The 72,089-nt window shown below is 32.2% G+C and overlaps 3 protein-coding genes and 1 pseudogene across 3 annotated transcripts in view; 1 reads left to right on the forward strand and 3 right to left on the reverse strand.

The window, feature by feature from the left end:
• Positions 1-2,366, reverse strand: part of LOC100817666 (UPF0098 protein CPn_0877/CP_0992/CPj0877/CpB0906) — a 2,540-nt gene extending 174 nt beyond the window's left edge. The window contains exons 1-2 of the mRNA XM_003520315.5: positions 1,703-2,366; positions 1-87 (exon numbers count right to left, since the gene is read on the reverse strand). The exon at positions 1-87 is cut by the window's left edge and continues 174 nt beyond it. Coding sequence (XP_003520363.1) covers positions 10-87; positions 1,703-2,137 — 513 coding nt within the window. The 5' untranslated portion in view covers positions 2,138-2,366 and the 3' untranslated portion in view covers positions 1-9. The remainder of the gene's footprint in view (positions 88-1,702) is intronic.
• Positions 2,367-9,629: 7,263 nt separating this feature from the next.
• On the reverse strand, positions 9,630-10,569 carry LOC113001230 (transcription factor bHLH140). Its single transcript, XM_026128048.2, has one exon. The coding sequence runs from the start codon at positions 10,425-10,427 to the stop codon at positions 9,879-9,881; it is 549 nt and encodes a 182-aa protein (XP_025983833.1). The 5' UTR covers positions 10,428-10,569; the 3' UTR covers positions 9,630-9,878.
• Positions 10,570-22,566: 11,997 nt separating this feature from the next.
• On the reverse strand, positions 22,567-26,521 carry LOC100799709 (receptor-like protein 7). The gene has a single exon (XM_003522009.5). It carries the CDS (start codon positions 26,113-26,115, stop codon positions 22,744-22,746), a length of 3,372 nt encoding a protein of 1,123 aa, XP_003522057.1. The 5' UTR covers positions 26,116-26,521; the 3' UTR covers positions 22,567-22,743.
• A 4,292-nt stretch (positions 26,522-30,813) lies between these two features.
• Positions 30,814-32,507, forward strand: LOC100800238 (CENP-B homolog protein 2-like; annotated as a pseudogene).
• The last annotated feature ends 39,582 nt before the right edge of the window (positions 32,508-72,089 follow it).

Below are 72,089 nucleotides of genomic sequence, written 5' to 3' on the forward strand. Positions count from 1 at the left end.
GTTGTTACATTAGAATATAGCCATCAAGGTCGCTTCTCCTAACACATGTCCTTCAATGGTATCTTCCAACAACTTCTCCTTCGTCAACTGCAACAAATATATTCATGTAAGAAGAAACACTTTTGGCATGGAAAACAACCTTGTAACTCAAACCACATCAAGTCCAAGAGACGGATGTAAGGGGGGAAATTCATTTTTTTGAAAAGTATGTCCCCAACTTCTTCAATAAATAAATAAATAAATAAATAATTTTCGGTGGTAATTAGAAGCCTCGGTTTTGTGTTATGAGGGGTTTCCCCAATTTGGTGGATATCATACAATGGACGCATTGTTTTTTCTATTTTTTTTGTATTTTGATTTTTGATCCAAGCTGGTACAGCGCTGTACCTTGGTCATGTGGTCATAAAAAAAAATCTTGACTTTTTAAAATATATATATATATATATATATATATATATATATATATATATATATATTCAATTTAAAAATAATATATACTAATTAATAAAATATACTAGACTTAATGATACCATTAATTTTTAATGATATACTAGCACTCATTATAATCTAATAAAAAAATATCAATTAATAATTCTTAAAAGAATGATATCTACCCTTAAATCTAATAAAAAAATATCAATTAATAATTCTTAAAAGAATGATATCTACCCTTAATTTAGGTCTATTGGCATTTTCTATAAAAAAAATTGCATAAATAAGATAACTTTTTAATTAATTAAAAAAATACCATTCATTCATACTAAAATTATTATTATTTATTTTATGATAATTACATTTAAAATATATAATACAATATCTAATTTATTATAAATATTTAGACGTTAACGGAGTATCACCAGTTAAACTCTAGCAGTACCTAATTTTATTATTTCAAAAATCTTCTAATAAATAGTTTATGTATCAAAAATCAAAAATAAAAAATTTACACGTTCAATCATCTTATCCGATGAGAAACTGCATCGGATTACAGGCCGCTGTTATATCAAAGGTTATTATTTTTTATGCTTAATTATTTATTTAATTTTTTAGTTTTATTTATTTAATTTTTCTACTTTTCAAATTTATGCCCTTTGTGAATTTTTTTAATTTTTATAATTTAAATTTTAATTCTCAAATATTTTAATTTTAAAAAAATTATTATTTTTATGCTTAATTATTTATTTAATTTCGTTTTATTTATTTAATTATTATATTTTTATATATTTATGTTCTAAGTGAATTTTTTAATTTTTATAATTTATATTTTAATTCTTAAATATTTTTATATTTTAATTTTCAAAAATTTTAAATTTTTTTTTTGGAAATTAAAATATAAATTAGAAGTAGAAAATTTTCTCATTAAACTTTAAGTGAATTTTTTAATTTTTATAATTTATATTTTAATTCTCAAATATTTTAACTAAAAAGGTTAAAAAATTTAACGATAAAAAACTTTTTAAAATTAAAATATAAATTAAGAATAAAAAATTTACTTACTAAATTTTAATCTAAAAAAATGAATTTAAAAATTATAAAAATTAAACAGATAACTAAATCTATTTTTTTTGTTAATTTACCCTATCTATGACATTTTTATACTGATAAAAATCACAAAGTCCAAACATACTTTTAAAATCAACAAAGGAAAAAATCAACCATTTTTCATTTTTCAAAAAGGCATTTTTTTTCCATCACAACATACCTTGTTACCAAGCTTGAGCTCATCATCCAAAGCATAGAGCCTAAACTGAATCCTGTGTCCAGGCGTGGGCAGCCTGGGCCCATTCCACCCAGGCACCTTCAGGTCATTGTTCCCCTCCTTGATCGCCGCGTAGTCGCCCCCCATCTCGGCCGATTTGCCGGAAAATCCCTCCGGCAAGCCCTTCACCGTGGCCAAGATGTTTGCGACGACCCAGTGGGTCCATGGCACCATAGGCCCACCAGAATCGGTCGCATCAATATCCTCCACCACGAGGGCAAGAGTCTTCGTCCCCTCCGGGAGGTTATACCACTCCAATGGAGGAGATATGTTCTTCTTCGTACCCTGACCATCGTCGGTGTAGTGCCTCGGTAACTTCCCCCCGTTTTTGAACGCCGGTGACACTAGCCTGAACTCTTCGCTGCCATCGCTAGCCATAGTTGTTGTTACAAGTTACAATCTTCAACGTGCTTTCTTTTTTCTTTCTTCTTTGTGATGTTCACTTGGTTGCTAATTACTGCTTGTTTATATGTAGAGGAGGAATGTTCGGAAACTGTTGGGTGCATGACACGTGGCAAAGCGTGTAAGCGTGTCGTGACGTCGAGAGGGAGTGAGAAAGAGAGTAGGGAAGGTGACGCGTGTAAGAATTCGTGGAGAATGATAGAGCGTTCTGGACGAAATTGAAGGATCTCACTCATCTAATAAAAGATAGAAACAGTTTCAGAGGGTTCTCGATTTCGTCTTAATTCCTCATTTTAAATGTATGTACTTTCTTTTTCTTGGGTTTATAATGTATTTTATTATATATCTTCTATGTTTTGTTTATATAATAAACAAATTAAGAAATTAACTAGCAACTCCTTTTAGTCTTAAATGGAAATATTGAAAATTTATGTATGTATGTTAACAATGAAGCATATGAGACAGTTCCAATTCTAAATAGATGTCTTGCGAGCGTTTTAAACTCTGCAAAATGTGGGACTGCACAAGCAATAATATGTTACCTGCACGTTTAAATATATAGTGCAATCAGCATTTATGAATGAGATAAGTTGGATTTGTTGTTAATGGAATAAGATAGGATGAATTTAATCTCGCGTATATATATATATATAATTGATCATACTCGATCTTAAGTTTGGATTTATATTAATTAGGCCGAATTTAAATCAATAAAATTGATTTATAAAATGAGAGTTGTTTAGTACTTTTATGTACAATATTAATATTGACATTATCTCTAATTAATATATATGGAGCTGAGGTTTTTTTTTTGGATGTATCCGTTCATATCCAACATTTATTGGATTTGATAAGAAGGTAATGTAATAGATAAGTAATACTTTATGGATAAATTTTGATATCATTTTAGAATGTAATTTTGGAATTAACTTAAATCTATAAAATTAACTTATAATGTATAAGAGTTGTTTTAAACTTTTATATATGATATTATCTTTAGATGATCAATGAGTATTATTTTGACACATTATTTTTTGTCTAAATCATGTATCTTAAGTGAGAGACAATCTTATTTGAGTCAGATAAAATCACTATGAATGAATGATAAAATACTCTCTTTAAATATTTAACATAGTTGTGAACTTAGAACTCAAATCTGAAATCTCTAAGATAAAATAATAACACATAAATTGAATCACATTCTTAATAATTTTTATATCTTAGTTATATATAGTATCTTCACATTATCTTTTAATTAATAAGAGACTTAAATTTTCGTCAATCATCTATATGCCAAAAAGATAATGGACCTCAAATTCTTGTTAGGACGTAGGCCTGATTCATGATAATAGACCCTAGCCATCGAATAGATAATTGCTTCCTGCACCTCCTGAATGTAAAAAATTCTGAAAAGGTTAATTACATTCTGAATTAAGCATGAAGCAAATACGAAGAAACAAGAAGCAATAGCCCATCAAATAAGCCACTTGACAAGCCGAACAATAAAATGATTATTGTATCATGCACTCCTACTATATAGAATATAAATTTATAAAAAAAAAAGGAATAAAATAAAAAATAAAATTCTTTGAGGCCAAATAGGCTGTGTTTTGAACAAGGTTTTTAAAATCCGACCGGTCGGTTCAACTGATTGGACTGCGAATTGGGTGCTTGTCCGGTTCAGATATCACGCAAAACCGTCCAGGCATCAAACCGAAGTAAAACCGGTGGAACCCATCCCGAACCGGCTAAACTGGTCAAAATCGGGGGTTTTACCGGTTGGCACGGTTAAGTGGAAATCAAATAATCTTCCTCTTTCCTTCTTCAGTTGGCAAGGTTACAGAAACGCCCTAAATTGGAAACGCTTTGATATGTTTTACGTTCCTTCACTATGCACGGCGGAATGTAACATCTTCTCCGGCGAGTTTCTTTCTAACGTCGGCGACTTGCTTCCCATCTCCGGTAGATTCACTCTTTCTCCCATTTTTATTCAGTCATATAGGCATTCTCTGATCTCTCAAATTCTATGTATTGTCGTTTGGAATTGCGCACCAGCCAGGGCGTTTCAGATTTTGGAAGCGCATCACATAACATGTCACAGTAACTCAGATTGAAAATGACCGAAAGAAAGAGCAAAAATAGAAAAAGGAAGAAATTTTTTTAATATAGAGTGCATTGTTTGCTTGTTAATTATAAAAATATTATAACCGTGAACAAGGAACTTTGATTTGACTAGTGGTGTTTAAATTTTAATATTCTGAAGCTATGAATTTTAGGTTATTTTTTGTTTTGTTTTATTTTTATATATTATACTAAAAATACAAAAGGTGTTTTTTACAACTCTAGTCTCTAGATATTGAGGCTTTAAAAGTGTTGAGTTGAAACTTAATATAAAAATATTTTTCTTTTTGTTCGAACAGCCCTTGGCCTTCAAATAATGATTTTTCTCTCTCGTCATATTGTATTTAACTATTTATGCTATGTAAGAAAACTAATATTTATTTATATAATTATATGATACTGCATTTCTTATGATAAATGTTTAATTATAAAAGTTATATTATATTGAATAGTGTTAGTAAATGTATTGTATTTAATAAATGGCATTAAATTTAATTAAGGACATTAAATTTTTAATAAATCAATATTATATTTACTAATTTATTAAATGATTTATTATATATGAAAAATATACTATTTAAAAAAGTATGTATTAAACATACATTAAAAAAGTATGTATTGAACAAAATTATCTTTAGGGATGATCATACCCCATTTTGTCCTGTCCCACCCCAAGTCAACAAAAAGAAGTTGGGATGGGCTGGCTTGGCCACCAATGATTGACTGAAAATCATGATCAGTCTTGGCAAAATGAAAAAAAGAAGAGAAAGTTCAAATTTTTTATTTTGTAAAATTAACTTAAATCGACAAATTTAGCTAAAGGATCTAACGTATATTGATTATATTTAAAAAAATAACTAGTAACCCCAACACGCACGCATATTTAATAATATTATTATTTAAATTTAATGATAGTATTAATTAAGTTTAATCATATTATATTTAGTAAATACTATAATTGATGCTATATACAAGCAAGCATATTGATCTAAGCACATGTATTTTTCATTGAGTTTTTTTTTTTTTTAATAAATCACATGTATTTTTCATTAATCAGAAGTAATCATGTTAAAACCGTTGATGTATATTTGAAAATACTTGTGTGTATAATTAAAAGAGACATGCTTTGATACTATTATACATGTTTTAAAATCACATTTTTCAGCTTAAAGTAGTTACCCTAAATATAACAAAAAAATGAATAGAAATAATATAAAAGACATTGAAGACAAAAAGAAATCAAAACATTAGCAATTTTTAAAATCAAATACATATTCAATGTAAAATATTAATTACACTTAACTATACCTTGGACAATATAAATACAACTAGATCTCATTATCTCAATTAGCAGATCCACTTGTAATACTATGTAGAGTAAAAATTAAATCACTCACATATGTATACTTATCAATATCATTTTCACCAAAATATACTTGAACTTTCTTAATTAAGAAATGCAAAATATAAAGATGACAAAAGAGAACAAATAATATTAGATGAAATTAAAGATTATATAGATATATAAATGTTTATATTATAGTAATCGGAGAGAGTATCATCCCCTCCCAAAAAGAAATCAAAATTATGCATAAAAAGAAGCATTTTAATTAAGAAAATAGATGACTAAGTGTATTATGAAAAATGAATTCAAACCAAGGATTGGATGGTTCAAATATACTTATCTGTATTGTATTTTAATTACGTATTAAAGTAAATTTTACAGGAAAAACGAATTTAGTATAATTAGGTGCGTGATTATTTAGTTGTATATATAATAGATGATTTTTCATACCATGTACCACATAATTTTACTATAAATAAGTTAAACTCTAATGTACCCTTAAAGTTAATTTGTTTCAAAAACTAATCCAGATGTATAGGTTGATATTCAATTAGAGAATATCTATGAGAGATTTAAATATTTTAATTTCATTATCAATGTGACAGTAATATACCAAGAGATAAAATGTCTACTGAAGCTTACACAAGAGTCTGAAAATGTAGTCAAAGACAAAAGTCCATAGACAAATGGAGCGTCTGTGATGCTTAATCGTAGTCATGACCTGGGAGGATTGAACTAGAAAGGAAAATTTGCGAGTGATTGAATATCAAACGAAAATAAGTGAAAGATATTGCAATCATGCTCCACACGTTACTCTAGCAGTGCATTGTTGCACCTATTTCTGCATATGCTATTTCTACTCTGACTGCATCAGCACCTGCATTTGCTGTCTCATCGAGAACGCATGGCTGAGTTTTCACACGCATTTGTGCTTGCTCTTCTTCAGTATCAATTTCATGGTTTATATGAGCTTCATCTATCATCAATTCATCATATAGTTATCAAATTCTCAAGTTAATTAGTTAACTGTTATGAATTTATTAGTCTACTTATTTTCTGTAAATTAACTCTTGAATAAACTTTTTTTAGATAAATTTTATAAATTTTAAGTAAATTTTATAGACTTTCGAGTTTATCACCTAATTAATGAGTTAACAAATTAAAAAATTAAGTCAATAAGTCATTTTTTATTATTTTATGTTTATTTAATATTCAAAATACTTTCATTTAATGTATTATTCTCAGATATAAAATTCTCACATTTAATAATATCAAGTCCTTATTCTCTAATAATATTTTCTCAATAAAAATAATTTACAACTACTATAATCTCTATAAATTATTATCTAGTATGTTATTTATAAATATTTTATTATTATTTTTATATAAAATAAATTCTTACAAATTTACTAATTAAATTCACAAGTCAAATATATAGAACTCTCACTCTTTAAGTTTGATAACATTTACAATCACCATATATGAAGGTGTTTCAAAACTCGACTTTTATTATAATTAACTACCGATTCATGACGTACATGACCAAGTTTTGTCAAGGCTATACAAATTAAATTCACGAATTAAATTCACGAGCCAAATATATAAAACTCTGAACAGTTTAACTAAACTCTTAAGTTTTTGATAACGTTCACTATCATCATATATGAAGGTGTTTCAAAACTCGACTTTTATTATAACTAGCAAGTCATGACGTACATGACCAAGTTTTGTCAAGGCTATACAAATTAAACATTGAAAATCTTAATATTGTATATACTCCAATTAAGGATAAATGTGCCTAGTTAATAGAGCCGTAATTGCATGCAAACTAGTCTCCAAGAAGTTTCCGATCTATGCATCACAACCAAAAAAGTTTATCTAAAATTATACCAGATTATTCGGAAAAGAAAAATAAAATTGTAAATTCACAACTGAAATTATGAAATGAGAAATTAGGTGTAAAATTTTGTACCTTGGAAACACAATTTATAGATATACATTAGGAGTAAAATGGTCATTTAGTTCCTAAAATAAGGAATATTTTTTATTTATAATCACTGAAGTGTAACAGTTAATTTATGCCGTTAAGTTGCGGAATGATTTTATTTTTAAATGTTTAAGAATCAATTTAATATTATATTATAGTTTGGTAGACTAAATTAAAGATTAAATTAAAGAATCACTTTGTGCATATTAAAGATTATAAATTAATTTTTTTTCATTTAAAAATTAAATTATCATCATTTTATATTTTCAGGGATGAAATAATGTGGCCATTTACTCTATACATTATCAACGATAAATTAAATTAAAATCTTAAATATATTTTGTCATCAATTTTAGGTAATTTTGTTTTTCATTATTTTCTAAATTTAAATTTGTTTTTTAGTCTGTCAATCTTAAAAATATTTTTTTATTCCTTTTTATAGAAAAAAATCGCCACAGATTCTTTATTTAAACCGCCAAAAATCAATCTGTCAAAGAAACTAAAATGAATATTTTTTAAAATTAAAGGATTAAAAAATTATTTAAATTTGAGAGAAACTAATTAAGATGACTTAAATTAATGTGAAACATAAAAACATATTTAAGGCTAAATTAAAAACATAACTTAATGAAATGATTGTCAACGGTAAAATGAAAGGTCTCTTTCAAATTCACTTCAACGATAATATTTGCTCACGAATTCATTCCACACATATCGTTTCAAATGTAGGTCTAATGTACAGTGGATATTTGTAAGAGACCTTTCAACGATAATAACATCAGTGTTTAGCTTGGCTTGAGGTAGGTGAACCACCCTCTTTGAACAATACCAATGTAGTTTGAATAGCAAAGTATGATGATCCATCTACCATGTGCGATCTTCGTCCCATTGCTATATGTAACGTACGTGGTTTACAAAATATTGTCATGAAAGTTCTTTTCAATAGGCTGAAGGGTGTACTTCACAAATGTATCTAGATCTCCTAAGAGCAAGCAACGTTTATCCCCAATATCGTTCTATAACAGACAATATTCTTGTTGCAATCGAAGTGATCCATTATCTGAAAAGCAAGTATAGGATAGACATAAGTAAACCATAAGATAGGATAGATTGGAGTATATGACATCAATCGTGAATAAGTTAGGTTTCTCTCATAAGTGGGTGCAATGGATTGTATTTCTCAACTGATTTTGGTGGAATAATATAAGTGTGTTGCTATAAAAAAAAAAAAAAAATCACAACTATCACAGTGTCATGTGCTAGTGTACATTTTCCAAAGTCAAAATAGCAAGAATAGTTACTGGGTTGTTCATCGGAATTTGTTGGAATTTGGAAATAGTTTTTTTAAGATGGAATTGTCAATATTATAGAGCAATGCTATTTTTTTTTAACAAATTTTATACAGTAATTTATAAGAAGGGGGAGAGATTAAAACGAAAAAACAGAAACCAAAAAAAAAAACTAACTGAATGATTTAATAAAGAAAGACAAAAATAAAGTAAATTTATAAAAACTATATTGTTGAACTTTACTTTCTTGTAAAAAAAATTACTTCACGTATTATTCAATTTAGGTCTGCTACAAAAAATAAAAAATTAACCATAATATCAAACTAGTTCTTTATACAATGCCGATGTTAGTCAAGACTCGAGAGAAAACCCATCACGAGGTTAAAAGAATAGCAATTCGTTACCGGGATATCCTAACTTTTGCTTTATACCTTTACTTTCATCTTTCTAATTAAGTTGGATCGGAGCATATTAATATATATTAAACAAGTATAGTTTTTTCTGGGTACAGAAATTAAGTATAGTTTATGGCATTCAACATTTCAACTATTTAGTCAATTTAATTTTAATATTATAACTTGTGAAATTAACTTCTTGTGTATTTTCTCATGTTAATCTCTTAATTTTCATACAATGCATTTTCCACTCGTGAAAAAGTTCTGCATACGCATTAGCTTAAACAGCCACGACCACTTCACATAAACGCAGTAAGAACGAGTTGTTTTGTGACAGAGAGACACCAACATTAACAATTTAACACGCAACATAACACGATTACATGTAAAGTCTACAGTACACTCTACACTAAGTTTTTTCTCTACGTTGATAAAATATATCACACTTAAAAAGATAGCATTCATAAACGAATTACAAATTTCAAGAACTTATAAACTATAACACTATCAACTATAGACATAAATACCCCAGATAATTAAACTAGTACACAGAGAACCGAAGAACCTAATTATTAACTAATCAAGCTGGCCAATATTTCAAAGAGGCATCAAAATAGTTCGAGTCTTCACCTTGGAAGCCGCATTGTGCTGCCAGTGGCTGCAGATGCTGCAAATCCTGCATGTTGCTATAATCAAACGTTGCATTTTGCTGAGGTGAAACAAAATGTTCAGAAGGGAAGTAGCAACAATCGTTATTAGGGTACAGTAAAGAAGAAGACTCATTATTATCATTAATATTGTAATTATCATTGTCCATGAAGTTGATCATGGTTTGGTGGAGCCAAATCTGGGTCTTGAGGAACTTCACATACTGAATGGCTTCTTCAAGCATGGATACTGTATCCATCTTGCTCCCACCAGGGACCATGCTCTGCAGGATCTTGAACCTGTCACTGATTCTGTGCCTTCGTTCTCTTGCTGCCACGCTTTGTGGGTCGGTGGAAAGCCTCATTACCCCTTTGCATTTTTTGACACCCTTTTTCTCCTTGTTTGAAATTTGGTTTGGTTTTGAAGAAGAGAATTGAGATGATGAGGTTTGGTTAGTGGAAGGAGTGTGATGATGATCCATTGGGGAAGATGATGGAAGGGGTGATGCTGAGATGAGGGGAGAACTGAGAAGGTAGTGGAAGTGGAATGAGTTGGGTTTTGGACTTGGTGGGGAATAGGGTTACTTTCAAGGAGGATTTATATCGAAAGAAGAGAGAGTATGAACCCGTGGTACAATGATTTTGATCTTTGAATGGATGAAAAAGGAGAGATGTGGACGTGTGAATCTGCCAGTTTTTTGACGTAGGATGTGGATGGCTCATGGAGAGAAATTTTTGTTTCAACATTTTGTTTTTGTACTATAATAATTAATCAAAGGTTTGAAATAGCTTTAACGCAAATTTGAATTAAATATCGTTTTTGCAAAGGTCTTAAATTACGTGTGAAATAATATATATGTACAAAATTATTTCATCTTACACGGTAATCTCAAAAAATTCTGAATACATAGCAGTTAAATACTTGGGAAAAGTTTTATCCCCCACATAGTAATAATCCTACTTATATAGAACATAATTAGCTCTTGTGTTCTAAAAGAAGTCTTAAATTATCAATAAAGGTGTAACTCTCAAAAACATTAATACTTTGAAAGATTTTGTAACATTTAAAAAAATGCTTTATCATATTCTTTACTATTGAAATTCACATTAATTTCACTAAATATGCGACTTTCATTTTCTATTTAATAGATTTCACTTCCAAACTAGTAAGACTTGTGTAACAAGAGTAAATACTTCTGATTGGGGTGAAGTGTATAGGAACACGGTCACAGCCCATTGGGAAGATCTTCAAAATCTTAATATTTTGGCTGCAATTACATTACATGCATATTACAATTTGAGGATATTTTATGCTAGCTTATAGATATTGGAATTGGACCCAAGTAATAATTAATCTGATTTAAGCGGGGACCCGAAGCTTAGGTCCACCCAAGAGTACAGCTTATCTCCATTTTCCTTTCTTTTCTTTATAATTTCCTTTCTTTAATCTTCTTTAGGATATGCTGCTGCTCTTCAGTTTCTTGCTTCCATAATTTCTTAACTTTGATTAGGTGTAGTACAAATATCCCTTCACACAATGTGACATGATGACCCACTTGCAAGAAGACTGGAAAGAGAGCAAAATCATAGGTGAGTGAGAGAAATTAATTAGGCCCTCAAATTTATTTTTTTGATTCCAAAGGTCAAGATGTGATGATCAAAGAGAAAGTAAGTCCCTTTCCCCTGAAATCGAAGCAAAATGTATTTTGGTTGCAGGCATGTCTAAAACGAGTGACGAATAGGCCATTAGTTGCCTCTCTTTATTGTGTACAGTTTTTGTGCTTTTCATCCTTAGGTTGCACACAGTTAAAAGAGAATAACAACTATTCATATCCTTTAATCTAAAATACTTACTGATTTTATCGATTTTTAAATTTGTTAAAAATATGACTGGTTATTTTTAATGAAAATTTTCTTCCTAATCGTATTATTTTCATTCAAAAGTTTTAAAATTTAAACCTTAGGTCAGAGTTTAAGTTGAATTCCACTCTAATCAATATATCACCTATTCATGTTTTTTGTTTCATTTGGAGACTTTTCTTTTTAATGAGATCGGGAAAGAGCTTAAGGTGGAATCAAGCAATCAGCACTTCTTTTCAAGAAAAATACAAAACCAAAGTATCCCACTTGAAGATTAAAGCTTTAAAGCCTACAATTTTAAAATCCCACACATCCCGAAGGAAACAAAGTTCTGTTTTTTCACCTGTATCTTTGTTGGGGCACATCTTCCAAAAGCAATGTTTTATCTACATTTCACTGTATAACATTAATTTTTTTTCCATTACGCTTTTCTACTATGAAAGGGTCCAACATGCACGATAAATTTGAACAAAGTGACTTCGTCTTAAATTGCTTCTTTTTATTTATCTCCTTTTTAATGCTGCTAGAAATGCTCTCTTTGTTGGGTCACACGGTATGCGTAAACTTAATGATTTAGGAGCTCCTCTGCATTTTGTGACACTATATAATAATGCCCTGCTGCAGGAGCAGAATTTGTTCTTTCTGCTACATAAATGATGACATAGAAGCTTCGTGAGAAATCAAAGCTGAAAATATTGGTAGTAACAAGTAACTTATAGAAGATGGAAAAAAATTTGGAGTCAGAGACAAAGGGTGAGTACAAGTGCAAGTGTACAACCAAAACCACATCTGGCTCTGGCTTCTATGATAGCCAAATAGGGTAGGGAAACAAGTGTGTATTTTTTTGGTCAATATAATATTCATGTGAATGATTTATTGACTTCACCTTTTAATCACAATTTTTCTGTATAAAACTTGAATTTAAGTTTGGCATCCCTCAAACTAACATGTTAATAACAATTTTAACAACATGCTGATAATAATATATGAGTATATATTATTTTTGTAAGTAACAAGTGTATATTTGGATGAGTATTTATAAATTAATTTTAAAAATATTTAAAAAATAAAAAAATGAATATATATACTCATTTTTTCTTTTTTTCTATTTTTATTTTTATTTTTTCTTCTTTTCTTATAACATTAGTTGTTACATTGTTGGAACAATAGTTTATGGCAAACCGAAAAAATTATTGACTAAGTCGCGGACAATGTCGCTTTCTTTAAGACATTTCGTGGCACTGTCAAAAATTATGCAAGTAGACTATCAACCACAACGTCCCCAAGATAAAATAGTCCAGATCACTATATAAGATTCCCACTGCACTGAGGAAACCTTTTCTAGAATTACACCCTCTTGTATGACCTGAAAAGTCACTCTAAAGCCACCCGAAAATATGACTTGAAAAGTCACTCTAATAGCCAACCGAAAAATATGACTTGAAAAGTCACTATTATAGCCAACTGAAAATATGACTTAAAAAATCACTATTATAGCCAACCGAAAAATATGACTTGAAAAGTCACTCTTATAGCCAACCGAAAAATATGACTTGAAAAGTCACTATTATAACCAACTGAAAATATAACTTAAAAAGTCACTATTATAGCCAACCGAAAAATATGACTTGAAAAGTCACTCTTATAGTCAACCGAAAAATATGACTTAAAAAGTCACTCTTATAGCCAACCGAAATTTTAGAGCGACAGAAAGAAAGAGGGAGAAGTTTGCCGAGAATGCATCGGCTGAAATAAGAGAGGGATAAAGAAAAGTTGAGGAAATGTTTTTCAACTGGGGCAAGGAAAAATGAAGAAATGAGCTCTCTATATATAGGGAGTGAAACACTATTCAAGTGTTTATCCTGAGCGATGTGGGATTTGAAGCCCTTTTTTTCTCCTTTTTTTTTTCAAACTTTCATCCTTTGTTCTAACAATCCCCCACTTGAAATTTGAAAAGAAGATTTTCGAGGATTTTCATAAAATTGTGCATAAACAAAGGTGTCATACAACTTGAACCTTTGCATAGTGAGTAAGATTCAGATTTTACTAGAGTGACTCGAAGTCTTGAACTCTATCTCCGACACCAAACCACACACAACCTTTTCATAGGTGTATTCTATAAAGCCCGTGCGTTAAAGGCCATGCACGTCTATCCCGGTATAGTGAACGCGCTCTAGAAATTTTTGCCCAAAATTTCATATGAAGTGGCCCCCACTTCAACATTCACATAAGTGAGTCTATCAAGAGTACTCTTGTAGCCTAGGTACTCCACTCAATGTAGAGTATATATCTCATTAAGAATTATGAATTTTTTTTTCATAACTCATCCTCTTGTTACTTCAGGAATCATGCTGCTTTCACTTATAACAGCATGTTCATCTCATATCACTTTGTAACTTGTTATTACCCATTGAACCTAGTTCTTGGGATCTCCAATCATTTAGGTCGGGCTACCATTATGAATGATCATCATAGTAAGGGCAATAGTCTCATTCTTTTAGAAGTGTTATTGAATTTCTCTCTAGCTAATCCTTTTGTCAAAGGATCTGCTAAATTATCATCAGTGCGTACGTGATCCACTCTAACAGCTCCTGTTGAGAGTAATTCTCTAACAATGTTGTGCTTACGACGTATCTGTCATTTCTTACCATTGTAATAACGATTCTCAATTTATTCAATAGTCGCAGTACTATCACAATGGATCAACATAGCTGGTATCGGTCTTTCCCATAAAGGAATCTCCGCAAGTAAGCTTCTCAGCCAACTTGCTTCCTCACTAGCAGTTGCTAGTGCTATCATCTCAGATTCCATAGTGGACTGAGCTAAGATAGTCTGTTTCTTTGACTTCCAAGACACAGCCCCACCAGTTATGCTAAATATATAGCCGCTGGTTGCTTTGGAATCATATGAAAGAGTGTTCCAATCTGCATCGTTGTATCCTTCAAGTACAACGGGAAACCTTTTATAATGTAATCCAAGGTTTATGGTTCTTTTAAGGTACCTCATTACCCTTTCAATAGTGTGTCAATGCTCCTTACTAGGTCTACTGGTAAACCTGCATAATAATCCCACAACATAGGCTATGTAGGGTCTAGTACAATCAGTGGCATACCTAAGGCTACCAATGATACTTGCGTACTCAGTTTGTCGTATACCTTCACCAGTGTTCTTAAACAGTTTTACACTTGGATCATATGATGTACTAGCAGGTTTACAGTTTAAGTAGTCATATTTCTTTAAGATCTTCTCAATGTAGTGAGATTGATCCAGAGAAATTCTCTCTTTTGACCTAGTAATCTTAATATCAAGGATTACACTTGCTTCTCCGAGGTCTTTCTTATCAAAGTTGTTACACAACAATGATTTCACATCTAATAGGTTTGCAGTCAAGAGGCAAGTCTACTAAATGCTAGGTCTTGTTAGATTCTAAATAATCCATCTCATTATTAATGACTTCTTGTCACAAGTCAGCATCCAAAGAAGACAAAGCTTCTTGGAGGTTTGATGGATCCTCCTCTAATGTATAGGTCACATAATCGGGCCCATACTCTTTAGCAATTCTTGCTCTCTTACCTCTTCGAGGCTCGATATCTGGTTCTGGTTGTGCAAGATTTTCACTACTAATAGCAAGAAGATAACTGGATGAAGTATCCCCACTATTCCTTAATTTAAAAGAAAATCAGAAACCAGATTCTTTCTCATCTCTGGAGTATGCATCACATCTTTGAGAATCAAAGTCTTTTTAGAGGTAAACTTCAGTTCAACATCTCCAGTTCCAACAATAGTAGTGGTGTGGGAATCTCCCAGCAACACTTTCTTATTTTCAACATTCGTGTATGTTTTAATCATAGCACGATCATAGTAGACATGGCGAGAGGCGCCAGTGTCTACCCATCATCCATCTAATCCTCCAATCATATTAATCTTAGTTATCACAGCTATGTATGACTCTTGAGCATTTTTCTGTATCTCATGGGATTGAGACTCTACTGATTTATCATTAGTTATTTGATACTTGAGGTAGCGGCTAACAGCATACTTTTTAGTCCCAGCTTCCTCAGTATCATACTTCTCTTCCAAAGCCAGCCAAACTAATTTGGCAGACTTATATAGGCTATAATAATCATAGAGATCATCAGCTAACCCATTCAGAATGAAATTATTGCATATGTAGTCATTTTATCCTTCACTTCCTTCTTAGCATCTTTAGGCATCACTGAAATATCAGTGTTCAAAATATAGGCAACTTTTTTCATAGAAAACATCATCTTTTGTTTTCAACGTTTGAAATGATACCCTTCAAACCTAAAAGGTTTGTTGAGGTCATTGTTGTTCGAGCCAGTAATATCTACGGTAGCCATAGCAGAGCCAAAAACATCTTAAAATTGTTGGAACAATAGTTTATGGCAAACCGAAAAAATTACTGGCTGAGTCGCGGACAATGTCGCTTTCTTTAAGACATTTCGTGGCACTGCCAAAAATTGTGCAAGCAGACTATCAACCACGACGTCCCCAGGATAAAACAGCTCAGATCACTGTATAAGATTCCCACTGCACTGAGGAAACCTTTTCTAGAATTACACCCTCTTGTATGACCTGAAAAGTCACTCTAAAGCCACCCGAAAATATGACTTGAAAAGTCACTCTAATAGCCAACCGAAAAATATGACTTGAAAAGTCACTCTAATAGCCAACCGAAAAATATGACTTGAAAAGTCACTATTATAGCCAACTGAAAATATGACTTAAAAAGTCACTATTATAACCAACTGAAAAATATGACTTAAAAAGTCACTCTTATAGCCAACCGAAATTTTAGAACGATAGAAAGAAAGAGGGAGAAGTTTGTCGGAAATGCATCGGCTGAAATATGGGAGGGAGAAAGAAAAGTTGAGAAAATGCTTCTCAACCGGGGTAAGGAAAAATGAAGAAATAAACTCTCTATATGTAGGGAATGAAATACTATTCAAGTGTTTAGCCTGAACGATGTGGGACTTGAAGCTTTTTTTTTTTTTTTCTTTCTCTTTTTTTTCTCCTTTTTTTTTTTCCAAACTTTCATCCTTTGTTCTAACACATCACATGTGATATTCTCATTCTTTATCTATTTTTATTTTCTTTTCACATCATTCATTCTATTTTGAGGTATACTTTTACCTTGTCTTATAAGTTTTGATTTTATAAAATTATCATGTTTGAAAATGGTTGCGTAAAAGTGTCCAACATGCTGACAAAATTTTCAACACCTCTTACTGACCAAAGAAAATTATCAACACCTCTTCAATAATCATTATATTCTTACAACTTATTTTTACAATACTTTTTATAATTTATTCTTCTTATTATATTATTTCTTTATATTTTTTTCCTAAATATATATAAAAAGGAATAAGACTCTAATTTCTCCCCTTTAAAATGACAACAGGTTTTCCAAACCATTGAGTTTTACATGTGTTGTTGCTTGTGCATGTAAAATTCACCAACTTCATATGCACTCTGATTTTACAGCTTCTCTACTCAACACATCAATCTCTGTCCCTAAAAATACAGAATAAAATCTAATAATTAATAAAATTGCAAATAAAGACAAAGTGAAACGCTACACACATCAGTCACTCCACCATTTCTTTTCCTTGCACATGCAAATGGCGATGAAGATAATTGAAGTGAACAATTATTAATTTTTGGTGAATTTTAGTGAACTGGGGTAGCTATTGATTGGACTTGATAAGTGATAACAAAAATCAGATGTGAAGGAGTAGGTGAACCTTTGGATAACTGATTTGATGGTGAATATAGATAGGTAGATTGCTTGATTAGGTTTGGGTCCCACTTATATAGTCAGAATAGTGTGGTAAAACTCTGCTAGCAATTTGCTAATAGTAGTGAGACATTGGCCCTAACAAGGTCTGATATTAGTTCTGAAGAATGGGGAGTGTGACTGTTTTGGAGAGACATCTATGTATATGGTTATGGTTACCACTTACCATGGGTTATGGTGAGGGAAAAAAAAAAAAAAACAGTTCACAATATTTTGAGTAATGGAAACGCTACCAAAAAGTAGGGTATTGACTGCCATACACATAATTACCTTTTAAGTTTTAACTAAGGCATTGTTCTTATTCTGATTTTTTTAAGTACAAATAATTGATAAATTAGTTTAAAATGAAAATTATTAGAAAGTTAAAATTTTTAATGAATTCTATTAAATCAAAAGCATCTGATACAATTAATTACTTAATTAGTTAATAAATACCAAATGCCATAAAAACATATATATATATATATATATATATATATATATGATTTTTTATATAAAATTTATTTTATTTTTCATATAAAATATAATTTTAAATAATTATTTTTAACTCATATATTTTTATTTAAATATTAAATATTTTTAAACTAGTTAATATAGGTAACATAATAATTAAAATTACCGTGTATTAGTAAAAACTAACCCGAAAAATACTAAAGGCAAGAGCAAGGGGGCGCTGTTGTATTGAAGTAGACTCAGAGATGGGTATTACTCCATCAATTACGCGAGTAAGCATGAGGTTTTATCTGAATTATAAAAGGATAAAGGAGAAATTTTATAAAAATATTAAAGATAAAACTAAAATTAAATAAAATTCAAATTTTATTGTCTTAAAAAAATTATAAACTAATAAAAAATTCATTTGCCTAATACTTTTGTTTTGGCTGAGTAAAGACTAGTCACACTTACACATAGGCTTTGTGGGTCTAGCGAAATCATAACTCTTTAGGTTATTCTCAATAGAGATAAAAAGAGGGGGGGTGTTGTTGAAAAATAATCGTAAGCTACAAATTTTTAGCTTCTTACAAATAACTTATTCTTTCAAAGAATTTTTTGTCTCTAAATTTAAGCTAGGATCCCAAACATTCCGTTCATTTTGGAAACAATTTAATTTCTATAAAAAAAATAGAAGAAATTTTAGATGATAAGTTATTCCAAATATGCTCTTAATTTCGCGTCCTACTACGAAATATAGCTTTGAGTAGAGACAAGGATAAAATAAAAAAATCAATATTAGGGGGGTTCTTCGTGAACTTCAGTTTTTTTTAAGAGTACGTCCTTTTAAGATGTTTTTTTTTAAATACACTTTCTCTCTCGATCTAATTTATTAAAAGATATAAAATTACGAGGAAGGATCAATAAATATAATGTGAGAAACCACAAAATTATATAATTTTTTTTTAAAAAAATTAACCAAATAAAGAATATTTGTTCAAAAGAGTATATCAAATAATGTTTCGAGTAATTCTCTTTCTCTTAATGTATTAATTCAATTATGGATTTAAGAAAATGGTTTTCATTTGTTATAAAATATCTTGAGTAAAACAAACATAAAAAGGCTTCAGAAGAAGAAAGAAAAGACAAAAAGGCTTCAGTACTACAAAGGAGTTAATTTGAGCATGTTTGATAAGTAGTTCAATTATTTTACATCTTATTTAATTAATTTATAAGTTTATTTAATCCAAATAAAGATATTTGGTACTATAAGGCTGTTGTTCTTTTTTCATAATACATTATGTTGTGCATTTTTTTTCAAAATACACAATGAAATTCAGTTTCCTTTGTGTATTTTCTTAAAAAAAACACAATAAAAATATGATTCCATTTCATTTTTATTGTTCATTTCAAATGTAGGTCTAATGTACAGTGGATATTTGTTTTCATGTTTTGTTGATGGAATCACATTTCTGTTAAGGGTACTTTTGGAAATTCACATACATAAGTGGGAACAGTAACTTTGGGGTGGGAATAGCATCTCTCTATCTTGATTCTTGAGTAGAGAGGACTTGACTCCATTGAACAATACTTATACTCCATACTCCTATATGATATATCACTGATATCAGCCAACACTTATATATTCAGAGATTCCAGAATATTCAATGAATAAGGAAACTCAATTGTTGGAGGAAGGCCTTGTGGACATGTTCGACTATCATGTCTTCATTGTGATTCTCCTACAGTCAAACCCTAAAAATTAGATCATGGCAAAAGGACCAGGTACACACGCATCCGAACCCTCCAAATAAGTTTTTATAAATTCCTAAATTTATAGTTTCTTTTTTGGCTTTTAATTAAGTTTAGTTTATTTTTATCCTTATATTTACTAAAATATTTTTCTTCTATTATCTCACTAGAGATCAAAAGTATATGATTTCTTTTATAACTTTTAAATTTTAAAGAGGGACTTATTTAATAAAAAAAACATTATATATTGAAAAGATATTGAAATATTAACAAGCATTCAATACATTGTATGATTATTTTTAATTTGAATAAAAATTTGAAAAGTATAAATCTAAAGAAAAATACTTAATTTGATATTTAAAAAAACTACGTATCGTTAATCCATATAAAATAACTAAAGAATGCTTAAGTTTAGAAGAAGAAAGTGTAAAAAGATACTTGATTTTTTTAATTTGAAAATATAAATAGTTATGATACGGAAGTATAAAATCTAATTTAATTTTAAAACAAGAAATTAAAATATAATTATAATTTAATTATTTTAAAGCTAAACTCAATACAAAATAATGGTAACTCGTGTATCATAGGTTAAAAAAGTAAAGAAAATACTAAAATATAAGTTCCATTTCAACAAGAAAGATTTAATCATCTATTTGGTGGTTAAGATAAGATATGATAACATATAAAAGTAGAATAAGAACTTGATAAAATAACAGCATGATAAATTTTAATCCTATCAAATATTTGTTTTATGCACACCATATATTAGTATTGTGTTATCTTATCTTCAATTTGATATGAACTAGATAACAATAAGATTGTGGTAATGACAACGATGAAAATGATGGTGAGAACAATGACTAAAACAATAATGAGGACGATAATGATGGTGATGACTACTATGGTAATGGTAGGAGTGATGACAGGAGTAGTTGTGACAATAATAATAATGACAATGACGATATTAATGATGATGATGATAACAACAATGACATATTGGTGGTGGGGACAACAATATAATAGTGGAGGTGGTGGCATAGACTATGCCATTGATGATGAGAGTGATGTCGACAACAATGATAATTGTAATTGCTAAGACGATGATGACAACAATAGTAATGATAAGAGCGATAGTGGTGGAGATGACGACTGTAATTGCTAAGACGATGATGACAACAATAGTAATGATAAGAGCGATAGTGGTGGAGATGACGACAATGATAAGGGTGAGAGGGACCCGAATGACTCGCGAGCCTTGTTTCTTTTTAATCCAACTGCTCACATGACTTAAAAATAGGTTAAAATTTAATTCTTTTCGCTAGGTAATAGACTTTAGTAACTATTGAATGTCTGTAAAATAATTATTTTTGAAATAAGTTAGACTCTGGTCTTGCAAATAACATGTTGCAAGTTTAAACCCCATTCATTTATTTGGGTTGGATAATTATGGGTGAGTTTGTTTAAACTTAAAAAAATCAACTTTAAAATAAACACTTTTTATATAAATGTTTTTTAATAAACATTTAGATTGGATAATTATGGGTGAATTTGTTTAAACTTTAAAAAATCAACTTTAAAATAAACACTTTTTATATAAATGTTTTTTTAATAAACATTTAGAATGGTGTTGCAAGTTTAAACCCTATTCATTTATTTGGGTTAGATAATTATGGGTGAGTTTGTTTAAACTTAAAAAAATCAATTTTAAAATAAACACTTTTTATATAAATGTTTTTTTTAATAAACATTTAGAATGGGATTTCAACTCAGCACCTTTTGAAAGCACTACAATGAAAGTTGTGATTGTGTTCCTGGGCCGGGGGGAGGGAGTTATCATATATCATTTTATGGTAGAATCAGTCCGGGTGGTTTACCCTGTGGCGGATGTCAGCTTCTTGAAAAACACATAAAGCTATTTTAAGTAAAAATGATTTAAACAAATACATAAAAAAATCATACAATTATTTATTTTATCTAAAAAATACTTATTTTAAAAAATAAGCTTAAACAAATTAGTAAGTATATTTGTAAATGGTTTTTAAAAATCATACAATTATTTATTTTATCTAAAAAATACTTATTTTAAAAAATAAGCTTAAACAAATTAGTAAGTATATTTGTAAATGGTTTTTCTTGTCTTACAATGAAGTAGCATTTCCTCTTAAATTTGTACTTACCCAAAAATAGAAAAAACTTTGTATTTTTCGTGTACAGAGAAAAACTTTTTATTTTTTGTTTTGATATTTGCTAATAATTTTTCTTTCAAAAAAAAGTATGATGATATTTTTGTAATAAATAAAGGGTTAAATTACTCAACTAATTTCTGAATATTTGGAGTTTTTTAAGTGAGTTGCTAAACTATTTTTTTAATTAAATCCTCGATTATGCAATTTTTTTTTAATTGAGTACGTGTTTTAAACTGTCATAAATTACTCATAAAAAACGTCATAATTTATCATTTTCTGATAGATTGAAGCTGCCCCCATATTAGAATGACTGAAAAATTAACATGACAAATAAAAAAAATACTACGAAAACTAACCGTTAGTTCGTTATGCATACTTTTGAGTCCAAAAGCTACAAACCCAACGACGAAATTGCGCGGCGTCTTAAATTGTGATTTTATTTTACTAAACCTAAATCTATAAATATAAGCCTCCGAGATTTCTTTTGACTAAACAGTGATTACCTGTGATCTAATTTTTAGCAATAATCGACGTTAGTAAAGATGCAATTGTTGAAGTGCATGGTGCACCCAATTGTCCAACAAAACATTGAAGTGATTCAGTTATTGTTGAATACGACATATACATGTGTGCTTTAATGTGTATTATATACGACATATACATGTATGCTTTCAAAGGAAATAACAAAGGCAAGAAAAGAAATAATCAGAAACAGAAAGTCAGAAACAAATGATCATCTTGTGTGCGTGACTAAGGGGAAAATGATTTTGATGAATGAGAAGAATTTGAAGCTGATGATGAGGGGTAACATGTGCAAGTGGGGTCATGAATGACCTTCTTCATACTGATGTCAAGTTTGGAACAGAAAACACAATACCTTCCTCTGAAGCTTGGATAATCCAAATAATCTTCTTCTTCTTCTTCTTCTTCTTCACTAGAATCATCGTTGTTCGCTTCTGCATCATCATCCTCAATGGGGGTATAAGCTAACCCGAACAAAGGAAAAACTTGCATAAGACATTTGTCAATGGTATCATTGCTCCATTTCCTTCCTCTCTCCCAGATCATCAACGTAGCAACAGCTACTCCAGATCCAACCCCAAAACCAACTCCAGTGACTATGTACTTCCAATCATATTCCACGACTGATTCTGTAGTTGCAGGACTGGTGTTGGAAGTGCAGTTTGCAGTCAACGGAGGGCCACACAATCCTTTGTTACCAATGAAAGAAGTTTCTTGAAATGATTGAATTTGGGTACCAGTGGGGATTTTCCCAAACAGATGATTTAAGGAGAGGTTCAGGAATGATAAAAAGGATACAGTTGCAAGTTCTGTGGGAATGTTTCCTTCTAGTGAGTTGTTTGATAGGTCTAAGGACTCAAGCTCCATCAGATTTCCTATCGATGGTGGAATTTGTCCAGAAAAAGCATTATTTGACAAGTTAAGTATATAGAGTGCCTTAAAGTCAAATAGCTCTTTTGGTATTTCCCCTTCAAAATGGTTGGATGAGAAGTCAATTGAAGTGAAGACAGTTAGAATCTTAACCAGATCCATCCGATTACCTTTGATAGTAACTGTCACTGAATCCTGATAATATATTTGACTACCAAATTGAAGAAACTGATATTGGATGTGATGTGCCTTGGATTCAGCTAGGTTTTCATCAGACATCATTGCTTCCCACCTTGTGAAGCAGTTTGCAGGTAGCTTGCCATTGAAATTGTTAATGGCTAGATCCACTATTTGAAGCCTGTGCCAAGTGCCGTTGGTCTTTGGACATCCAATTTGACCATAAAACTTATTTTGTCGCAAGACTAAGACCCGGAGTGTGGTTATGTTCTTCAACAAGCATGGAAAGACATCCTTAATCTCGTTTTTCCCAAAGTCTAACACTTCTAATGTTGTGCAATTAGAAAGAGATTTTGGAATCTTTCCATCTAATTTATTGTGATGGAGATCCAGAGTCCTTAGAGCACAGGAAGCTGAAAACTTATCTGGGATAAGACCTGTGAGATTGTTCTTTCTCAGATTTAACACCCCAAGGTTCTCACTCACTGTCATTAAACATGAGGGAATTGTTCCAGAAAAGTTATTATTGGAAAGATCAAGCACTTCAAGATATAAGGCATTGCAGAGGGAATCAGGGATGCTGCCACTCAAAGTATTGTTTGAGAGAGAGAGAAAAAATGTGAAAGACATGTAATTACCAAAGTCACGTGGGATAATAGAGCTAAACTTGTTGCTTGAAAGATCCAAATACAACATATTTCTAGGAAAAACAGGAATTGGCCCCTGAAGTTTATTCTGATGAAGGTCAAGGTACAACAAATGGGAAGAAAGATTCTGGAAAGGTCCTTCCAAATGAGTCAACAAATTATGAGAAATATTAAGGCTTTCAAGAGTCTGTAGTTTCCAAATCCAGTTGGGCACTGTCCCTTGGATATGGTTATCTGAGAGATCTAGAGTGGTTAATCTGGACTGATTTCTCAAGAAACCAGGGAAAGTTTTCAAGTTGCAGGATGCCAATTTTAGATTGCTAATGCTGGGAAAGGAAGATGAGCCAACATTTGTAACATTCACTTTGACTGATAAGTTGTTGTATGAAAGGTCTAGTGTAGTTAAATTTCTGAGAACCAAAATGTTATCTAGATGCATTGATCCATTGAACTTGTTTGAAGAAAGTTGGAGGATAGAGAGTGCTTCAAGCTGTAATATAAATGTTGGAAATGACCCTGAAAGACGATTGCTACTTAAATCGAGGGTGTTTAATTTAGAAGAAGACACATTTGTGACTTCATCTAGTTGACCAAACTGATTGTAGGAAAGCAGAATCCTTTGCAGCCGTGTGAGTGTAAAAAGAGATGAAGGAATGCTCCCATTGATTGAGTTATAACCCAAGCCAATGCTGACAAGATTATCCAGTCCTTCAAAGTGAGATGATGGAATTGCACCACTCAAACCATTATGAGAAAGGTCTAAGTGCGTGAGATTTTTTGCCCTACCAAGTGATGGCATTTGACCTGTGAAGTTGTTAAATGACAAGTCCAGGTAACTGAGTTCTGTGAGGTTTGACAGTGAATTGGGAAGTGTTCCATTAAATTGACAATAGGAAAAATCCAATTCAAATAAGTTCCTCATGTTACCAATAGAGTTTGGAAATGCTCCAGAGAAGCTTGTGTTACTTACTCTTAAAATCTGAAGAGATCCATTCCGTGGGAAGTCTGGAAAGACACCTTGGAGATTATAGTTGAACGATATGTCAATGACTGACAATGATCCAATGCTTAATATCCCCTGTGGAAATGTTCCATGCAACCCACAATAAACAAGACTTAAGATGGTCAGATTTTTCAAATGGGAAAATGTGTCTGGCACGGGGGATGATAAATTGTTTTGATCAAGAACAATGACTGATAAATTCTTAAGAGTTGCCAGGGAAGGATCCAAAGGTCCCGAGAGATTGCAATGTGACATGCTAAGTTCTTGCAGGTCACGCAGCAACAAGAAGGCACTGCACCATTCATGTCCTGGAACTTTTATACTTACTCCATCCAGATACAGTTGCCTAATACTGGTGAGATTTTGGACAAGCTTTTGAAGATTTGGGTTCTCTAGTTTCAGCTCTTGCCCAGTTAAGTAGGAAAGACAAGAAATATCAAGAGTAACCAACCTTGTCAGCTGAGAAATCTCTATTGGAATCTGCCCCACAAAGCCCGCATATGACAAATTCAGATAAGTCAACTTGTCCAACTTGTTAAATCCAGATGGGATGACAGAATTGAAATTATTAGAAGCCAAATTCAATTCCTGGAGATGTTGAAGACTGAAAATAACACTTGAATCATCAAATCCACCACTGATGAATTCTCCACCCAGGTCAAGGCCAATGACACGTCCCTCATCATCACAGCTTACACCGCTCCAATCACAGCACTCAACGCTTTGATTCCACAACCTGAGTTTGCTGGAATTTTCAGGGTTGAATGTGAGGTTGCTCTTCAGTTGAAACAGCAGCAATTGTTGATCCTCGAGACATTTCCCAGCAGTGACAGAAATGTAGATACTAAGATATATCAAGTGACAGAGAAAGAAAGAAAGCACTGAAACTAATGTAATTCTCATTGGTGTCTACTCGTAGTGACAACCACACAACACAACACTAAAATAGCCAAGGAACAAATGGTGGCCAAAAAGACTCATGAACAAGACCCTTATGGCCCGTGTTCTTCACTCTTTATCTTCTTAAACTCTCCTAAATTTTGCAAGGGATGGGGGTCAAAAGTGTAGAAGTTGTGTTGAAGAAGTGTAGAGTACAGAAGAAGGTTAAGAGAATTAGCTTAGAATGGGATATTTTGAAAATAGAATGCAGACAATAGATTGGTCAGAGACACAACCAACTCAGAGTTATTGCACCGTTCAGAGTAAACCATGGAATAAGTCAACTGGATTTTGTGAAATGGTGGTGGTTTACCAGAAAGGAAGAAAATTTAGGCTACCTTAGTTTGAAGAACAAGAATTTTTTTATTGCATTCTACGCGTTTGGATGCTGGCCCGTCTAATTATTTATTCACTTTTTTGGTAGCTTCCCATATGGGACTCTTCGCAATTTTGGATTATTCAAAACAATGGACCCAACCTTACATGGAATACTAGTATAATTTTTATTTTTATAACTAGTTGGTATTTGATGTTTTCACTTAGCACCTAACTAATCTCTCTTTTACTAGGTTGGGCCATTATAGAAGTAAAGTAGTCTTTTTAGTCGCAAATTTATTTCCAAAGGATATCAAATTTTAATGTTTGATTACGAGATATAATTCTCCAATCACTTGTCTCAATTACTTTTTGGTATAGAATATTGTTATGAATTATTATACTTTTGTCAGCAGCATGATAACGAAGATTTTCATTTCAGTGGATCGACCTAAACGGTAGGCATCATTCAATTATTCAAAATCTTACCGTTGAGTGTCATAAAAATGAAAATAAAATAAAAAGAAAAAACTTAAAGTTGAGGTTGCTTTTCATTTATAATTATTCTTTTTGGAGAATGACATTTTGATTTATAAAATGTATTTTTTTTGTTTCTTTTAAAAGTAATTTATTTCCCATCAATTATTATGAAAAGCTTGGAATGATTGATACAGTCATTTAGTCGTTGATCACGAGAAATTCTATTTCTACTTTTGAAGATAAGCAAATTTTATTTTCATTTAGGTTATATAAATTATTTGATTTAGTTTCATGATTATTACTTTTTTTGTTCTTATAGTTTAAAAGTGATTTTTAGTCCTATAATTTATATTTTAATTCTTTTTTAGTTATTATAATTTTGAAAATGGTTTTTTTAGTCCTTATAATTTATATTTTAATTCTTTTTCAGTCCCTATAATTTGAAAGTGATCTTTTTAGTCACTATATTTTATATTTTAATTCTATTTTAGTCTTTATTATCAAAATATGAGTAATATTATCAATTACAATTAATTACAAAAATGTTAACAAGTAATTCATAAATAATTTATCGTAAGATAATTTGTAATAAAAAATAATTGATAATTCATAACTAATTTGTAGCTAATTATTTTTATATTTTTTTGTAGTAAGGATTAAAAGATAATTAAAATATAAATTATAGGAACTAAAAATATCACTTTCAAATTATAAGGACTAAAAAGACAATTAAAATACAAACTATAAAGACTAAAAAGAATACTTTTAAACTAAACATAATTAAAATATAAACTATATGAACTAAAACTACCACTTTTAAACTATAGGAACTAAAAAGATAAGAATCGTAAAACTATAAGAACAAAATAAATAATTTTACCTTCTATTTATTTGTCTATTGATATCATTGAGAATAATTTATGAGTAAATGACTCCTTTAATCACCAAAGGGTAAAACAGTAACAATTTAATTGTTAAAAGAATAAATTTTTTAATTTCGTCTGGATTGCATAAAAAATGCAACAATTATGTTGTGTTCTTTCTTGAGATTATTTTAAGGATCAATTTAATTTTAAATAATAAAATTGGAAAGAAATTTATCCTTAAATTATATAACAAAATATAATTGTTATACTCTTTACACATTTAATTACCAAATAAAAAAATTGTTTTCTTTTTGGAAACTAAATTGTTACTGATTTTCACATTCATAAACCAAAATGGTAATTACCCAATCTTTTATTCTTAAAAATATTATTATTCTCTTTTATCAAACATAGATGCTTTATTTCCAATTCATTTTTACAAAAATATTTAAACATTTCTTATACCAAACCTTACCTAAAAGATGACAAAATATATGGTAAGACAAATATTTCCTTGCTTTATTCTATGTCTGCTTTGTCTTTTATTGTTCAACTAACAACGATGTTTGTAATGTTATACTTGCTAACCCAAATTGTCGTTGGAACTTGGATTATAAGATAAATAGTGTGTTTGTCTTACCATAAACGGACGTTAAAAAAATGTTGCTTCTCATAAAATGATACTTTAGAACGATGTTAGCTTTTTTATTTTAGAGGGAATATAACGATGTTAGCTAACGAGTAAAACATGTATACAAACATGTTTTAAGTGAATATTTGGATTTATATATGTTGGGTAATCTAAAATTTTGTCGAAATAACAGCTAATATAATTTTAAGTAAATATTTCTATATTTGGATTTACTTTCAATCATTTGGATTCGATAAAGAATTTTATATTGAGAGTAAGAGATTTATCACTGACTTGATTTACTTTTAAAATAAAACATTTAAATATAAATTATTTTATTTCAAAATCAATTATTCATAATTAATTTTATTTAAAAATGTTCTCTCATATCCAAACACACACAATTGCACATATATGGATGAAGATATAGATTGATCTCTATCGTTTTTTTTTTCTTTTTTATGAATGCATGTAAGCCAAAGTCAAAATATCTCTTATTAACTGAGTCGAACTCAACACATGATTCATGGGAGTCATGTGAATTTATTTATTGTAAAATTAGTACGTACACCTACGCAATAGGCCCATAAGGAGGGACAATTCAGAAGTCTATTTAAGGAGTTGAATTTCTTTTTTTGTCATTTTACAATTATTTAAATATTGTTCACTAAAGACTCTACTAATTTTTTGTTTCAAACTTTGAAAGACTATGATTTTATGAACATAATAACAATCAATCTTTTTATTCTTGAAAATAAAACTTAAATATTATTAAATTTATGATTCACCTATATTATTCAAATTGAATTAAACTCTCTTATACATAATAACAATAAATAAAATTTACATTAATATGATCTCACAATCTAAAAAAAGAATAAAATCATTCTATATATTAATAATTGTAAGTCACCAAATCTTATAACAATGATACATAATAATAATATATATAATATATATCTATATGAAATATATTTATTTTATATATATAGAAATGATAACTTATGTTTACTATGACAAAAATAAAAAAGTTTTATCGCGAGAGTTTTAAATCCTTTAACATTTTCAGGTAAGAAAAAAAATACATTAGGATATTAATTGCTGTTCTAAATTTTATGGCTGTTATATTGTTTCATGGTTAATATTCTATATAATCATTTCTAAGTTATTGTAGGCAATTGATCGAGATCCAAAAATTGTAGGAATGTCGCAAGACAATATGTAATTTTTAGAACTATTGTGTAAGACTATATCAAGTTACACAATTATATTTCATACTTAACAACTAAATGAACCATCTTTTGGGGGGTTGAGGCCCTGCTTTTCGTATTTGAACATTAGCCTGAAATATATAATAGTGAACACCCCTCCACCTCTTAGATTTTTCATATATTTAATTGAATGTTCAACAGTGTATATCGTTCGATCTAGTTGGCATATGAAAAAAAATACCCATATGAGCATGCCTTGGAAGAAATAAATTGTCTTTATTGTTTAAGTTTCTTCCCTTATTTTATTGATTTATTTAAGTCAGACGATTGTTAGTATTTGTACGATGAAGAATGACTAGAATACAATGTATTTAAACACTATTGTTGATTATTTTTAAGAATTTAATTTCATAAAATATTTAGAAACTACTTTTGAATAATCATTTAAAAAAAAGTTTCAACAAAATGACAAAAAAAATTATTTTTTCCAAATAATTTGAACAAAATTTTGTTTGGATTATGTATGATTTTAGTTTTCTAATTTTTTTTACGAGTCAATTAAAATTCTTTACTTTCAAAATTAAGAAAATTTGATTTGTCTGTTAATTTTTTTCCTCTTAAAACTTTCAAATTCTAATTTTTTACTTAAAATATTTACAAATTGAATCCATTAAACTGTTGTAAACTTTTTTATTTTATTAGATCAATTAGCACTACAAGAAAATTGTGATTGAGTGTCGACCATATTAGCCAACAAGGAAATTTCGAAAGCCAATGCTAAATTAACGTTGACTTTGCATGAGTTTTTCAATATACAGTTAAAACGCTATAAATTAATAATGTCAGGATCGGAAAAATTTATTAATTTAGAGAGTTATTAATTTATTGCTAAATTAATAATTATTAATTTAAAGAGTTTTTAAGTAATATATTACCAAATAAAAAGACAAATTAGTTTATACCTCTTAGAATTACATTGCAGCAAATCTTGAGACTCAACGTAAATTAGTAACTACTGTGTTCATATGCATTGGAAATCAATAATGACTTTTGAATTACAGTAAATGTAAACAAGAGGAATAAATGTGTTCAATGTATTCTTAAGCAAGTTTGGCATATATAAATTACATGAATGTGTTAGAGTATTCAAATCATATCTCACAAGATGACTTCTCATCTAAAAGGTGTTGCAAAATCAACTATGTCAGATCAAATACGTAAGGAGTTGTGTGAGTACAAGAGAGATAATCCTGCAAGCACACAAAAAGACTTGCAGAGATGACTTGAGGGAAAATTTGAGTTGAAAGTTGGTCAAGGAACAATGTCAAGGAACAATATCAAACACACTTAAGCGGTCAGATGACTATCTCTCTGCTGAAATAGAAAAGGGAAGAGCAGAGATCAAAAGACACAAACCAACAAAATATCCTGACATGGAGAAGGTTGTTTATGAGTGGTTTCTCCAACATCAAGAACGTGTGAATATCACAGGAGAATTAATTTTGCAGAAGGCAAGAGATACAATGAAACTCGTGTATCCTCATGATGATTCAGATTTTAGCTTCTCTATAGGATGGCTTGGGAAATTCAAGCACCGACATGGCATAAAGTCATTTCGTCGTTTTGGCGAGAGTGGGTCTGTTGATGTACAAGACATGGAACAAAAATTGGTATCGATTCGGGAGAAAATTGATCAGTTCCCTATGAAAGATGTTTTCAATATGGATGAAACTGGGTTGTTTTATAGGCTACAAGCTGATCATTCACTGGCAACAAAACAACTTGAACGAAGAAAACAAGATAAAGAAAGGCTGATGGTAGTTATTTGTTGCAATGAAGATGGCTCTGAAAAAATCCCTCTATGGATTATTGGGAAATATGCAAAGCCTCGTTGCTTCAAGAATGTCAACATGAATAGCTTGGATTGTCAATATCAAGCTAACAAAAAAGCATGGATGACTAGTGTGCTTTTTGATGAATATGTTTGTTCATTTGACCAAATGATGCATGGTAGAAGAGTTCTACTTGTGGTGGATAATTGTCCAGCACATCCAAGAAATATTGAAGGGCTAAGAAACGTTGAGTTGTTCTTCTTGCCACCCAACATGACATCAAAGATTCAACCTTGCGATGCTGGGATAATAAGAGCTTTCAAGATACATTACCATAGAAGGTTTTACCGCAAAATATTGGAAGGTTATGAGGTGGGACAATCTGATCCAGGGAAGATAAATGTCCTTGATGCTATCAATTTGGCAATCCCAGCTTGGACGATAGATGTTTGAAAAGAAACAATAGCGAATTGTTTTCGACACTGTAAAATTCGTTCAGCTAGTGACGTTGCAAGAAATTTGGATGAATCCACTTTTGATGAAGAAACTCAAGACCTCGAGACTATGATCAATCAATGTGGCTATCGTAATAAGATGGATATTGACAATCTAATGAACTACCCAAGTGAAAATGAAGCATGTTCGGAGATTTAGAGTTTAGAAGATATTGTGGGTACTATCATTGAGAACAATGCAGAGGATGACAGTGAAGATGATACGGTGTCTTTGGAGCTTGTTACGCGAAAGGAAGCACTTATGGCGTCGAACACTTTCACAACTTTATGATACAATACAAAAATACAACACTTGAACTCTTGGATGCAATAAGAAAAGTTAGAGATGAGCTCCAAATAGGCTTGAACTTTAAAGGAAAACAGACAACTATTGAATCATATTTCAATAGAGTGTAATATATTTTTTTCAGTTTCTATAAATTATTAATTTATGATTTTCTTGGGACCGAAAATTATAAAGGGATCTCACGAAAAATTATTATCTTATTATTTTATCGAGTTTTTCAATTTTTTACATTGGCCCAAGTCGGGACCGGACAAAATTTATTATTTTAGAGAGTTTATTAATTTACTGAGTATTAATTTAAAAGAGTTTCTACTGTAGAAGCAATGAAGCTCAAAGAAAAATATTTGTGTTTGCATTGGTGCCAAGGATAGCTTTGAAACTCAATTAAGAAGCACTAGCATTTACGTACAGGAATTGACTGCTGTTCCTTTTCAAGTTGTTCCTATCATTTCAAAACAACGTCGTTTTGAAAGTTGTATTAATATTTAATTATGAAAATATCAACACAACTATAGAAAGAATGTCGTTTTGAAGGTACATTGCAGAGATAACTTAAAAAGAGAGAATAGAGAAGTCAGATCCCTAGTTCATAGCAAAATCTAAATCAACTCAGCCAACATTGACTTATATACTAACGTTAGTTGCATCTGCCTGCTGGTCGACACTATCTAGCTACATTGGTATTTATCGTCGACTCAAATAACGTTGGTCATGGTCGACGCTAAATAAGGGAAACCGCTAAAACCACCCACCAAACTCAAATCTTCATCCCAGCTTGATTCTCCACCCTCATTGACCATTCTTGAATAGCCTTTACTGGAATTCAAAGTTGTTGAGATAAACGACATATTCCTGGTTGCCGAAAAAAAAGAGATGAAAATAATCGATCTCTTGAATTTTGAAGTTAAGATAATACACACAGATCGACGTACAAATTTTGTGTCTGATATTCACTTATAACTTGTTAAATCATTCAATTGTTCTTGAAAGTATAAGAGTATATATCACATGCATACTAGGAGTGCATTTAAATTTTGAAGATAAAATATATACATTTGAAATTGATTTATGCCTTTTTGTTATAACTTGTTTAACCATTTAATTCATGCCTTTTTGTTATAACTAGTTTAACCATTTAATTAAACATATAAAAAAACATGAGAGGATATATCTGATGCATATTAGGGGATAACTTTATGCATATTAGGGGATAACTTTATGAAATGAGAGTATTTAAAAGAAGGTGAATGTAAGGAAGCAGGGAAGAAACCAGTAAATTTTATTAGGTTGAAGATTTAACGCATGAATTATGATTTATGATTAAAATGATTTTTATTAAATTAATTTATCTATCAAGTAAAAGTATTGTAAAACCTAACTATAAATGAGAAAACCTATTTGAAAGCAATTAATATAATTGAAATTGCGTTACACAGTTAAAATATTTAATGTATTTTTTTAAGAATAAAAGCATTTAATGTATAATTACTAAAATTATATAACAAATGAAATAATTAGTGTTGTTATAATTAATATTAAAAATGAAATAATCACTGTGCTCCAGTAATTGATTCGGTTTAATGTTGATGCTAGTTGATAGCTAAGAAGCACGGACGCGGCACTTCATCGGCGTGTCCCGCGTCGGACTCGCACCGGACACGCATGCGGGTACGACTCCGGTGCGACGCAGTGTCCGTTGCTTCTGTCGTCACCGGACACGGTTGGACAGTAGGACATGCGCGATTGGACGCAGCCCACCAAGTGGACACGCACGATTGGACGCGGCCCAACAAGCCTCAGCTATTTTTATTATTTATTTAAAAAATGCTTACCAAATACGAAAAATGATTCTTCTTCATCTTCTCCTTGCTGTTTCCCGCAAGCAAACCAAACGCCTCCATTGCTGCATGTTGTCGCCTCCATTTCCCCATGCAGGTAGGCCCTTGTTTCTTTTCTCATCTGCTCCCTATTTCTTTTTTGGTTTTTCTCGCTACCTTTTCTAGTTTCTTCATAATGAGCAAGCATTATTCTCGCTGCCGTGTTATTGTTTTTTGGTTTTTCTCGTTGTCGTGTTATTGTTGTTACTATGAATACAACAGCATAGGTATGACAAGCCTTATTTATCGAAAGTAGGTATGGCCGTATGGCAGGCCTTATTTTTTGGTTTTTCTCTCTATCGTGTTATTGCCTTTTTGAAAGGTCACTAATGTTTTACACTTTTACTACTCTTTTAAGTATTTAATTTTTAAAATGCTTTTTTATTCATTTTTTCCTGAAAGATTTTTATTTGTATTAGTAAAAAACAAAGTGATTTCTCTTCTAATACCAAACATTCCTTAATTTGGTGGCATTTGGTTTGTAGCTCTTGCATAGTTTTTTGGTTTAGATTTAAAATTACTGCCTACCTCTAATCATATCCTGTTTTGAATAAAATTAAGCTAGAACATGGCCAGTAAGACAAGAACAACACTGATTAGAAATTGCTTTTTGTTGTTTGTTTTTTACTTAGAAATTGTTTACATTGATTTTTAATTTTTTTAAATTGTTGTAGAGATAAGTGCTTCTAGTCGTAGTCAAGCTAAAGAACAAGATGATGATACCTAACCTTTATGGACCTATGTTACAAAGATAAAAAGTGTAAGTGGTGGTGGAAATTATGAGATAAAATGCAATATTTGTGATTTTACCTTTAATGGGTCTTACACTAGAGTGAGGGCTGTAACACCCTGATATATATCTATATATTATTAGTAATTATGTTTGATGTTTGATTATATTTGTTGCGTTATTTTTTATCTGTGATTATTTTCAAGGAGGTTAATTTAGTTAATAGAGTGGTGTGGGTAGATAAGGATCTAGCTTCTCAAAGAAGCCTCTTGAGAAAGCTTCTCAAAGAAGCCACGAGGAAGCTTCTTGAGGAAGCCTCTTAATGAAGCTTCTTGAGGAAGCTACATGAGCTGCCTCGGTAAAAATGCTTTCCAGCCTTTGTTAATCGTTGGATCTTCTTGAAATTTGGTCTGCAGCTTCACAAGACACTTGTCCATGATCTGACCTTTGGGATCTTCGAGAAGATGTCTGGAGTGTGCGTGATGTTTTCGTGTCCGAGACCATTTCTCACTTGAGCGTTTTAAGCCTTTGCTTTCGTGTAGCTTAGGAAAAACACCATTTCTTCTTCTTTCTTTCTTCCAAAGCCATTTCTAATGTCCCAAGCACTTTCTCCATCACCCACAACCACCATTAGCCACCACAAACCGTCGTTGTTCTCCGTTGCAACTGCACACTGAGAGGAACCCTTCGACCGAAGCGGAATTTTCCAACTTGGCTCGCGGTTTCGGTAGAGAACAAAACCCTAGTCTGACCTTTTGTTTTCCTTCGAGGTAACCAAGTGTGAGTTTTGGTTAGAGAAAGTTAGTTTCCTAGGGCATGTGATATCGCAAGGGGGTATAGTTGAGGATCCCTCAAAGAAGCCTCTTGAGAAAGCTTCTCAAAGAAGCCACGAGGAAGCTTCTTGAGGAAGCCTCTTAATGAAGCTTCTTGAGGAAGCTACATGAGCTGCCTCGGTAAAAATGCTTTCCAGCCTTTGTTAACCGTTGGATCTTCTTGAAATTTGGTCTGCAGCTTCACAAGACACTTGTCCATGATCTGACCTTTGGGATCTTCGAGAAGATTTCTGGAGTGTGCGCGATGTTTCCGTGTCCGAGACCATTTCTCACTTGAGCATTTTCAGCCTTTGCTTTCGTGTAGCTTAGGAAAAACACCATTTCTTCTTTCTTTCTTCCAAAGTCATTTCTAACGTCCCAAGCACTTTCTCCATCACCCACAACCACCATTATCCACCACAAATCGTCGTTGTTCTCCGTTGCAACCCAACACTGAGAGGAACCCTTCGACCGAAGCAGAATCTTCCAACTTGGCTCGCGGTTTCGATAGAGAACGAAACCCTAGTCTGACCTTTCATTTTCCTTCGAGGTAACCATGGTTCTACGCTTGTTTCTTGTTAGTTTCGTCTTGTCTTTGTATCTTTTTTGACTTTGGAACCGTCATTGCATGTTTTACGTTTCCTTTGAAAAACCCTAGAGAAAGAGACTTTATAAACGCTATCATTTCATGAAATGCATGTTATTTTCATAACCTACACTGAACCCCGGTTACATTGGCGTGGTCAGAATTTCCAAATGATATCCCTTTGTAAAACCCGAAATGCTCTAAGCTTTTTCATGAAGTAACGTGGGTGTTTGACCCAGAGCATTGGTGTTAGCTTTGTTTTCTGAAATCCATATTAAGTCTCCTTCGTTTTGGCATGGTAGAGGCTTGCGTTGAATCGACGAGCAAAGACAAAAAGGAATCTTCAAGTGACGCGACGAGGAAACCGCGGGGTAGCTCACGATAGGTGAGGGGAGTTTATTATAAAATTTACTGTTTTAACACCAAAGCTAGGGTCAGGGAACCTAGCTATGAGGATATCTGCCTGTCCCTGTTGCATGTTGATTTTTCTTCAAAGAAAATTACGTTTTAACTAATGGGATGTGATAAAATTGTTATTGATATGCATGCTGGTTTTTTTTTCCAGGAGAACCTATGTTTTTGACGAATGGGATGCGATATATATATATATATATGTGTGTGTGTGTGTGTGTGTGTGTGTGTGTGTGTGTGTGTGCGAAATGCGATTTGTTGTTGATGTCGCTATTAAGGATTTTAATTGATATGTGATGATAATGATAATTATGATGATATTGATTTGAGATGCGTTGTTAATAAAGACCATGTCAACATGAATTGTTATTATTGATGAATATGTGAATATGAAATGAGGTTGCTGTTGTTGTTGATAACGTCATTGAGATGAGATGATATTTATGTTGTGAATGACATGGAAATGGAATGTTGATTGATGTTAGAAATGCATTGGCATGTGCATGTTGTGTATGTTCGTGGGGGGCACTGTGCACTGACCTTCCAGGGTCTTTAGCACTAACTTTTGGCCACGTTCATACGTTGGATGTTGTGTATGTTCGTGGGGGGCACTGTGCACTGACCTTCCAGGGTCTTTGGCACTAGCTTTTGGCCACGATCATACGTCGTATGGAGTGTATGTCATGGGGGGTAGAGTGCACTGACCTTGTCGGATGGCCCAAACGTGGGTAACTAGTGTGGTTAGAGAATCTAAGCATTTCTGAAGGGAATAGAGTAACTGTGGCCAAGTGTACTTTGTACTAGGGGGCTGTCACCTGGTAGGGAACACCTTTGGGCTCCCAGGCTGATCACCTATGGGAGGGGGGCTGCTACGTGCACAACCGGGTGGTCTCGACAAACTCAGCACAGTTCCCTAAGTGAGAGTGTCGTGTGGACACGCTTAGGCTATTTCCTGAGATTTGGTTGTTGTTGGTACGTACCACATTGCATCTGAGTGTTGAGTCAGGTGCATGCATCATTCTGTACAGTCTTGATTGGGTTGATGGATGGATGATGAGTAATTGTTGGATGTGGATGATGAATATTTGTTGGATATGAGTGTTGAATAATGATTGTTGTGTATGCTCATCATGTTTGTCTATGTTCCTTGCTAATTGTGGTTATTTGGAATTGGTATTGGTTCTTTTTATAATGAACTCACCCTTGCAATTTTGTATCGTGTGGTTGATACCTGTGATGATCACGAACCTTGTTCGTGGGAACAGAATGACAGTGGCAGGGTGCAGGGAGTAAGATTCTGGTGAGGAGCCGCCGAGCTGACGTGATGGCGTTGGCATTATTTTGGGAGGGAGTTGTGTTTTGTGATCAACTCCTCCGTAGTTGTTTTTGAAGTTTTATTTTATTGAATCAAAGATGTAAGACTTGGATTTTAATTATACTTATGAACAGATTTAATTTTCATTTATGTGTATGACGTGTACTGAGTTATTGTTTCTATATAATTATGTATATTAACTTAAGTAATGGCGTGTTGTTGGATGGATGTATGTTGTGACAAAATTACTTTGGTTTTCATAAGCAAAATTAAGGGAGTTTTTGATACAATCCTACCCCGCAAGGGCATTGGATAGAAGACTCCAAGTAGATTGGGCCAAAGATGCAAGAGAAGGTCATAGGGTTCTTATGAGCCTTAGGGTAGATTTCGGGCCCATGGGCTAAGTACGAGCCCACTTATCTTTGTACATATTAGAATAAAGTTTCATTAATTTTGGGTCTTGTATTTAGGGCTCCATAATGTAGGTAGGGTACCCTAGAAATATAGGGATTTTCAGCCCTTGTATTTTAGGGCACCTAGACTAGTTTTTGTATTAAGGGTAGTTTTGTAATTTCACATGCACTAAGTGAATATATGATGTGTGTGGTTGGAAATAAATTTAATTGAATTGGTAGAAGCCCAATCCAATTAAATTTTAGAGGGGGAGGTGAACATTTGCTTACTACACCCCATTGCCACATCATATAGTCACACTTTGTGCATGTCCTTCATGCTTTACATGCCTCATGACACCTAAGCACACTTAGAGGAGAATCTTGGAATTGATCTTGGATTAGTGGGCTGAACCATAACTAAAATTCACTAATCATAATTAGTGAAATTTTGGCTCCACAAATTCAATTTCAAATTCAAGTAAAATTTGAATTGAAATTCAAATTTCCCACCAATTTTGTGTGACACTTAGGCTATAAATAGAGGTCATGTGTGTGCATTTTTTGGGACTTTGATGATTTGAATATTAACTTCAGATTTCAGAGCTCTTTTAGAGCACAAAATTTCGTGCTCTTCTCTCCCTCTCCCTTCATTCATCTCCTTCTTCCTCCAAGCTCTTATCCATGACCTCCTATGGTGGTGAGCTTCTTCTAGACTCATTTTCTCCTTAAAGTGGCGTCTCCTCTTTCTCTTCCTTCTCCATTCCGCTTGCATCCATCTTCCAAGAAGCAAAGGAATTCATTGATGAAGAAGATCCTAGGCCTACAAGCTCCAATGGAGCTTACATCAGTTTTTTTTTATAAAAATTGAAATTAGCGTATATTAGAGTGTGGATATCGTAGCGATGAGGCAGGTTGTTACAAGGGCACACTTGTTGAAGATGACTGGAAAGGGAGTTAGAGTTTGTCAAAAGGTAACAATTTCCAAACTTATAGATTTAAAGAAAATAGACAATAAGGCTACATTGAGGGTGGAGAAGTCAAAAACAAAATCTGTGTCATTGCCTCTGGTTTCTACTCAACACCAAATGGATACAAACACTCTTGGTGTTGATCCAAAAATGAGAAAGATATAAACTATAGAAAATGCCTTTAATTTGCAAGCTAGACAGATACTTGATCAAGAAATTGCTAGGATGTTTTACTCTTTTGGGATGCCTTTTCATTTAGCAAGAAATCCTCATTATAGGAAAGCGTTTGCCTATGCTGCCAACAATCAGATCAGTGGTTACCAACCTCCAGGTTATAATAAATTAAGGACAACATTACTTCAAAATGAGAGGAGACATGTGGAGAACTTGTTACAACCAATTAAAAATGCATGGAGCCAGAAGGGTATGAGCATTGTTAGTGATGGATGGAGTGACCCGCAAAGAAGATCTCTTATTAATTTCATGGTTGTCACGAAGAGTGGACCTATGTTTTTAAAGGCCATTGATTGTTCAAATAGTGACAGATAATGCAGTCGTTTGTAAATCAACAGGTTTAATAATTGAGGCTGAGTTTCCTTCCATCTATTGGACTCCATGTGTTGTCCATACATTAAATCTTGCTTTGAAGAACATATGTGCAGCCAAGAATACAGAAAAAAAAACAATGTTGTTTATGAAGAGTGTTCTTGGATCACCCAAATTGCAGATGATGCAATGTTTGTGAAAAACTTTGTCATGAATCACTCTATGAGACTATCAATTTTCAATTCATTCAATTCATTGAAATTGCTATCCATTGCTCCAACAAGATTTGCCTCCACTATTGTAATGCTCAAGAGATTCAAGCAATTGAAGAAAGGACTCCAAGAGATGGTCATTAGTGACCAATGGTCTTCTTAAGGAAGATGATGTTGCAAAGGCTAAATTTGTGAAAAATACTTTGTTGGATGATAAATGGTGGGATAAGGTTGATTATATTCTTTCTTTCACTAGCGCTATCTATAATGTTCTTAGAAGAACTGATACGGAAGCTTCATCTCTCCATCTAGTATATGAGATGTGGGATTCAATGATTGAAAAGGTGAAGAATGTCATATATCAATATGAGAGAAAGGAGGAGAGTGAAGGATCAACCTTTTATGAGGTAGTGCACTCCATATTAATTGACCGTTGGACTAAGAGTAGCACTCCTCTCCATTGTTTGGCTCATTCCTTAAATCCTAGGTAATTGACTCTATACTTTTTTACTTACATTTTTTTTTAGATTTACATAAATTTTAATCATGTATATATTTCTTTTTAATTGTAGATATTATAGTCATGAATGACTAAGTAAAGATTCTAATCAAGTTCCTCCACATCAAGACATGGAACTCACTCGTGAAAGATTAAAATGCTTCAAGAGGTTCTTTCTTGATGTGGATGTAAGGAGGAAAGTGAATATTGAGTTTGCCAACTTCTCGGATGGAAGAGAAGGTTTTGATGATCTTGATTCTTTAAATTATAGAGGTCAAATGGATCCAAAAGCTTGGTGGCTAATTCATGGTGTGATGCTCCAATGCTTCAAAAGGTTTCCCTTAAGCTACTTGCGCAACCTTGTTCATCTTCATGTTGTGAAAGGAATTGGAATACATATTCATTTATCCATTCTTTAAAGAGAAACAAGATGGCACCACATAGAGCTGAAGATTTAGTATTTGTTCATAGCAACCTACGACTTCACTCAAGGAATACTCCACATTATCATCAAGAGGAAACTAAAATGTGGGATGTAGCTGGAGATGATTTTGGATCACTTGATGATTATGGTATTCTTGAAATTGCTAGTTTGTCTTTAGATGAACCAGAGTTAGAGGGTATCTTTTTCAATGATGATTGCTAGTTTGTGGAATTCTTGAAGACTTGAAGTTGCTAATTCATCATCTTGCTTTATAATTTTTTTTGTAAAGAAACAAAGCGTACAAATTGTATAATGAGATCTCTTAGTATTTTTTGTGACTGATCACCATAGGAAAAGTTCGTTTAAGATGATGATGAATATATAAATCTTGATTTTAAATTTAGATCTTATATATAGTCGTCTCCGTGTCCTACATTTTGGACATTACAAGTGTCCACGTGTCCGTGTCGTGTCCGGTGTTCGTGTCGGTGTTGGTGCTTCATAGGTTGATAGTATAGTAGCATCCAAAACCAAGGTGGAATTTGTAATGAATTCCTATTCCTATTATTGTACCTTTGAAATGTAAGAAAATTGAGTTTCCATCGTTCAATGATAATAATATCAATATGCAAAATATCATTAAGACTGTATCTAATGAAAATAAATTACTAGTTCGGAAACCATTTGAAGTTTTTCTTTCCCAAGGATGGAGGCAACGCAAACACTCTTTCTTTCTGTCTTCCATTTTTAACTCTAAAAAACATTACCTCCGAAAATGCATGGAATCATATGGTTATATGGCTTTCTTCCTCCTTACTTCCATCACCTACCACATCTATTGTTTTTGAGCAACCTACCACATCTATTGTTTTTGAGCAATTTGTTGATTGATTATGGTTAGTTACATAATTTAGGTAATTCATGTACTAAAAATTCTCTCTCCTGATTCCCCTTCTTGTTGTACCATTTTCTCTTCAATTTTAGTCCCATGATTTTTTCCCCATAAGTTATAATTCATAAAAAATGGTTTTTAAACTTTGAATTCTTGTTGAAAAACCTTGTTGGTTAGGAAAATTGGATTCATATATAATCTCACTCCACTAATATAGTAATTGTTATTTTAAAATTTAAATGTAAATTTGTAATTTTAATTGATATTTAGAAAAATTATATTTGTTATGATACGTTGATATGTAGGATATTGTAATTGTTAGGATAGATTAATTATGTTGACTTCGACTCTGATTCCAAATGTTAGAATGTATCGGACTATGTTCATAATATTTAGACTATCTTTAAAATATGTTGACTCTATTTCTAATTATTGTACGTTCATGTTATCTTTTATACAAATATGACACGTACAAGAGGTGGTTACCACACCACACCTACCACATCTGGATGTAGGCGTGAAAGATGTGTAGTTGTAGATGAGGAGCAAGAGATTTATTAAGCTCCTGAACATGTTGCAACTGATGATGTTGCACCTAAAGATGTTGTGTTTGGTGGTGGACCTGAGGACAAATTAGTCCTTACTGAATATGCTAATCACATGGCTTGTAAATTGTGGGATGACTTGGTATACCAATAACAAGAATCTAATATTTTTTTTGTTAATTAATTCGTATTTCATAATGGCACACTGGAATATAAATTTTTGTAGGAATATGAAGAGTTAAAGCTAGTAGTTCAAGGAAGGAAGTTGAGGGATTTGGGCCCCCTCATAAGGAGATCATGAGAGTGATGTAGGATTCAGGGTTACTTCTATTGATTGAATGCGATCTTTATTAGGACCTCGCATCCGCGATGTTCGTTCCTTTGAGATGTTGTCACTATTTTCTGGATATATTAGGATGAGGTCAGACATGCATCTACATTTGCTTGAAAGAGTCTTGGGGCAATTTGGCTATACTAAAACTACTCCTCGACACCCATATGTGTTTACAATAATACAAATACCCACGTAGGATGTTAATGAGTGGTGGTTGAATTTTGCATACCACTTGGTCAAGTCAAATGAGACAATTAGTGGGCCCTTAGGTTGGGCTATAGGTTACATTGAGTAGTATTTAGGATCCCGCATTTGTTTGTACTCTCAGTTAATAAAGATGATATTCCTATTGTCCCACATTTATAATATAGTGACTTACATAAACTGAATTATGTTATGTAAGTGATTATGTTATAAATGTGTATTCAATATTTTGATGGAATTGTTATATTGATACATTGATTGTTTATTTTTTTTATTAATAGGACATTTGTTGTAAGGCTGTTGAACCCTTGCAAGAGATGATTTACTTAAGGATGGTGACTAAGGGAACTACGACATGTGATTAGGTTCAAGCAACTCTTTTGTTGTTTGAAGGTACTCATGGTAGAAATATTAGTAGATGATGAGGTGGCAAAATAGTTTAGGGTAGTTGGGGAGACCATGGACAACCTTAGAGATTACCTTTGTAAAAACTTATTGACATGATATTTGATTTACGTAGGAACTTATTGACTTTTATGTCATGTTTGATATTGTGTTGATCTTTATTTTGCATTTGAGACATGATTTATGTTTGGTAATAAAAGTTCATATTTTAATGTGGGCTAATCATATTTTAGGGAAGGTTATGCCATAATCTTTTTAGAAATTTGTAACCATATTAAAATAACAAATCTCACATTTAGGGTCTCACAAACACAATTATAAAAGTATATGTTAAAAATACAAATATATCACAATTAGTCTAATCAATCTTTTGCAAGGTTGACAAAATTGCGTGTAATACCAATTAATTGTGAAATTTTTTGCATTTTGCCAATGCAAGGAGTCAGTCACTATTTTGCTACAAGATGACAATGTGTAGACCATATCACATCTGGATTTGGTATTAGACAACGGTCCTTCAAGAACACCCGCATAAAAATTTTAATAGTCAATTAAAGATTATAATAAAAAATATAATCGTGATCGGGAAGAAGATGATATACCTAAACAAAATGGTTATCATTAACATGACTCACAAATCAAACGGTGAACTAATGTATCAGCATGAGGTTGGATATAAATAGGAAGATGGTCAAACATTGTTTTACGAATAAGCATACAAATATGATATTACACCTAGACCTAATAACATATCCCTTGTTTGGTATTGTCATCCATTTATCCATAGATGCCTAAGAAAGAATGCTAATAGTAAGCATATTTACATAAAATTTAACGCATACAAATAACAACTTGAAATTATAGACTTTACCACAAAAGACTGTAAACTAGTAAAGATTTCTTTATGACATCGTAACACTCATAAATACCAAATATAATGGCATACTCATCCCTCCATTGGCCAAGTTCTTTAAGTAAATTATTACGCACTATAGGTCATGTAGGAACCTGTCTCGCCTCTACGATATCACTACTTTAAATCACGAAAATTTCAATTTTCAAATGAAAACTCCGTTAATTGCTTATGAATCTAAATAATCTCAATGTCATCACGTCATCTTGGCGGCTTCATAAAAGAATCTCACTTCACGTACTTTATTGTTGTCTTTCTGCTCCCACAAACAAAGGTTCGCAATTATCACAGGTACCAACCGCACGGTACAAAAATCGTAAGAGTGAGTTTATTATAAAAAAAATTAACACAAAAATCAAATAACCATAAGTTAGAAAACATTAACAAATACCATAAGTATAGACAAACATACATTAGTCCAACATACACTCAACAAGTAGTCATCATTCATCCATAGTTCCAATAAATCATGCTCAGTATGATGCATCCACCTGAACTTAAGTCTCAAATGCAATGTGGTACCATTCATCAAGGAAATAGCCTAAGCGTGTCCACATGACACTCTCACTTAGGAAAATTAGGCAATAAGTGTCGAGGTCACCCTTTCGTGCACAAGCAATTCCTCCCCCATGATGATTAACCTGAGTCTCAAGGGAGTTCCAAACCGAGTGACATGCTTCCAAGTATAAGTATTCCCCCTCATGAGAAACTACAAGTACTTACCGAATTTTATACTATTTCCATGCAATATGAAGTATGAAACATGGGCACCACCAATGCACTAACCGTGGATAATTAAAGGTTCTAAGACATCACCCTCCAAAGATGCTCAAAACTCTTTAATCACTCTATTTCTTCCACCAGGGATATCCAACATGGTCACTACACCCCTATGTACATACACATCACACATCATCACAATGGCATTTCAACATCAACAACAACTCATCTCAATGTCATTATCAACATTAACATCATCTCATCTCAATGTCATTCTCAACATCAATATCATCTCATCTCAATGTCATTCTCTACATCAACATCATCTCATCTCAATGACATTATCAACAACAACATAATCTCATATAAAAAAAATCATCAATAACAATATCATCTCATATCAACATTATCATAAACACCAACATCGTCTCAGGAACAACAACATTGTCATAAACGTCAACATCACCTTATATCAATTAATATTTTCATACCCTAATTTTGTCCGGGAACCTCCATTTGCTAACATTTTGGTTCTTGCTAGCCAAATTGAGCTGCTTGACACTAGTTTCTGCATAATTCGAAAGGTTTTTCGACGTTTCGGAAAAGAATGCAGAAAATACTCAAAAAGGAGGGCAAAAGGGTCATTTTCACACTTTTTCAAACCCTTGGCTTGCCCAGGCTAGCCATAAAATTACTTCACGGTGAAGCAACCAGCTCGCTTGGGCGAGCTACCTTCATCCCAAATGCCTTGTTTTGCTATAAATAGGCTTGAGAAGGTTGAAGTAAAGGATCCCCTGAGTTTTTGAGATCTAGAGGTCCAGAGAGAAGAAGAAAGAAGAGAAAGGAAGAAGAAAGAAGAGAAAACAAGGCTGAAATGCTTCCAAATTGCATCCATGATCGATTCCTACACCGTTCGTCATTCATTTTTCATTAATTTTTTGTTCTTGATCTGATTAGTTTTTTATTTTCGAAACTTTGAATTCATTCTATGCACCCTTAGGGGTCCATCCTTGCTTTACATGTCTTCATCTTCTTTCATCTACCATCGGTGATCTTTCTTTGTTTAAAGCGAGTTTCGACCGATTTATTGTGTCGTAATCTCACTTAATCACTGTTTAAATGAATTTCAATTGATCGTTTGTGTTGTAATCTTATTTAATCACCGATAAAATAAAATTCAACCGATCGTTTGTGTTGTAACCTCGGTTAATCATTAAAAAAATAAGTTTCAATTGGTCATTTACTTTGCAAGTCCTCTTTTAATGAGTTGGAAAATAACCAAGTGAAACCAAAGCTAAAATCAACTCATAATCAAGCTTTTGTCCACAAAAAAAATCAAGAGGTCATTTCAAGGTCCAACGCCTTAACGATTCTCTCCGCCTTTCAAGCTAGAGAAGATCATTTCAAGGTCTAACGCCTTAAATGACTTTTGTTCTCCATTTAAATCAATCTATCAAAAAAGATAAAAATAACTTAACCAACAAAATTTCAAACTTAAAGAACTACGTAGGTCTGAATTCCTCATTGTATCCAAGGATACGTAGGAGTGAGGAAACACCCTTGTCGACCCCAAAAAAGTAAAAAAATGTAAAAAAGTAAAATAAATATAAAAGGGAAAATAAATAATATTGAATTCTTGATTTGCACACTCGATTAAAGACTGTCATCCCTTGTGACAGGCATATGGGGTGCTAATACCTTTCTCGTGCGTAAATGACTCCCGAACCCTCATTTTTTAAATACGCAAACCTTCAACCTTTTCCAATTTGGTTTTTCCAACATTTTCCTTGAATAAACATTGGTGGTGACTCCATACGTTTTCCTTCGATGGAATACGCACCCTAGGCCCGTCCGAGAGGCCTTTTTGTGCCCCTACCAAAGGGTAGGTTGCGACAAATATCATCAATAACAATATCATCAGTAAATCACATTCTGCATATACACATATATATATTTAATGCCTGAGATTCACACTCCCTAGGTCTTCAAACAACAAAAGTCTAATGAAAACAATTACCTTATGTTTGGATGGGAAAATTAAACTAGGTAAAGTATTTCAACTAGGATATTAAAATGTCTTCCTATAATATAATATGTTTGGATAAGATATTTTAAAATTAATTGAAATGTTATAATTTTTTTAAAGCATTTTGATATACTAACTTGATAGAATTTCAAATTCTCAACAAAAATAAAGGAATTAAAATTCCCCACTCTGCAGAAAACATGTACACTTTGTGTAGCTCTCTTTCTCCATCTAAGCACATGTACACTCTCCATAGCTTTCTCTCCCTCTCAGCACACCTTGGCATCCCGAGCTATCACCTCCATTGACAAGTAAGTTTTTCTTCTGTTCATCATAATCTTTTCTTCCTCTCACTGATAGGTTTCTCTCTCTCGGCCATCTCTGTTTGTTTCTTTTCTCAAGTTTATGTTTCCTTGATTTTGATTTCATTTTTGTAGCTACAAGGTTCTGTTGATTTTATTGATTTATGCTTGTTTTCTATTTCATTTATTTTGTTTCAATGATTTTGATATGTTGGTGGGTGTGGAATTGGACGGGTTTGGAGTTGAGATAGGTTGTGATCACCATATGTTTTTAAATATGCATCAAAGAGAAATAGAGAAACAAATCTGTTTGAAATTTAGCAATAACATTCAAAGGTCTCCAAATCTACATTTTAGGGTAGGACTTAAGCAGATTCAAAATTATTAAAGGGAAAACTCATTCTAAAGTTCTTAATAAAACATCATTTTTTTTCAGACAGCAAGGCATTATTGAAATAGAGATAGTTGTTACTCACATAAGAACTAATAGAAAATTGTATACAATATAATATAGAAACATGAATTTCACTTGCATACAAGCATAACTACATTAATTTGTGGACTATTTTCTCAAATGGATTGATAAAAAGAAATAGACTAATGAAATTGCATTTTAGGTTTGCAATTTAGCCTTTAGTTTGTAGAGTCTAGTGTTGTGGTCTTGTTACTATTGATTGATTGGTTGTGGCTCTCCTGAACACTTGTTCCAATATTGGTTAAAGTTTTATTAATCAGCCTTGGGTACAATGTAACAAATAACATGAATAAATGACTGACATGCATAATATATTAAGGCTAGCATATCTATTATCTATTTATTGTGATAATACAATTATACTATGACACTTGTACCTTTAATGACGGTGATATTACACTATAAGAGGCAACAACTTCCCTGAATAACCTAATCGTTTTTCATAATTTTTTTAACAAATGTTTTAGGTTTTACTCTGTGGTGGTTTATTTTTCTTAAGTCTTAACTGCCCCTCATGTCGCAACTTAAAAAAAATATTTTTTCATTAATAGCTTATCAATTTTTTTAATAGTTATCAAATAAGTGATTAACATTTTATTCTTAACTGGTAACTGCTATGCTGGTGGAATGAATGTGGAGGGTTCTGAGTACTCAAGTAATTGTCTAGATACTAACATAGTAACATGCCTTCTTCCCTTTTATGCAGATTCTATTTTGACTCCAGTTCAACCTATGTTAGAACAAGGTTAAAGAAACTTTTCTTTCTCATGATATAGAATCTATGATTTATAACAAAAGTTTTGTCAAATTTATGATAAGTGTAAATTATTATTATCATTGACTTTGTCAAAGTCCCATGTGGTGCTACTATTGCTTTATATTTGGCAAAGGCCATAGACATAGTGAGATAAATTCTATGAATGAGGTTTCTTCCCATTCTTAGTCTACCTTGTTAGTTTCAATCTAGCATAAGAAACTATGTTTTTGTTAGTTTTTTTTTGCTGCAGAAGACTCTATTTTAAGAGTAAAATCATAGGATCAATAAGGCATTAGTTCCAAAATCAGAAGTGCCTTATCATGAATGCCAATGAATCTAAATTACTCTTTGAGCTTTTTTTGCAAAAAATACAAATGTGGAGAAACTCATGCATAGTCTCATACGGTTAGGCACTATAATAACAATATCTCAAAAACTAGTAGTACTCTCTCTCTCTCTCTCTCTCTCTCTCTTTCTCTTTTGTTTTAGTTCTAGTTTTTTTATTGTAATTGCCCATTGGCTTCTAATTAAGTTGCAGATTTTGGTGATCAATTGCCAATGAGTATATGTACTGCATTTTAGTTAGTATTTATTTTACAATTTTGTTAGTCAAGCTTGTTCAATTATCCGATGATATGGTTAAATTTATTCTGTTTCTATGGTGAGAGCTTGATAGGATCACAAGATAAGCAATCATTAATAAAAACTTGGGTTTAGTCTTTGGAGTTGAAAACTACTCATTTTTAGCCTTTCCAAGCCCATCCAAAGTAAGCCCAAAAGTGATTCAGTCTCCACAAGACACAAGACACTAACCAATATAAGGTTGAAACCTATTCTATCTCAATGTTGCATTCGCAATGTTGCATACAAGCTCCAATGTTAATGTCACATCTGATAATGTCAAAAATCATATCAAATTATGGAGATCGTGTTATGGTATTGTGAGTGACATCCTTGGCCAAAGTGGGTTTGATTGGGATGACACTAAGCACATGATCACAATTCAGAATGAAAATGCTTGGAATGAATATTGCACTGTAAGTCTTCTTTAATATATTGCTATTTTTTATCCAAAGCAGATTGAATTTGACTTTTTCTTTTTTTCCGGTTGCATAAATCAACTAAATCGTTTCGATTCAAGGTGCTTCAAAATTGGGATGATATCGTGGATTTGTATGCTAAAGATAGAACCACCAATCATGGAGCAGAAACTATTATGGATGTTGATGAAGCAATGAATGGAGAAACAAATGAAGTGGAATTTATGGGTTTAGGTGCTAAAGCTAATATAGCTTAGAAGAACCAAACTATAATACTAAAGGAAAAAAATAAGGTTCAACTCATCCTCACGAGAGAAAGATTGGAGAAAAAGAAGGAATAACAACTTCTTTGGATAAAATGACCAATTCTTTTGATAAAATGGATGGTAAAGTCGACGATGAAGATATTCAAGAAGTGTTACGTGAGACAACTTTAACACCAGATCTTAATCGACAACAATGGGTTAAAGCTATTAAATGGTTATCTGACGATCCAAAGCAGTTGGTTATCTTAAAAGCCCTTCCAACTCACGAAAAGAAAGATTATGTTTTAACACATCTTGCAAAATGAAACTTGGTGAGTAACCTTTTGTCTACATTTTCGATTTCAACTTTCAAATTAGAAAATTATGTCTTTTTTATGCCGGTTGAAGTGATATTTTCACTATAGTTATTTGTCTTTCCTGTTGTGACTTATATTACTGTTTCTTCTATGTTAGGTTATTGTGAACAAAGAATAGAGAGGAGTTGTGTTCTTACAAAGCAAGAAAAAAAAGTTGATTCTTCTAAAATTGTTTGATTATGTTGTTTGTTTTGGACCCTTTAATTTACAAAATAGTTTGTAAATGATTGAGTATTATAAGTGAAGTGACATCAATGTGGATGATATATGATTTTAGGTCTTGATCTAGATTGAAGTATTTTCTTCTCTTATGAACAATGGAATTAATATCAATATTTGAAGTTTTATCAGATGATTGCCCTTATATTACATAATTGTTTAATTTCAATACATTTTCAAAAATTATTGTGAGACTATGTAATTGAATTTTTTTTAATTATCATTCATCTTTAATTTTGTAGTATTGTTTAATCCAAGTTATTTTCTGTATTAATATAAAGATATTGTGTAAGATTCAAAATTGTTTAGCATTAAAATTATTTTAATTATTTAATTATTAATGATATTTGTGACTCGCTTTTTCTATGGTTTGAACGTCAAAGAATCCAAAAAAAAATTATATCGTGCACCAGTTCCGTGGAATAACACCTCAAAATACAAGCACAAAATAAAAAAAAAACTATGATTTGAACCCTTGCAACTATGGTTAAGTACCCATGTTCTGCATTTTTTTAAAATTATGTTGAACACATTAATGATATTTGTGACTCGCTTTTTCTATGGTTTGAACGTCAAAGAATAAAAAAAAAATTATATCGTGCACCAGTTCAGTGGAATAACACCTCAAAATACAAGCACAAAATAAAAAAAAACTATGATTTGAACCCTTGCAACTATGATTAAGTACCCATGTTCTGCATTTTTTTAAAATTATGTTGAACACATTAATGATATTTGTGACTCACTTTTTCTATGGTTTGAACGTAAAAAAATCCAAAAAAAATTATATCGTGCACCAGTTCCGTGGAATAATACCTCAAAATACAAGCACAAAATAAAAAAACTATGATTTGAACCCTTGCAACTATGATTAAGTACCCATGTTCTGCATATTTTTAAAATTATGTTGAACACATTAATGATATTTGTAACTCACTTTTTCTATGGTTTGAACGTTAAAGAATCCAAAAAAAATTATATCGTGCACCAGTTCCGTGGAATAACACCTCAAAATACAAAAAACTATGATTTGAACCCTTGCAACTATGGTTAAGTACCCATGTTTTGCATTTTTTTAAAATTAAGTTGAACACATTAATGATATTTGTGACTCGCTTTTTCTATGGTTTGAATGTCAAAGAATCCAAAAAAAATTATATCGTGCACAAGTTTTGTTGAATAACACCTCAAAATACAAACACAAAATAAAAAAAAAACTATGATTTGAACCCTTGCAACTATGGTTAAGTACGCATGTTCTGCATTTTTTTAAAATTATGTTGAACACATTAAGGATATTTGTGACTCGCTTTTTCTATGGTTTGAACGTCAAAAAATCCAAAAAAAATTATATCGTGCACTAGTTCCGTGGAATAACACCTCAAAATACAAGCACAAAATAAAAAAAAAATTATGATTTGTACCCTTGCAACTATGATTAAGTACTCATGTTATGCATTTTTAAAAAATTATGTTGAACACATTAATGATATTTGTGACTCGCTTTTTCTATGGTTTGAACGTGAAAGAATCCAAAAAAAATTATATCGTGCACCAGTTCCGTGGAATAACACCTCAAAATAAAAAAATAATAAAAAACTATGACTTGAACCCGTGCAACTATGGTTAAGTACCAATGTTCTGCATTTTTTAAAATTATGCTGAACACATTAATGATATTTGTGACTTGCTTTTTCTATGGTTTGAACGTGAAAGAATCCAAAAAAATTATATCATACACTAGTTCCATGGAATAACACCTCAAAATACAAGCACAAAATCAAAAAAATTATGATTTGAACCCTTGCAACTATGGTTAAATACCCATGTTCTGCATTTTTCTAAAATTATGTCGAACACATTAATGATATTTGTGACTCCCTTTTTCTATGGTTTGAATGTCAAAGAATCCAAAAAAAAAATATCATGCACCAGTTCCATGGGATATCACCTCAAAATACAAGCACAAAATAAAAAAAAAAACTATGATTTAGACACTTTTTCTATGGTAATAACGTCAAAAAATCCAAAAAAATTATTCGTAACACACTTTGCAATTTGCACAAATCAGTTTTTTTTACTCTGAAATTATAATGGACTTTTGCTGCACGCGGCAATTTGCCCACGTCTCTAAAAAAATAAATGTCGCACTAGTAAAACTGATATGACATGGACAACTCAATTTTTTTCACTCTGATAATTATAATGGACTTCTACTCCATCAATTACTAGAGATAAATCAAAATCAAAATTGACAACACTTGCCAATTTGCACACATCTCTAAAAAAATAAATGTCGCACCAGTAAAACTGACATGACATGGACAACTCAATTTTTCTCACTCTGATAATTATAATGGACTTCTACTCCATCAATTACCAGAGATAAATCACAGCCAAAATTGACAACACTCTGCAATTTGCACACATCTCTAAAAAAATAAATGTCGCACCAGTAAAACTGACATGGCATGGACAACTCAATTTTTTTTCACTCTGATAATTATAATGGACTTCTATTCCATCAATTACCAGGGATAAACACAGGCGAAATTGACTACACTCGGCAATTTACACACGTCTCTACAAAAATTAATGTCGCACCAGTAAAACTGACATGACGTAGGCAACTCGATTTTTTTTTTCACTCTGCAATTTGCACATTATGGACCTTTGTAAATATGTTTAATTGTTCATTTACCCATTCATCTAAATGCACAGTTAACTAGTGACTCATCCAACTATAACCAAATTCTATAAATACCACTACAACTAAAGACATTCATAACAATTTCAAATTTTCATCTCAATCCCTACCACAATGTGTCACCTAACTGCATATGTCACAGTTTACTACGACGACCAAATTTGCAATACTAATGAGGGCACCACCTTCATTAGTAATAACATAAAAACTTTCATGGTCAACAAGGTCATAACCTTTACACAATTGCTTAAACTTGTTCACCAAAAACTAAACATTGACCCACAACAACATATCCAACATCTCCACTTTCGGTGCCCTATATTTGAGTCAGGACAACGTTATATGTACACATCTTTTATTCTGCAAGATGATACTGATGTTTGACAAATGTTCAACGTTTTTTACAACAACCCATCACTACCATTTGTGGAGTTATTTGCCATAATTTGTGACAATAATAACCCACCAAGCAACCAACATGGCTCAACCTCTAATCTTGAGGACTTATCAGATGAATACGAGACTTGTTGGGTCAAAAAACATGATAATGATACCGACTCCTCTTCTGGGCCTGAAGGAAGTAACTTGTCTCCATCCCACGAAACAATATTGAAACGGGATAGGTAATCTACAGATCATTCATGTCTAAGTTATTTCTTCTTTGAGATTTTCATGTAATATCTTATGTCCGTCTTCAGTTATCACTTTACGTATTGAAATAATTTTTCCTTTAAATTTAAATTAGTAATTTTCTGTTTACCCATTTTTACTGCAGTAGTTGACATGGTAACATAACTATCAAAATTCACAATACTTTGCAATTTGCACACGTCTCTAAAAATTAAATGTCTCACCTGCAAAACTGACATGAAATGGACAACTCATAATCTCTTTATTCACTCTGAAAATCATCATGGACGTTTGCAGCTTTAATTACAAGGGAAAAATCACAGTCCAAATTGACAACACTATGCAATTTGCACACGTCTCTAAAAATTAAATGTCTCACCTGCAAAACTGACATGAAATGGACAACTCATAATCTCTTTGTTCACTCTGAAAATCATCATGGACGTCTGCAGCTTTAATTACAAGGGAAAAATCACAGTCCAAATTGACAACACTCTGCAATTTAAACACGTCTCTAAAAATTAAATGTCTCGCCTGCAAAACTGAAATGAAATGGACAGCTCATAATCTCTTTGTTCACTCTGAAATTATAATGGACGTATGGTACATCATTTACTAGGGAAAAAGAAACATTGGATTCCAATACATATCAACGTGGCAAGATACTCATACAACTATAAATAACATAACACACACAATACAAATGCACAATCTCACACAACATACTCTTATTAACCAAATTCAATCTTATTAGTATGTCATTTTTGGGAGAAACAAGCAGCCAGACCATTACTAACTCCATATTAGCCTTTATTTTTCTAAATGGATCAATCACTCACAACCAAACTGGTGTTTATTTTCAAAGTCCCACTCCAACACCAATGCGAGTTCCTAATGACTGTTCTTTTGATACACTCAAGTGTAGAATGAACGATTCTGCACAATAGAAATTTTGATTATTTTTAGCAAACCAGTAATCCAAATAGAAGAAGACAAGTATCCTGCACAACATATTCCAGATCATCATTAGTTTTGTCATATTTGTGTTGTAATTGTAATTTTTAATATGTTGCATTATTGTCGACTATCATCCTAGTTACTACAATTTGAAATTTTGTCTACTTTGTAAGACAAATGTATCAATTATTTTTTCACGGTGTTTTCTTTAATTTATATTAATGTTACTAACTAATTTTATTATTTTTTATTTTTAAGAACCTAATAAAAAAAATAACAAAACATAAATTTAACTACAAAATTACATATAACATAAATACAAATTTGTACTATAATTTTATCCAATTTTTATATTTTTCTTCATATTTATATTTCTCTTTAAAAAAATATATAAAATAATTTTTAAAAAATTAATTTATCAAATAAATAATTTTAAAATCTATTAAAAATAATTTTATATAATATAATATTTAACTTTAATTAAATTTTAATTTATAATAAATAATAAATAAATAAAAGAAAAAAAAAGCTGAAGAATGGAAGTCGGGGTGGCTAGGGGTGGGAATAGGTCAGACCAGGCTTTAAAAGGCCCGAACCTAGCCTACGATAAATTTTTGAGGCCTGAGCCTGGCCTATAGCCTATCAAAGGCTTTTATTTTGGCTCGGCCTAGCCTTTTAAAAGCCTAGCCAGGCCTGGTAGCCTTTTTATATTTGTTGGCTTTGGGGTAGGAGCGTAATAGGAAAGTTAATGGAAAAGGAAACATTAACCAGAATAAGAAAGCCAATAAAAATAATGAGTAATATAAAGGGGTACATGACTCACACCTAAATTGTAATTAAAGTCTTACTTGATTATAGGAATGGATGTTATGGAGCAGTAATTGTAATCAAAGTCTTACTTGACTCACACCTAAATTGTAATCAAAGCCAGGCTTTATGTAGGTCAGGTCGTAGGCCCCTGTAGGCCAGCCTGGCCTATTCCCACCCCTAGGAGTGGCCAAACCCAACTTCCAATGGCAAAACATAAAGAGGTGTATTTTGGGAAAATTTTTCCAAAGTAGTGTAGTTAAGACATTATAAAGAGAGAAGCTGTCTACTCCAAGAAAAAAACCTCCTCCGTGATTTTCTTTATATCAAATCTACTTGTTCTTAGCCTCCTAGAAACGTAACAAGTGATATATACTCTAGATCTACAACACTAGAGGCTTAATAAATAAGAAAAGGGAAGTCAATTCACCTTTGCTTGAATATTTCATATTGAGGAGATTGAAAGCATAAATGCTACGTTTTTTTTTTTTGTAAGGACCACAAATGAAATTAGGCTAATTAATTTCTGATCATTGAAAAAAAAATAGAAATTGAAAACTTTAACTAAAAACTAGTGAAGGTCATATATTTAATTTGAGCCTTATTCCCTCTCCCCCCCCCCCCCTCTCTCTCTCTCTCTCTCTCTTTATATATATATATATATATATATATATATATATATATAAATTTGGATTAGTAACATAACATGTTATTTTTTATTTACAATTTATTACTTTGATTTAAGTCAACAAATTATTTATATATATAATTAACAGTTATAAAATGTTTTAATCTGCATTAATACTAAAGATAATTTTAAAAAATAGATTAAAAGACCCTGACATCCATACTCAGCAGGAACGTCAAAGTTTCAACACTGAATTTTCGTTGATGCCAATTGCACCATTCATATTTCCTATAGTACTTGCATTTAATTAATTCCAGCCTTTTTTTATTTTTTCTAAAGAGAATTCGTGTACTATTAATACTAATAACATTTAAATTTACACAGAGACAAATAATTACTATAGCCTGATCATAGTACTTTTCCGGTGACTTAAACATGTTGGTTTTATATTTTTCAATTTTTTAAACCTGTCTTTAGTATGTCTGTTATTCTTCATTTTTTTGGGTGGGTGTTATTTTTCTTTTTTCAAAATACCATTACTATTTTATTTTTCATATGTGAAATACATGAAATCGATTTTAATATATAACATATATAGTAAAATATAATTATGCACTAGAATGAGGATTCTAGCCATAGAAACAGATAATTAACAATGTTGAGTGGAATAACTGCAGAGCTATGTTAGTTCTGGAGAAACTCAATTAGGTGGCATATATAGGAAAAGCTAGAAGGTCAAACATGAATAATTTGTCGCTACATGTTTTAATTGTTCTTCTAACTTCGTATGCAGAGAATGAGAAATGTCTATATATAACTTAACCTGGATTGATCATCAGAATGGACATATTGCGATGAGCATTTATGAAATTCTGGCTAATAACTTGTAAATGTAGTTGTCCCATTGATGGAGCACTACTAAAAAAAAACACTTTTTACTGCTGATCTACGTCGGTCATTGTAGACTCGATGTAAAAGGCGGGGCGGTGGCATTTTTGTAATTATTGTAAAAAAATTTGCATTTTACGACACACATTCTAAGACGGTTATTAAAAACCGCCTTAGAATGTTATATGCAAAAATGTTTACAATGGGTTTAAGTTAAAGCCCGTCGTAATTGGGGAAAAAAATATAAGCATGTGTTCGAATAGCACTCAGCTCCCACATTGCATTAAAGCCCTTCATCGTTACAATTTCAACCCTAGCTTAGTCATTTGAAACCTGGAGGTCATACAACTTGAACCCTAGCCCCTCTTCGTTGCAAATCGAACCTTAGCCTCTGTTCTTTGTTCTTCCATTCAACCCGACGACTTCGACAACTCTTCCCGGGTCACAGTTAATTTGAATCAAGGAGTGGCACCTCGTGAAGATCAGGGCTTTGTCCACGGTATGTTGGTCACTTACTTACTTACTTAGGTTAAGCTTGGTGTAGTGTTGAAGACATGTCGCAGGTACCATTTAAGCTTAGTTTAGTGCTGATGTATGGTAATGGTCCTTGTAGGGAAGATGCTGGTAATCAACAAGTTCATTGTGACCAACCGGTGCTACATTGTTGACTTGGTTGAAAAAGGGTCAGTGGCTATTTTCTTACTTTTGTCTACTTGATGCATAGTGAAGGTTTGGATTGTTTGAAACATATATGTAATAAAAATATCAATATTTAAAAACATGAAACTAGGGTTTGAATTGAAAGAAAAAAGGAATGTACAAGCTTGGATTAGATGTAGCAAATTAGGGAAATTTGTTGTTAGCATAGTGTAGAAGTAGACATTGGAACAACCTAAATAAGTTTCTATCAGACTTTCCTCAATAGCAAATTATTCTCCTCTTTGGTATGTTGTGTTTGTGTTAGGTGCTGATTGGTTTCCTTTTGCTTATTGATTCATTGTTAAATTACTGGTTATTAGGTAACGTTTTGGATTATGTAATGAAGGTGTGAATAATGACTCCTCTATACAAAGCATTCAATACTATAAGAATTTTAATTGTTTAACATATAACTATCATTACAATTAATAAGGTAAAGTACACAGAGATATGTCATGAAGTAGCATGGAAGGTCAAAAGAAGCTCTAGAATTACTGGTTTTGTTTAATCTGCATGTGGTAATTGCATCCAAAGATAGGATGTTGCTAAGGTTGATTGGGTTCATGTGGCCTTTAGAACCTAATATAATTTCCTCCAGAATAAGCCTAGTGTCCTTTTCAGATAGATGGAATGCATCCCAAAAGCTACATTGATGTCTGTTTGAGCAAAGGTTTGACAGTGGTGTGCATAGCCCAAGTCCATTGTAAGGCTAGATAGTGGCACCATTTCCAAAGTTTCCTTCACCCCTTTTTCAAATTATAGGTCAAGTGGCCTCTTAGGAGAGTGTATATTAAACCAACATTAATTATCAACTCAAGAAATGATAACATGTTTTAAGAAAGCATCCCAATTTTTCTCAGCACTTTGACTACCCTAACTGCATTTGCATGCTCTATCCTAAGCCTATCTCTCTGTTCCCTGAAATTTATCAAGAGGTCAACAGCTGATATGATTGGAGATATATCTTTCAAGTATTAGTCTTTCTGTGTGGTTATGGGAGTCCAATCGATACATAACGAGTGTCTTCAGAAATGTATCAGTAGCCTCGATGGTAACTGTTATCCAAGGATACAGAAAATGGTCATTTTAAATGTTGTATGTTTTCCTTTTCTTACAGGCAAACACAAGTGTGAATCTAACATAGACAACATAGACCAATTAAAAGTTGGTTAAAATAGCCTTTCTTAATGGTATAGGAGTACAAAATTTGATTGAAAACCTTTGTTTTTTATTCCTTCTAAATGGTATATGTAGCCAATTGTTTATGTTCTTTGTCATGTGTTTTACAATTAGAGAGCTTCAACCCTAACTCATTGGAGTTTTTACAGTCTTTGTGTTTTTTGGACAAACTATATGTTTCCGTATTTTTCTTCTCAACCAAATCTTAAATTGTTTTTGATAATTTCTTTTAAATACTATCCTTGTGATTGAGTTGAAATTTTCTTTTATAAATTCAACCAAATCTTATCTTTTTGTTGTGCATAAAACAAGTTTTGTCGCAAAAAACTTACTACTTAATATCTTTTTTCGTTTTTGAAAAAATGTAAATAAAATAAAAAATATTCAGAAACTGAGTTATGTATGTAAAATAGAAGGCAAAATTTCTCATGTAATAAAATACAATTTGGTACTAAAATATCTTCTGCTCTAGCATCCTAAGCTGTTGTTTTCAACACCTCTAGCACTCTCAGATTCTGTCCAGCTTTCAGCATCTCTGGTAGTAGTGCTATTTAGTATTTCAGTCCCGTCTTCATTGTGGTTTTGACTGTGGTTCTAAATTCCAGTTAGCATCAAACCAACTGGAGAATGAGTAGTCTTTATTGTTCTGTTTCTGGTTAATTTGTGCAAAGCCTCCATTAGAGCAGCATCCCTTGGTTCAATCCATGTTGTCTCCTTGGCCCAAAATTTGTTTTCCCTCTCCATACTGTGAGTAACAATTACTTGGGAATATGCTCATTTTTATCACAAGTTCATAACACTTGAATGTAATATGAGAATCTAAATATAAATGCAAAACAAAATGGATGTACACATTATATCAATAAAAGAAATGGTCATTTGTATTATATCATATATCAGTTAAAGGATACAATAAAAGAATATGTATATAAACGCATAAGAAAAAGAAAAGAAAAGATACAATCAAAGAACTTATGAGCACTATTGGTAACTATAGAACTTAAAACATCACAAACTGCTAGGACAACTCTGTAAAACGATACCTTATTATGGCACACATTTACGATTCAGAAGGGAGGGAGGGAGGAGAAACCTAAGAAAAGGAGAAGAAAATGCATACATATCTTGCCATTGTACATTAATTCATTCATCTTATACTATTTCCACAGCACATATGATGAACTAGTCATTTGGGCCTTCTGGGCATTCTTGAGGTTTCCATGACAAGCTTTTGTCTTTCACCTTCTACCTCCACAAATCTTAGACTCATTTCTGAGTATCTTTGTTGCGACTCTTTCAGCTCCGTTTCCATTGAGTTGTTTCTTTCCTTTCAACAACAATAATTCAGCTAAAGTTCCACAAAGGTTGCCACCCTCATTACTATCTATTGTGGATATTTCGGCTTCTTTCTCCGACAAATGCACATCACTGCCACGGATAGAAAGTAATCAATAACGAATGAATTCCAATAGCTTCAATTCACAAGTTTACAAGAGTAACACAGACAAACTAAGTAGTCAGAACTAGTACTAAACTATGTGTACTTCAAGGTATAGGAAAAAGATAAAGAACACACCTCTTGAATAATGACACTACAACACCATTTGAAGTAGTAGTATTCTTGTCCTCAACAACCTGTTTGAAGTGCAAGCCAATTATATTTATTGCTGATATATGTTTCAATAACTTCATACTAACAATAGAATAATAATAACTTAAACCAGACAACAAAGGCAAGCAAGACTTGGTTTGTAAATTATGATTTAAACTTTATGGAACCAAAATTGATGTGAAACTTTGGCTAAGATTAATCATATATATATTTGAAAATTTCTTATTTCCATCATTCATCGGTGCATTTTAATGGATATGCCAATTGACACTAAGACGCTCAATTTTTATTTAAGTTGGCAAATTTCTTGAGCTATGTGTTATAATAATCAGTATAAAGCAATGTTGTGGTTGAATTCCTCCACTTTGTCCTCCAGTTTCTCAATTTTGGATTCGAGCTCCCTTTCCTTCTCCAAAAATGAAGAAGTTGACATTTCCAAAGTTGTTTCCTTTGACTTTATCATGGCCTGCCACAAACAACTCTTTTAGTTTATATGCTCCCCCCAACTGCCATAGCTAAACAAACTATACGAAGAAAACACAGAGGAATGAAAATTTGTGCAGTAGAAGAAAATATCAATAGAAGAATTAGCATTTGGGAATCAAGAAGTTTTGTCAAAGGACCTATCTATCTCTTGAAACCACTGGGATTCATGAAGTTACCTCAAGTGTTTTTATTTTCTCCCTCAAATTTGCCATTTCTTTTGAAGTCTGAGGAATTGCTGCACCCTTTTTGTTCTTTGAATTTGTTTTAGTTCCCTCAGAAAGTTGTGTGCGTCCATTGCTATCCTTGAACTTCTTCTCAATGTTGATTAACACGTCGTCTTTTTTCTTTAGTTCACCCTTTGGCTGGAAAACTTGCTTTCTCAAATTTTCTTTCTCAGCCTCATCCCCAAGAAGATAACTTTTCAAGTCATTATATTGAGTTCTAAGTGCTTCTAACTCTGACTGCAACACTCTACCCGCCAACTCTTTTTCATACTTGAGATTCTTCATCCTATTCAGCTCATCAAGTGACCTTTCTGCTTCCTTCTTCAATAAAGCAATTTCACTCACCAGCTCATTGCTTTCCACTGTTCTACTCTGTAACTGAGCCTCAGATTCCTCAAGTGATTTATTCATAAGCTCCAACTCATTTCTTAACATTTCTTTTTGTTCTACTTGCTCAAAGAGGCATGATATCTCCACTTTAAACTTTATTAGTTTGTAGACCAAGTCATGATATCCAAGCCATTGTCTCCTGCTCGGTCACACCTAGATTAATTAATTATACTTTATTTATTGATGCTTTTTAAATAACTATACAGTTAATTTTTAGTTACAATATTGATTTCTTAATTATTTTAGGTGTATTGATTTCTGAACGCTATGTGTTTGGAAGAAGTTGTAAAAAAAATTTTAAAAAATTAGGGCGAGGGATAATTAAATTGATAAAAAAATTACTTATATTTTGTTTGTTGTGTTTGTATTTCCATAATAAATAGTGTCATGTTATTTAAAATAATTTTATAAAAAATTATTAATAATCGTGTTTTAAAATTGATTTAAAAATAACATTTGAAACAATGATATTTTAAAAAAAACAATATTCCTTTTAAATATACTCATTTAGCTTATACCAAACAAAAGGCAATCTTCCAAATTCCAACACAGATTCAATGCACTTCATTTATTTTAATTGTTATAAATAAATTATTTTAAAATTCAAAGAACCAGACCTATAAGTAATCAACATAAAAATAAATACTGTACATGCTTGCAAAATGTGTAAACCAAAAAGGGCGTATTGCCTTTATAATTTTTATAGATTATAGATGAGGCTAATATCTACAAAATACAAACTGCGATTGAGTTTGGTAGAAACACAACTGTGCAGAACTGTTGAATCTTTTCACTGCACTGTCATTATATCTTTTGTAAAGCTAGTCTTCACCTCTCTTTGGTGATAATAGGATTCAAACCAATGTAGTTTATATAGTTTACAGTGTCGTGTTGCATGCTTCCTATATTCTATATGTGTAGAAATTTTGATATGGTTTATTTCACTTTGCCTTGTTATCATCAAATGGAATTTTGTTGTTAACTTTCACTTGCTGGACTTTTTTTTTTTGTTAATTCACCTAAATGATTTGGCTTAAACCAGAGAGGAAGCATTTGGACCTGTTGCACCCCTTTTGAGATTCAAAACTAAAGAGGAAGCTATCAGAATTGCTAATGACACTAATGCAGGTAGTTCGTTTGGTTCTTCTTTATACAGCCTTGAAGAATGGTTTTAGCCCTCCCTCCCCCTCCTATACAGCCTAGGTTAATAGTTTTGTCATATTTGGTCACTCTTGGTTTAATGTTGTGAAACTTTGGAACATGGAACTGCTTGTACATATGAAGGTTTGGGTTCATATGTATTTACAAACAATATCCAACGATGATGGCGTGTTGCTGAGGCTCTTGAATATGGACTAGTGGGTGTTAATGAAGGAGTAATTTCAACTGAGGTGCATGTCATTCCTTATTAAATGATATCAAGTGACAATGGAAATTTTGTTGATGGGTTTATCTACGTGCATGTGTTGATGTAGGTGGCTCCATTTGGTGGTTTTAAACAGTCTGGCCTCGGAAGAGAAGGCTCCAAATATGGGATGGATGAATATTTAGAGGTAAGGACAAATCTAAAGTATTCATTTCTATAATTTCTTGTTAATAAAAGACTGCTTCATAGTCCATAAGCATAGCCACTGATTATACTTCTGCAACTTTTGTCTTTTGAAGTTTGTAAAACTGAGTTTGGTTATGGTTTGAAGAATCTAGAAAAGAGGGCATATTTGTGTAGAATTATGTGTGGTGGGTAGTTAGGGGATTGTGTTGAATTGTTAATAGCACTTTTAGATGTTTTGGGTCAATGGGTATGGGCTGATACCTGGTATACAAAATAATGTTATCCTGCACTGGGTCTAAGATGTTTACCAAATAAAGTTTGATATATTATGAGAGATATCAAACTTGCTTTTGTGGACATTACTGCTTTGACTTTGTGCAGCCAAAGTGTTTGCTGAAAATATATTAGCTTACTATGCATTTTTTTATATTCCTACCATGCTATACTTACAATCCATACAACATGCAGGGATCCTAGGAGAATGCATTGTGTCATGGATTCCATTCCTGCCACTGCAATTGAAATTGGAGGTGTAGCACCTATACAGACTGATGGTTAGGAAATTAGTCTTATTCAAAATATTTTGTTGAATTTCTTTGTATTTGTATTGTATTACATATAGCTTCAAAATATTTTGTTGAATTTCATTACATTTGTATTGTATTACATATAAGCAACGTAGCTTATTGTACTAATTTAACCTAGGTTTATAAATTTCGTAAAAATAATAATAAAAAAATCCTTATTCTACATCGGTTGAAAGATAAATGATGTAAAAAATTTTCTTATTCTACATCGGTTAAGTGATAAACGATGTAGAAAATCTCCTCATTCTACATCGGTTGAGTGATAAACGATATAAAAAACCTTCCAATTCTACATCGATTGACCGAAGACCGATGTAGAAACATTTTCATTCCTACCCATTCTACATCGGTTCACTGATAAACGACGTAGAAAACCTCCTCATGCTACATCGGTTGGATGATAAACGATGTAAAACCCTTCCAATTCTACATCGATTGACTGATAATCAATGTAGAAACCTTCCCATTCCTATCCATTCTACATCGATTGACTGATAACCGATGTAGAAACCTATCCATTCAACATCGGTTTCAACCTTAGAACTGATGTAGAAAACTCACATTCTACATCGGTTGTAGCTACACAACCGATGTAGAAAAGTTGCCCTTCAAAGACGGTCCTTAAACCGATGTTGTTATTCAACGACACTGGATTACCACCACGCGTCATAACCGATGTAAAAAGGCCGTTAGAATCGATGTAGAAGGCTCGAACTTGCAGAAGGTAAGAAGGTTCAACATATATGTATAATGTATAAAAAGAAATATTTTCAACAACCACTGCAGAATTCAGCTTAGAAATGATACACCTAAAAATATGCCCAACAAAACAGAAAAAGCTTAATCATGGCATTGCAGTTACTTGTAGATGAACCATCTTAAATCTCAACCTTTAGTAACAAGATTGAGTAAATATTTTAAAAACTTATTCCTTTGACAATTTATATATACTCCTTTCAATAATTTTCCTTTGTGAATATCACTGCTACTTTTTATTACTAAGTCTTGAGTTATTATTGATTAATATGCTTGGCCACAAAAGAAGTCGTCTTTAAAATCTTAATTTTTAATATGAATCCAATTTAGCCATTACATTTTTTGATAGAAAACATAATGTACCAAGTCAGAAGTCACCCATTAATCAAAGGCTGAGGAACATTCTTTTCTTTTATTTTTTTTGGGTGAGGGAGATGAAAAGTAGTTGTGGAATATATATATATCTCCAAAACAAAATATAGAGAAGCATTGTCGAGCAACTACTTCTCAGCCCACTTTAAACTCACATGATGCATCTCCTTCAATAACTAAATATGCTCGTTTTGGAACACTATAGACAATCAAGACCCCCAGTTCGGGCCAACACCAGAACTTCATCCATGCTTGCAAAACACAAGTATATTCAGTTTGTTACATATGCAAAGTCAAGCACTTCACAAAAAATTCTAAAATACGTATTTGGTTCTTTATGGTTTAGTTTTTGTTCAGTTCGGTTCTTTATGGTTTGGAAGCTTCATTTTAGTCCCTAATATTTTTTAATAGCTTCTAATTAATCCTTGCCATCAATTACTAAACGTGATGTAACAGAAACTGATACACTTTTGTACAAGGATCATTTACGTCCTTAATTTTGTTCAAGAAAAACCGGGAGCATCGAATTCTTCAAGTTTCTATTTTGTTGCTTTCACGCTACCAAAAACAAAAATCTTTATGATTTATGAGCATTTTGGGTCAGACCTATTTTGTTACCACGGTCATTATTCTATGCAAAACTAGTAATTCGATGCTTCCGGTTTTCCTTTCATTGCAAAAATCACGTAACTATTCAAAAGACATTTCTTTCGAATTTTCAACAACTTTTTAGTTTTTTCTAATTTGTAAGAAGGGCAAATCATTCAAAAGTCTTGAAATCTGCTAGGTTTCCGGTATTCATTAATTGTTAGTCAAAAGAAAATGAGACTTATTAATTAACTCCTGACCCAGATAGTTCTTTTCTATCCCATTCGATGGGGCAAGACCTTTTTAGAAGTTAAAGTCTCTAAACCTGACAATTCATGGCAACTTCTCAATTGAAATAATTAATTGACTAGTTTGGACATGTGGAATGCTCTTGGGTAGAACGTAATTTTGTAGGGTTGAACAACTCCTAAAATGGTTTGATGGAAAAATATAAGAATACGTAGAATTTCCTGAGCTACGTTTATAATCTCGATCTGTTAAAAGTGCAAAGAGCAGTGCCAATCTTTGTATATATTTATGACTGTGCATAGTTATGTTTTACTAACTAGTGGATACTTAAAACCAATTCCATCTAATTCTTAACCAATATTATAACAATGGTAATTCCAAAAAGGAAAACATAACGCTTAGAAAGTAACCGTGATTGCCAAATTAATTAAGGACAAAAGGCTCAAAAAGTTAAAAATGCAAACTCTAAATGGAAAACGGGGTGTGAGGAATTTAATTTATGTTATTCGCAAAAAAATATTTGTCATTAGAAAGTAGTCCTTATTTTTTTTTTCTCTTGCATAAATTTAAATGCTATTAAGTACACGGATTTCTTTAAACAAAAATATGAAAGTCTGTAATAAATAGTTAATAGTATTAAAACATTGACTACAATTTTCCTAGCTACAGTTTAAACTTCAATTTGTAATGGCAGTACGTTGTCACACAAACAAATCATCTACAATGAAAATTGAGCTTGTCTCATCACTTCTGGCGATTCCATTCAATTGGTTGTGGCTTTGCAGTTTTAGACATAATTGAGCTGTCTACTCACAACAATGCTCAATCGGTAGAATAAAATTAATGAGTAATTTTACACATACGAAATGGTATTGGAAGGGAATGAATTTGTAGTTTGGAACAACTTCTAAAATGGTTTTTAAAAAAAAGCATAATAATCCTGAGGATTGAGTGATTGATGACTGATTAGAAGATTTCAAAAGCATAATTTCAAATTTAGAACATTCACCATGATTGACATATCTTTCAACAATGATCTTCACGGCTCTTTGTAAGACTTCCCATTGAACAGATATCTTCAGAGCTTGACAATAAACAACACGAGTTTCTCTTGGTCTTCGACAGTACTGATTCTGTAAATTAATAATGTGAGGGAGTTATTAACATTATTAACTTGCTGACCTTTCATGTAATAACTTTGAAGTGGATGTAAATTTCATTGATGCTCATCCCAATATGACAATTCTGATGCCAAATTAAGTTTCTTGGTAATGCAATCCAAATTATGCTATCTAGACCTTTCTCACAAATTGCAGACCAAGTTGGAAGCAGAACAAATGAAGAAACGTTGACAATTTATTCTGAGGCCAAATTAAGTTTTTTGGTTCACTCCCAGGTTTTCCTATATATGCCGCCTAATTGAACATCTTCATAAATAACTTGAGCTCTGTTATTCCACTCAACATTGTTGAACATCTGTTTCCGTTGCCAGAAATCTCATTCCAGTGCTTAATTTATATTTTTTTTTCTCTAAATTCGGTATTTAAAAATCGACATCTTGCATTTTTCAATTCAAAAATAAAATAGAAATGATGAATTGAAAAATTAGCCTCTTAATTTTACAACTTAATATCAAATTAATCCTAAAAAATATAACTTATTGTTAAATTAATTCTTAAATACAATAATAAAATAATCTCATAAATTTAATGACAAAATGAATTTATCATATTTTTTTACACATTTGAGAATGAAATTTAAATTTTTAATATTCTAAAGATTAGCTTATCAATGTCTCATATTTTCGGGACTAAAATATATATTTTTTTTAAAAACAATTATTTTTTTCGCATAAATAAAGTTAAAAATATTAAAATAGTTTTTTGTATAAAAAGAGCTTTAAAATAGTGAAGCTTTTACAACAAAGTACCATCCAATCGTTTTATTCTATTCAAACGACTATTCGATTTCAATGATATAAAAAATAGTTTTTTTTGTTTTATTTTTTGAAATTGAAAATCATTATTGAAGGAAAAAGTAAATAAATAGTAATAGCTTTTATCCTCCACTTTCGTTACTTTTTGCCTTGACTTTTCTTCACAATAATATATGGTTATAAGTTGGGCAAAGTCTGGAACATTAAAGAGTACTGCTAGGTGCACCCAACATTTTTGCTGGTGCACCCAACACTTGAGGTGAAAAGCCCGTAATACCCTTGGCTTAATTTAAAATAAAAATCACATGACTCTCTCTCTCCCGCTACTCTGTCTCTCCGTTTCAATTTCTTCTTCCTCACACAGTTACCTTCTTCTTCTTCCTCAGACCGTTTCATTCTTCTTCTTCCTCACCTCAGCCATTTTAGTATTTTTTTGCTGACCTCATTGGCGTCTCCATTCCTCACCTCAGACCGTTTCATTCTTTTTCTGCTCCATTTGTTCTTCTTCTTCAGCCACAAACCATTGTTTCCGTGAAGAGGAGCTTGTTGTGAAGAGGTTGCGAGGTGCATTGAGGAGGTTTCCGTGAAGAGCAACGTCACCGTCCACCGTCGAGGGAGCGTTATCATCGTCCACCGTCGAGGTAAGCACCGTAACCATGTTTCCGCCATTGTTGTCGGTGTAGGGATGCTTCAAGTAGTTTACGGATCATGTTAATCCGGAAGCATCATCCGGATCAACATGATCCAGAAGATACTTACGGATCAACTTGATCCGTAAACTATCTTCGAGTAGTTTACGGATCATGTTAATCCGAAAACTTCAATCTTAATTTTAAAAATTGTTGAATATTTGATAAATAGTGAGTTTTTTTTTTAATTTGGAATTTTGGTTATTAGGATCACCTTATCTATGCTAAATATTTGATAAATAGTGTCATTTTGGAGAATATCAATTGTTTCAATTGGATTTAATGCAAAAATGTAATTGCCTTTTATGTAATTGCCACTTAGCATAAGTTGGGGACTACCTAATGCCCCTGCTGCCAAAATGACATCACCCCTTGAACTTGAATTCTTGGCTTTGTTTATGTATGTTTCATAGGTTTCATCCAAGGTGCCATTACTCTGGATGAACCTTATACCCTTAGCTGTAGTTTCATTTGTGTAACCTTATATCCCTTGAACTTGAATTCAGGATTAGATGTTGAATTGGTGCCTTAAAAAAATAGAAGAAAATAGGAATGTAAAATGAAATGAATTTATTTCTTGAATCCAGAATGGATTTATGTATCAGCTATTGGAAAAGCTACGAGAATGTCTATGGAAGTTAAAGTACATACTGATAGAAGAAATTTAATGTGTTATATTTTTTTAAACCAAAAGATATAGCTCAATTATACAAACTTGAACAGAGCGAGGTGGACAGGATCAATCATATGGCATGAGAAGTATAAAAAAGTAGAACAAGGGTAGCTAATAAACCTGCACTGGCATTGATGCAAATAGAGCGCCAACCAGCCTTGAATTGACATCGCCATGGTAAAAAAAGAAAGATTTGTTAGACAAGTGGCCTTAGATATCTTAAGAAGGGGGGGTTGAATTAAGATATTCCAAACTACTTCCCCAATTAGAAATCTATTTCACTTTCTATTCAATTTATAAATTCCCTTAACAATGAACTTCTTAAATATTAATTCAAATAAAAACAATTTGAATATGAATATAAAGCAATAATAAACAAAGGAGTTTAAGGGAAGAGAAAGTGCAAACTCAGATTTATACTGGTTCGGCCACACCCTTGTGCCTACGTCCAGTCCCCAAGCAACCCGCTTGAGAGTTCCACTATCTTGTAAATTCCTTTTACAAGTTCTAAACACACAAGGACAATCCTTCCTTTGTGTCTAGAATTTCTTTACAACAAGAGACCCTCAGTCTCTTAATCCCTTAGAGAATTAAAAGGAGAAGAAGAATGAATCTCTCTAGAAAGAGATAGATTTTACAAATTGAGCACTCAAATAATTCCTTAATGAATTGCAATTGAATTGGCCAAGGAATTCTTAAAAGGATAATATGAATTTGCTCTTTGAGAGGATAAACACTTTTTGTTCTTCAAAACTCTGAGCAAATTCGTGTTATAAGTCATATATATATATATATAGACCATTGGTGGTCATGAAAAAGCCCTTTGAGAAGTTGTGACTCTTAGAAAGATTTTTCTGAAAATCTTGTCTGGTAATCGATTACAGGAATTGTGTTGTAATCGATTACAACTTTTAAAATTTGAATTAAAACGTTTATTAACTGCTGGTAATCGATTACCAAAATTGTGTAATCGATTACACAGTCTAAAATTTAAATTCAAATTTTAGTAGCTATTGTAAAACATATTTGGCCACTGGTAATCGATTACATCCTCTGGTAATCGATTACCAGAGAGTAAATCCTTTGAAAAACACTTTTTAATTTAAATTACTTGGCCAAACCTTTTGCTAATTCAATTAGGAATTCCCTTCCTAATATACTAGTGATCATCTTGATGTTGTGACTTGTAATCTTGAAGTATTATCTTGAATTTAATCTTGAAAAGTCCATTTGCATTAATTGCATCATATCATCATGATCATCATCAAAACACCAAAGGCAATTGCATCTACAAGATTAATTCTGTTATATTAATCAAGATGTCTAAAAGCATAAGCACATTAACATAACCCATAATTATGGTGTAAACATCATGTTGAAAATATATTAAAAGTTACAGCTGATAGTATGTTAATAACATTTTTTTTAATAAGAATCTAGGATATTGATTAACAGTTGCCTGAAAGAAATTATGATCGTTACTTGATGAAGGTGAAATACAGCATCAAGTTTAAGAATAAATGAAAAAGAAAACAATTGTAGGATGAATTGGGAGAGTAACTAGTCGGGTGGCATTGGCTAGTGGTAGGGAAGAACAATCCAGCTCCAAACCCAAAAAAAGTTCTTCTATTGGCGAATGTCGTTTTGCAGTTGAGTTGCAAAGACATCTCAATGTTCACTACTGTTATTGCAGTTGCTTCCCAATAATAATAATTCTTTTACGCTATGTATGACCAAATGTTCGTTCTAGCAATCATTCTCACAGGATCTGTGCAACAAAAAATATATATTTTAAAATGATATATATCAACATTGATTCTCTGATAATGGCATTGGCATTGCATAGAAGGGTTTAAGATATGGAAAATCAATCTGCGCACCAAGATAATCGTTGGTTTCCACATGACTAGAGATTTGTGAGCAGTGGATAATGACTCAATCAAAATTTTAACCACATATTATAGGTATAAGTTTAAGCTAATTATTGATGAAAAAGAGTAAAAATACTTGTCGCTTAATTCTTTGAAACAATCACAATCCAATAGAAACATGTTTGTTCAATATAATGATGCATGGCATGATGGTTTTTTGTTTTGGCCAATATTGACAATCGTAGGCTGAAAGTTAAGATTGGGCTGGACTAATCAATTTAGGCTGAAAGCTAAGAATGGCCTAGGTAGAAATGTCCTCACTCGTCCCATGTCAAGGGTTGTTGCTTCTTGCACTTCCCAATTGTTTTCTGTACTCTTTCTAGAATTGTTTTGACCTTTCAAATTAATCATTCCGAAAGCCAAAAAGAAAATACATTCCAGAGTGTCCATGGAAGTTACGAGAGTGTCTATGGAAGTTTTGACCTTGTCCCAAGCAGCTTTGCATACAAATTCCTCAATGAAATCCTGACAACTTGCGTGAGTTTGAGTCAATGAAATTTGTGTTAGAACAATGAAATTTGAGTGAACGAAATCAGTGATGGAATTTGCGTTATTGATTTGCAGATCATGGTTAGAACCAGAGGATTAGGTCGTGCCTTAGGTCACATTACTGACAGAGGTGTGGGCAGAGGAGATCGTGATGATTCCGATGATGCTCCGCAGCGTCGACGGCCTACCGCATCCACACGGAGGCAGCGAGTACCTGTGATTGCTACGCACGATGAGTCAGTGGTCCCTGCGCCAAATGTAGATGCTGACATATTTCTGGATGACTCAATGGCACCAGCAGATGTAGAGGACATTGTGGCAGACATTCTTGCGAACACAGGCGCACATGTTGCTGAGGATGAGCATGAGGGATTTCCGGGTGGTTCGAGCGACCCATCCGTGCTGACCCAGTATACGGATCACGTTACTTGCAGCGTATGGACGAGGAAGGCATTTATAATATTTATTTTTAGTTACTTGTAAATTATACTTTATGATTGGAATTAGTTTTCCTTTAAATGATGATTTTAACGAATTTTGCGTT

The sequence above is a fragment of the Glycine max genome, chromosome 3 (genome assembly GCF_000004515.6).
Source record: "Glycine max cultivar Williams 82 chromosome 3, Glycine_max_v4.0, whole genome shotgun sequence".
Classification (NCBI taxonomy): Eukaryota; Viridiplantae; Streptophyta; class Magnoliopsida; order Fabales; family Fabaceae; genus Glycine; species Glycine max.

Bases quoted from the DNA above. Each gene is read 5' to 3' on its own strand.
- LOC100799709 (XM_003522009.5), bottom strand. From the start codon at position 26,115: ATGAGAATTACATTAGTTTCAGTGCTTTCTTTCTTTCTCTGTCACTTG.
- LOC113001230 (XM_026128048.2), bottom strand. From the start codon at position 10,427: ATGGATCATCATCACACTCCTTCCACTAACCAAACCTCATCATCTCAA.